General features: G+C 37.9%; 2 protein-coding genes across 2 annotated transcripts; both read right to left on the bottom strand.

Annotated features, from left to right (window-relative positions):
- Nucleotides 1-5,092: 5,092 nt before the first annotated feature.
- Nucleotides 5,093-19,555, bottom strand: slc6a3 (solute carrier family 6 member 3). Its single transcript, XM_080897029.1, has 16 exons — nt 19,281-19,555; nt 18,529-18,636; nt 18,009-18,219; nt 16,958-17,089; nt 15,313-15,529; nt 13,787-13,925; nt 13,441-13,575; nt 12,027-12,130; nt 11,269-11,393; nt 10,906-11,018; nt 10,571-10,699; nt 10,274-10,373; nt 8,602-8,702; nt 7,779-7,946; nt 7,560-7,631; nt 5,093-7,460 (listed from the first exon to the last, which is right to left on the bottom strand). Exons 2-16 carry the CDS (start codon nt 18,583-18,585, stop codon nt 7,437-7,439), a joined length of 1,827 nt encoding a protein of 608 aa, XP_080753155.1. The 5' UTR covers nt 18,586-18,636; nt 19,281-19,555; the 3' UTR covers nt 5,093-7,436.
- Nucleotides 19,556-23,129: 3,574 nt separating this feature from the next.
- LOC308406100 (lysophosphatidylcholine acyltransferase 1) lies at nt 23,130-42,263 on the bottom strand. The gene is made up of 14 exons (XM_080896938.1): nt 41,844-42,263; nt 37,124-37,263; nt 35,817-36,031; nt 31,398-31,510; nt 31,210-31,270; nt 30,991-31,049; nt 29,611-29,645; nt 29,155-29,209; nt 28,956-29,038; nt 28,297-28,422; nt 27,805-27,958; nt 27,295-27,393; nt 26,795-26,936; nt 23,130-26,589 (listed from the first exon to the last, which is right to left on the bottom strand). Exons 1-14 carry the CDS (start codon nt 41,964-41,966, stop codon nt 26,363-26,365), a joined length of 1,632 nt encoding a protein of 543 aa, XP_080753064.1. The 5' UTR covers nt 41,967-42,263; the 3' UTR covers nt 23,130-26,362.
- Nucleotides 42,264-72,089: the final 29,826 nt, after the last annotated feature.

The raw sequence follows: 72,089 nt of genomic DNA on the forward strand, positions 1-72,089 counted from the left end.
TCGGTGACAATTATGAGCGTCTGTAAGTGCGTGAATTACCTAGAAGATGATGCATAAAGTGTAATTCATTTACAAAGAGAATTCACGCCTGGGCCAATAATAGCTTACACTAGTATGATTATTATCCGAATACTGAAATTTGAAGTGGAACAAAAAACCACCAAGTTTTGCATCATATTTTTAAACACACCATAGTAGACAGGATATGAGGTCAGTTATATTAAAATGGGTTAGGTTCTTTATTTGAACTCTTCATAATGAGTAAGCTCTGTGCTCTCTTTTTTTTTTTTTTTTTTTTTTGGCAACCGAACTGTATATACAAGTAACCTTGCATTGATGGGCTGCTTATAGTGGCATATAGTGCCCTTTTCCAACCAGTAGAGGGCAGTGGACACCAAATAACGGATCATAAACACACACCTGCAAGATAAGAAGCCAAAAGAAAGTATTTTTATGCAATAAAAAGTAATTTGTGTACTTATCCATTCACAGAGGGTTGCCTCTGTTGGTTCCGTGATGTCATAGTAGTACAATAGTATGGTGCATGAAAACGTGATGCATTTAGCAATACTCTCATGACATAAGAAGTTATAGAGTATTGTCTCAAATGTACAATTAACTACAGGCAGTGACCGCTTTGTTTATTTGTTTTCTGTATGCTATGAAATTAAATTGATTCGTTTATTCTTTGAACATAAAAGACCTCCAGTTTGAGACTGGGAGGAGATGCAAACCCAGCCTCAGGTGGTCACAAGCTAGTATACTCCTAATGCTGGTTCCAAATGAGAGGGCTGCATCAGGAAATGACAAACCTTTGGAAATAAGGGAGCAGCTAAAAGTACCTCTTTTTTAATTTGGAAAAATGATTATGTTCCTAGCATTTTTTTTTTCAAAAGACATGTTTATTTAATACTTTCAGTGCACAAGGTTTACACAGTTTCAGTTAAAGTGACTGGAAAGTTGCAGAATGTGTATATCCCATTAGACACAATATCAAGAATAAGCCCAAATAATATAAGCACAGTGCACATCAAAACAACAAAATTCCATTTTCTTCCACCTTTCCTTGTGTATATGTATGTCTTTTTTCAATCTCAACATCAGTGGCAAGACATGAAATTATACATAATTGCTGTTGTTTATCGGATGTGATAATGGCACCTTTTAAACCCTATCCCTGCACAGCCAAAATTGCTTTGCAATTGCCCTTGCTTGACAACATTTGGAAAAAACTTGATGGCAAATATCTGTCATTGCCTGATAACACTAGCGAGAAACTGAAGTCGGGTGGCATCATGAAAACGTAGAAATTCAGGTATATTAAGGATCTACGTCCATATCAAATAAAATGTAAATGTACAAAAGTGCTTGTTTGGCTAAAAAGGATCAGTAGAGATAGCAGTTGATACAAAAACAGTTAAGTGCTGTAACTAAGAAAAATGTGTGCTTTTATTTTGTAAACCTGGCACATTAAGGAATCATAATAAAATGATAAATAAGTGAAGGCTTTTATTTTTGAAAATCTGAACAATTTCTGAGGATAACATTTAATTTTTTTTAAGTTAATGGGAGTTTTAACAGCTGGGATAAGATCCAGTAACGTATGAAAGACAGTCCTGTTCTTGTATTAATCACCAGGGTATGTCACATAGAAAGAGACGAAAGAGGCAAAACTGTGTACTACAGATAGGAATACAAACTTTATTTTACTCTATCTAATAATATTACATTACTATTACATTAATGTAGCAAAAGGTTCAGCTAACTTTGCATAAAAATAGGTGGTAGAAATATTCTTCAAGGAGCTATTTCTACTTTCTTATTTTAAGTATGTTTCAGAGCCTGTACTTTTTCACTTCACTTGCTGTAAAAATCTGAAATCTTTGGATTGTAATGATATTGATATGATAGTGGTTAAAAGAGTCATTGAGGCTATTATAAAACCATACATCTGTAATTTATCATTTCAAACTGGTCGATTTCCAGACAGAATGAAAATAGCAAAAGTTATACTTCTATACAAATCTGGAAACAAACACCATTTCACCAACTACAGGCCTGTCTCTTTACTACCTCAATTCTCAAAAGTTCTTGAAAAACTGTTTAAAAACCGACAGTAAAAATTTATAGATAAACAAAAACTACTCACTGAGAGTCAGTACGGATTCAGATCAAGCAGATCAACATCATTGGCACTATTAGATTCAATAGAATACATCACAAATTCCATAGACAAAAAGCAATATGTGGCTGAGTTATTCATAGACTTGACAAAGGCATTTGACACTATAGATCATGATATATTAATAAGAAAACTGGAACGTTATGGTGTCAGAGGGGTAGTTTCAGATTGGGTCCGGAGTTATTTAAGTGACAGAAAGCAGTTTGTGAAAATAAATGGTTGTTCCTTATGTATGGACATTGCTTGTGGTGTACCCCAAGGGTCAGTTTTGGGTCCAAAATTCTCCAACTTGTACATTAACGACATCTGTAAAGTGTCCAAAGTATTAAAAATGGTTGTCTTTGCTGACGACAAACATTTTTTGCTCTGGTGATGATCTGCAGAATTTATTGGAGGATATGACTAATGAAATAAGTAAAGTGAAGTTCTGGCTTGATAAAAATAAATTATCATTAAATTTGAATAAATCTAAACTTATGTTATTTGGAAATAGTAGTTTAAATACAAATGCAAAGATTCAAATAAATGGTGTTGATATTGAAAGAGTCAGTGAAAATAAATTTCTGGGGGTAATAATAGATGAAAAACTTAACTGCAGAGCTCACGTAAGATATATTCATTCCAAAGTATCACGAAGCATTGCAGTACTAAACAAGGCAAAACAGGTATTCGACAGAACATCACTTCATATTCTATACTGTTCACTGGTTTCACCATACTTAAGCTATTGTGCAGAGGTCTGGGGCAATAACTATAAAACCACATTACATTCACTTTTTACTCTTCAAATAAAAAGCAATTCGAATCATCCACAATGCAGGTTATAGGGAACATACAAACTCACTATTTTTGCAGTCTGAAATATTGAAAATTGATGATCTAGTGAAATTCCAAACAGCACAAATTCTATTCAAAGCAAAAAATAAAGACCTGCCAGGTAATATTCAGAGTATGTTTTTTTTGAAAGAAGGAAGTTGTAATTTAAGGGGTTTTTGTAACTTCAAAACAATGAAGGTACGTACTACAAGAAAAGGTTTTTGTGTTTCTGTTCATGGAGTGAAACTATGGAACAGTCTGAATATGGAATTAAAGCAATGTCCAAACATAAAACTGTTCAAAAAGAGTTATAAAAATATGATCTTCTCGAACTATAAAGAAAAGGAAAATATTTAAATTAAGTGAATGTTGCTATTTAAAAAACAAACAAACAAACAAACAAAAAAACTCATGATGTGATATTATAGTATATAGTATATCAGAAATCTGTTCACTATTTTTATTACAAATTATATCAGTAAGGAAGCTGACTAAATATTAACTGATCATTTATGGCAAAGGGGTGGGATTAAATAAGTGTTTACTTCTTCCCACTCCCTTTCAACATGTAAATTAATCAGAACTTTTTTTTATGTAATTTGTATAGTATTTTTTCCTTTCTTATTTTCTTTTCTAAATGTACTTGTATATTGTTCACATGTTGGAATAAATTACCAAATTACCCAAATTACCAATTACTTGAATCAGCACTTCAGCTTTTATTGTAGTGTTTTTTGACACTGGTATCAAAAGTACAGATATTCTTTACTTAGTTCTACTCAAATAAAGAACATCTGTACTTTTGCCACTTCTGTCTACTACTCAGCCACTGACAGCACTTCAGCATGTCTTAAATACTCTTGAAACTGAGGAAGAATCAAGAACAATGTAAACGTCCTCCTTTTATGAGATGGTTAGCATGAGGGTCTGTGCAGACCTCCTTTTGCTCTACAGGTCCATATTGCCCTGCCCATACAGATGGTGCACTAGGGCTCTCAAGAACCTAAATATCTGCTCTGGCTGGAGGTGTGGCTGAATCATTTGCCACCTGGGTTCAGTTACTACACCTGTTTCCCATCTTCAAATTACCACTGTGGATTTGAGGACCAGTTCTTACCTCAATTTTGCTGTCATACCTGCTAGTTGTCATTTACCGCCTTGTGTTCCCATGGATAGATGGCAATGTCTTGAATATATAGTACCTGCTAGTATTTTATATTTTATTATTATCATTATTAGTAGTAGTAGTTTTCAGTTTATCCAGCTATAATGTGTAGAAGTTAATTAATACCAGTGATAGTGCTATTGATCACTACTTTCTTATGGACAGCAATGGATGATGATCTAGTTTCTTCATGAGCAAAAGCTGTTTGGTGCAAGTTTCAGGTCTGTGGTGAAATTGCTTAATGAACAGGACTTCTCTACATGCCTGAGAAAATAACCTTGAAGGCAAACTAGCCAAATTTAAATATTTAAAGATACATATTCTGATTCCCAGAACTTCTTCATTATGCTCAGTGTCCCATACATATTTATATATACACTCAGGGTAAGAATAAAGTGTACCCATTGTCGATTCTAAGATTTTACATATCTGGAATCATAAAAAGATCATCTGTCCTTTAGCAGGGTCTAAAATTGCATAATAACAATACATAACAACGGCATCATTTATTTAACAAAAACTAAGCTAAAATGCAAAATTATTGCATGAAAAACTGAGGTGCTTAGCTTTCACATGCTGTTTTTGCATTTTGACTTAGATTTTTTAAATAAATAATGACACATTGTAAAATGTCATGTACTCTCGTGATCTATTTCCTCATTTAAATGAATTGAATAATTTTAAAACATGCTAAGCTTTGATAAAACTATGATATATGATGCCTTAGAAATGAGGACAGATGCACTGAACACTAATGAAACGTTTATTTTAAAACAACAACATTTGGGAATCTTTAACAAATGCAGAATGTAGAATGTTACATTAGTGCTTCCCATCATTAGTACACATCAATTAGCAAACTGTAAGTAACTAAGTAAAGTCTAATAAACAATGAAATTGCAGTGAATTAATCATCTTTTCATTCTGAATGACAAATCAACCCTTACAGTGTCATTTAATAACCAGGAAGTTAAACTTTTGATTTCTTTTGAGAGATCGTGCTTTTTAATCATCAATTGTACCCAAATGTTTGTCTTGGTGGATAAGGAATATTATGTTTCTGTGGACTGCCTCTGAAACCATTTGTCTAACGCACTTGTTACAGTAATGAACACCACAGAGTCTGGGTCACGCTGACCAATCTTGAAAGAGCTCAATTATCGGTGCTTTTCACAACATGCGGGCTGTGTTTATGTTTTTCAGTTTAGTGGTTATCTGTTTAGTTAGAATAAATCACTTGAATACAGACATGCCTGGAGGGTAGATGGCTAAAATGTCTCTTTTGGAATACCGAAGACAACGTTATGAGGGATCAATAAACCTTCTGGTTTTTGTACACAAAATTGTTCGAGTGGAACCCTGACATTTGTGCTCCTAATGATCATACCAGATTACATCATTTTTATTTAATATTAAAGTAATAGCTTCACTGATCAGCAGTTACTTAAAAAAATTATTTAGGTGCTAACTTCTATAAAGCCATCACAGTGCCATAAAGAAAGGGAAAGAAAGTATTATCGTTATTGTTGTTGCTGTTGGTTAAAAGAGAAAACAATGAGGTATATTTAAATTGAATTAATTATACTTTATTTGACAGTACAAAACAAAATTATACAGTTGTAAACACCACAAGGCACAGTACAGCAGCACAGGCATACAATTTGGGACATAGTGTTACATGTACCATAAGGAGTGATAACAAGTCATTATTGACCTGTTTGGGAAGGATTACTTGTTTTCTGATTAAACAGAAAGAGTTTGCAAGAGGAAGAAAATGTATGTAAATCTTATATGAATATATGTGCGTTTGTGTGTTTGCAGTTATTTAATATCATACAGTACAATACAAGGCTCTCTACATTACATTTACTTACACAGATATACCAGTTTGTTACATTACACACTATTTATTTGCAGTTCAATAAAAAGCAGCTTTCAAACAGTCTTGAAATACTGGTTAAGACTGTGTAAACTGTGAAATTAAAGCTTTATGCTTTCTGGAGGAAATGTGACAGTCATTGTCGCCAAATCACAACCTGAAACTTTTGAGGAAGGGGTGGGGACACGATTTGTTACAATGTGTAAAGAGTTAATGATCTTCTAAGATGAGCTGTGTACAGTTTAAAAGAAAGTACATCCCTTGGCAAAATATTCTCATTAGATGACGAGATATCTGAATTTTTTTTTAACTCACTGTGCTCTTTGGTCGATTAAATCAGCAGCGTGGCTAATGCTTTTTTTTTTTTTTGTCTATCGGTACGTTCTTTTAAACTTTAGAATTGGCATTGAGCTCATGTGACTCCAGGGCAGCTGTAATAAATGACAGTTTTATCTTCAGCGTATTTTGTGATTTTTAACCTAAAGAATTACGTTGTGATGCGAAGTGAATGAGCTCAGAGTAAAAGCTCCTTTTTACTCTCATGTCATTTTAGTTTAATGCAATATTGGAATTGGAAATAAAGTAAAAACCTGGTGAAATATGCTCTGCAGGAATCCCAACTTCATAACAGTCTTTTAACAGAAACAGCAAACAGATATATAGCGACATTAACATAATATGGACTGGGATTCAGTAAAACTTTGAGCGCTCAGCATTTCAATTATTTCTGAGCGCTGAATATTTGAAGATTTTTCACCCAGAACAATAACAACAATAAAAACATAAAGGTAATGAAAATAAAGGCCACATGCTGTTTGAACTTTATCAGCTAACTGAAAATGAAACAAACCAACATAAATAAAACGTGACATTGTTTGTGTGTAGCACCTCAACATCTTCCACAGTTGTCATGTTGACAAATGTCCATGGGCATCTAAACATACAGCATTCATTTTCTTGGAGCTTTCATTGGTCGTTATTGGGAATGGCTAATGCAAAAATATCCAAGAACATTTCTCACACTGCTACTTCGCAAGCTGCATTCAGGGACCTTTGCATTTATGGAAAAGAACAGGCTGAACACCACATGAACTGTTTAACTGAATCCCATTCACTAGCAGTAATTAAATGGTGGAGATGTCCAATGCACAGCTTCACACAAAATTAAAGAACACTACGATTTCATTGTGTGTGTGTGTGTGTGTGGGTTTTTTTCTTGGCACTTTTAAACTTCCCACCACCATTATCATTGTTTTTAAATAAACTGCTCTCCTCTTCTTTGTTCCTTGGACATTTACTGTGCATGCATTCACTCAGTGTCCATGCAGTCATCCTCTCTCTTTTTCTCTCTCGCACTCTCTCTCTTTCTTTCTTTCCCACTCTCTCTGTAGCCCTCAGACCACCAACCAGTGATGCAACTGTGGGGGGGGGGGGAAAGTGCAATGCGTCAAAGAAATAAATTACAGTACTGTGCTCCCGTACAAATTACCATAAAGTATGATTGAATTAACTCTTACAGTGAACTGCCGGACCTCCCCGTTGTCTACCAGATGATGCTCTGTCTCTGGGGTGATGGCATAAGCCAATCTCTGTTCAAGGGAAAAGAGTAATTAACTCTTGTCATACACTCCACTTAATTAATCAAGAAAGAGCTCCATCATGACAAAGGCAGCTAAAGATGGAAGATTAGTATGGATAAGAATCATCTGAAAAGATTTTGGAGCTTATAGACTTACGTCGCAAAACTTTCCAGGCAGTGTGCACAGTTTGTAGATGGCATAGAGAGGCACCATGGTCATTGATGACATGGCCAGACACCACCCAAGCATGTTAGCCCATGCAGGAAACATGTAGGAGCCATAGTTTGGGGGGTTAAATGTGGCAAAGCTCACCACAACCATGAACTATGGGAAAGAGATTTATGAACACACATGACCTGAAAAACCACTGATTAAAAGGAGGTAAGATTATTGCAAGACAACACTTGTGGCTGATGTTAAAATGGAAAGCATAGTAAGAAATGAACTCAATCATTCATTCTCATGATGAGTGAATCACATGCCTTAGCCACCCCAGGAAAGATGAGAGACTAGGGAATAATAATATCCAGTAAAGTTGTTTCCTTTGTGTACGTATTTGGAAGAAGATGCTGTAGTAACAGTGTTTTGCTGCTGACATATAGTTGTGTGAGTGTACTGCAAGACATAAGCAGAGGATATGAACAATCTGATTTATACTCAGTGTGAATGTGAATCAAAAGCTAAGCAGTGAGATAATGATAGGGTTAATGTATGGGGGTTGAAAAGCTACTTTATTCATTCAGCAGGTCTGTTGATTTTTTTAGATGCAAAATTAAACATGCTTTTTTATTTCTGGTATTGAGGTCACATGTTGTCTGTGGAAAACTAAATTCTCTGTTTAAAAGTCAAACTTTGTTTGGTTATCATGATAAAAAAAACACTGATGAGAGGAGAATCAGATCAAACTACAGTCTAAGTTTTATGCATCTTTTGATTTCACATTTTTTAACTTTCACTTGCTGGGGTTTGTATAACTCACCAGGAGGAAGCAGGGACTGACAAACTTCCAGCATAGCCTCCAGTACCTGCCTGGTCGGTGGCCAATCATCTCCTCAATGTCATCGCTGAAACGGTCCACTCCTAAAACACACAGAAATACTCAATATTACCATGACATGGTTAAAGAAAAGCAGAGTTACAGTACTGTATATTAGCTTGGAGCATAAGAAGAACAATCTCTCTGTCTTTCTCTCTGCACAATTCCAAGAGAAATTTTGGTATGAGCATTATCAACGCAGGGTGTGTGTTCATGCTCCATGTGTATACATTTAAATTGAAAGTTAAGTCTAATACAAAAAAAACTGTAATACCAGAGGTTATCAGGTATCAGTAAAAATAGCAAAAATACAGCATACCATTAAACTATTTGCATTAACCAACGTCATTCTGCAAAGCTAACCATTATGAGCTGCTGCACCATTTTTCACCTTTGTCATGATTTTGCTTCTCTTATTCCTTGGCTGTATTTTGCCTTTTTGCCTTCCTGTCCTGAAGGCATCTCTCACCGCAGAGGAATAGATCCGGAACGACTGCCAGGTATTCCGCACTGCTAGATGTACTTATGCAGTGGAGTGCAGATCAAAAGACCACAGTGGCCGGGGTCAAGCATTTCTGTCAGCAGTCAAGAGTATTGGGGGGAAAAGAGCCAGAAAAAGGCCCCCTAAAGCCTTAGGCTTGATTTATCTGACTTGCCAAGGTCAGGACCCACCAAAGTGGGGCAATATGTTGACCTCATTGCCTGGGGCCTGCTTAGTATTTAGTCCTTTATGCACCTCTTCATAGTCATACTTATTAGACATTAGACAAGAAACTCAGTCTCTGACCTTTAAATTGTTTTTCTGTCTGCTGGTGTTTCCGAATAGGGTCTAGAATTTCCACTCAATTATTATTGTTATTTTTTAATTTGCTTGTTTTTCTTTTAAGCTGTTATTGCTGTCGGTGAAAATCCATGAAAAAAAATCAAACACACATAGACTTACCCCTTCCCTCTGGGGGGGGACCCAGATGGCTATCATTACTGCAATTATCTACAGAACCACAAGAGGTCACTAAAGAGCACACAGGGGCCTAATATTTGTCTTCATGAGCTCCTACCAAAACTAGAGGTGTCTTTCTATACAGTGCCTCTTACCCTGTAAATATAATAATTTTTTTTTATTTTCTTCCTCTGTCTGATGTCATTCACAAATAATTTAATTTGTTATTGACAAAAATTATGTTAAATGGAGTATCATAAGAATCTGGCCACATGGAGAGAGTTTGACTTGCACACAAGAGCCTGCGATCTAGATATGAGGCAGCTGATTCCTGCCGGTTCCCAAGATACAATTTTCTTTACATAGTTCTTCATCACTGCTGATTGAGCACAAAGATTCACACGGGCAATGATTAGAATTCGTCTTCATCTTGCAAGCACCACAGGTACTGTATATGCTTGTGACTTGGGTAGAGATTTGGTCAGAGAGTGAAGTGGCCAGTAGGAATGGATTGTCTGGCAGCAATATTCTTACATCTAATAGAAATATGTTGCATTGAGGCACAGATGACTTATGCGAAAAGATTTCTCATCAAACCCTTAATAAAGCATCAGCTTTGTTGGCCATGAAAAAAAATCATCCCCCTGCCTCTTTTCTTTAGTCCATCTTTCTCACCATAGAACCACGCTATACCGATGGCTTCAATAAGCACTCCAAACAGAATCGATGTTCCTGCTGCAAAGTGGTCCAGCAGAGTAAACACATACATCCCTCCCTGGAGAGGAAGAGGAGAGAAAGAAAATAATGCCTGTAAGTTTTCTACTGTTACCTTGTTTTTAGACAGTTTTGCAGATATTATGTCTGTACGTATGCAAACACTAGAGTTTAACCACAGCGCAAGGATAAATTCTAACTAGCACACTAACGTGATGTGCATGCCATTAAACACAGACTCCTCAATAAGAGACTTACATTTGTAACACAGAAGAGGGAGATGAGAAAAGTGGAAACAACAATAAAGAGGGTGAACAGCTCTCTGTGCTTGTGGAGGAATTTGAATTCATCAATTAGTCCCGTGATCACTGATTCCATGCCACCCATCTACAACAAAAAACACAGCAGTTAGAAAGAAAGAAAAAGTCAGTCCTGAGCTGTTAAGTCACTGAAGAGGCCCGTCGATGCTTGGATAGTTACTGCTCCTAGACTATATATTTGAGAGTAATGAAAAACAGTAATTTGGCACAGAAAAGGTATGCTATTTGGCTGACCAAAGGGATGTAACTGTGAGTGTCTGTGTGGATACTCACTGCACTGTCAATGCCCAGAGTCAACAGCATGATGAAGAAGATAACTGCCCAAATTGATGACCCGGGTAGTGTTGCAATGGCTTCGGGGTAAATGACAAACACTAATCCAGCGCCTAAAAGAGCACAAAAACCATGAAAAAAAGAGCAAAGGTGAACAGCAGCGCAAAACAAAATGTAGTGCTCAAACTATTTCCCCTTCTAGCAAATATAAAATAAAAGTAAAAGAGGAGGTAGAACAAAAATGGATGTTGTAGATTAGCCAAAATCAACAGCCTTATAGCCTTCCCGTCAGTTTTATGACATTTTAAACTCAAAATTAAACAGTTTAAAAAGCTTTGCATAATCAACAATAAACAATCATACCATCTCTTGCAACTTTGTCTAGAGCCACGTTGTGCTTTTGGGACATGTACCCAAGGAAGGAGAAAACCACAAAGCCAGAGAAGAAACTTGTTAAAGAGTTGATGGAGCTGGTAATGATGGCGTCCCTGGATCAATAAAAGAAGGCAGAAACACGATAGTCCATAATAAGAATGTAAAACACTTTGTCAATATATCATCAGCCAGCAAACAGTCAATATCCACATAACTGACCAGACCAGCTGTGAATCAGGGATGCACTTAAAAAAAAATTATGTACAGGCTTGACATCAGCTTAGGAAACCTTTGACTGATCTAGATCTAGATAGATTGCTCTGTCAGATTTTCAGTATCTTGCATCATGTGACAAACTAGTGAGTTGTTCTTTTCATTAAAAAAAAAAGAAGAACAAAACAGCAATAACCTTTTTAAGGTTAAATGGTACGTTAAAAGCGAGTTTATGCTTTTATGGAATCCTCGAAGTGTTAGTTATCAGAAGCATTTTTTTAAAGGGCAAAACGGGGGAGATAAAAGCCACCTGTGGGTCGCAGATGATTTTCAAAGAGTGCAACAGTTTTGATTGGTGTAACATCTAAAGTAGTCTGCTGCGCAGCTTGGTGTCAAAGACATAGAGGGTTTCAAGGAGCTTCAAAGGTTATTGTAATTCACCTGCTTATGTTGCATGTGTGCTTGCAGAATCAGCTTCCCCACCTCCGTGTGCCTCCGTGAATTCCCACCTGCCTCTCCCCGTGTATCCGTACCTGTAACAGTTGTTGCTGAATTTGTTGTAGCTGGAAAAGGCAATTAGCACACCAAACCCCACTCCCAGCGAGAAACAGATCTGCGTTGCTGCCTCAATCCAGACCTGGGGAGAGAAAGAACAAGCGCACTTGTGTGAAGCGGCAAACAAAAGGCACAGGAGAGGAAAAAAGCCATTATTAGAGATAATTGCAGGAAACTCATTCAACAGCAGCAGATGAAAGACGCTTGTGAATACGGGGGGTAATTTTGCAAATTACTGCTCCATGCATCTATCTAATCTAATTCTCCAATTGCTCCCGTGCATCTCTCAATCTCTGTCCTTGCTTTCGCTATCATAAATGAATCCTTTAGTCACGCATGTGGATTTATTGGGACCCTCAACACCTAGTGTTAAGTTAAATTAGATATTTATATTGTGATAGGAGGTTTCATGGATAAGAAAAATATTTGAAATGAGTGACATAAGTAGTTTTCTCAAATTTCTTTATTGCCTCCAGGGAAGGTAGCAATTAAAACAATGCTGTGTTTACTTGCACTAAAATAATTCCACATTCAGGCTTTTGGCACAATAAAATTAAAGGGTTAATTTAACAGTAGACATAGAGGATAGCAATAGTAGAGCCCAATGCTCTTGTTATGCTTCTTGTTTGTTAAGCAAATAAAACTTCATTATGCTTTTTTTCTGTTATCGCTGTTTCGGGTTCTCTTAATCTGTGGACTTGAGCTCAGAATTTTATGTGTCAACATTTTTTGTGTGTGAGCAGGTCTGTTGTCTAAATCACTCTTTGTGGAACCATAATTAAACTAAACTAGACTAAAATAAAATAAACTAAGATAAAACACAGATTTAGACTTTCTTTTATTGATGGCCACTTCCATCTTTTATATACAGCCTGTATTTTCTACCCTTTTTTCTGTGTTGTTGTTTTGTTTTTTTCTGTTTTGGTTATTTATCTCAGAAAATCCATAACTATGCCAACAAATCTACAGCTATAAAATACTTTCTTGGATTATGTTATATCACATTTTGGGTTGATAAGAATATCATTCATCAAGATCTAGGACTTTAAATGCTAAATTTATCAGCGTTAGTTGTTGCAGTATGTGTTGGTTTTGACCTATACACTGGCTTTGCATTGGATGTCAAGCAACAGGTACAAGTTACAATTCCCTGCCATGAGAACTCCTGTTAAGCACAGTAGTATGATATGTTTAAAAAATTGTTGTAGTTGTGCATTCTTCATTTTTTAGTATTGGAGTCTCTTTACATGCAAGTGTAAAAATTAAATACAGGAAATACAAGTGAAAATGTAAATAAAGCCACAGTATTTCCCCTCATACTATATCTTCTTCTTGTGGAACACTGTCACTCTCACTTCACTTGTGTCTCCTCTTTCTTCTTTTGGCGCTCACCTTGGCGTCACAGAGTCTTAGGAAGTCCACGGAGAGGTAGGCCTTAATGCCATCAATGGCTCCAGGCAGGGTGACTCCGCGGAGCAGCAGCACAGTTAAGACCACATAGGGCATTGTGGCTGTGATCCACACAACCTGAAAGAGTCACACAAGGTACACACACACACACACACACACTCACATGATACACACAAGAAAAAGATACATGCATGCAGAACAATCATGCATTTAAAGATGGTGCTGCATTTGACTGCTATGCTGTTAAAGTCACTGTGCACCATGACTCACTTAGATTTTTAGTTTTGCAAATATAACAGTAATTAATGTCTGCTATCTTATATGTTACCTTGCCAGAAGTCTTGACTCCCTTCCAGAGACTGAAGTAGAGCAGAACAATAACCACAGCTAGACAGGAAGTCAGCTGCCAACGTGGACGACCCAGGTTATCAATGCCGTTACTGTCCTGGATATGGAGTACTGCCCTTCTGAGAAAGGAGAACATTCAAGCAAGAGGCATGGTGACTCCTAAATCACCATTTAGTGTACACTGACTGTCTTGTATGTATGAGCACATTCAAATTTAGAAAGACTTCGCTTAACAGAGGTGTGAAGAGACAGGATGAGCTCAAGAATACTGGCCTAAAAAGCTGTCACCAGAATTTCATGTCACACATTGTTGACACCAATCCATCGTCTGCACTGGGCTTAACATTGTAGCTAATTTCTGAGTTTTTTAGTTACCATAGTTACTGCACTAAATCCAAAGGGTTCCCTTTTTTTCTGACGAGAGCTTAGCGTCTTAAAAAAAAGAATAAAAAGAACATATGCAACAGAAGGTAAAGCAACACCTCTGTTGACTTCTCTCCAGACATTTAAAAAGAAAAAAAATAACCTATTTTATTATTTCTGTCATGAAAATGTATCAACACCAATTAAATATATGTTTAAATATGTTCCATATGAACTACAGGACGTAAAATACCATTACTAAAACACACACATCTAAAGTACATACAGTACTGTATGTACTGAGTAGGATATTCAGGGTTCACTGATTCCAGATGTAATCATAATAACTGCTGCAATCAAGATAAAAATGACTAAAGTTCATTATAATATTATTATTCATATCAGAAACTGAAGTATAAACTAGGCTCCAGATACCCTTCATAAGATTGGCTTTACATCCAGTCCCTGTTTCTGAAAGATGATACTTGAGCTTCACCTAAAGGGAGATTTGAGACCTCAGGCTGTCTGACCAGATGCTGCACCAAGTGTCGCTACATCTGTTGCAAGTGCTGAAAATAATGCATTATAATGAATTACATTATCACAAATGGCAGCTAAGATGGGAAAACTGCCTAAAGGTGACAACGTTCAAAGTCTACTTTATTCTAGATAGTTACCAAGCATGTGTCACGTTAAAGACTAAATTCAGTGGATATTGTTTTTGCCTTGATCCATAAATTTAGAGGCAGCCTAACAGATGAGACTAAATAAGATCAGCCAATTTTCAGCTGATATAGTCAAATTGTCTGCAGGTGGTTGTGCATAAATAGCCCACTGCCATTTTATCTAACGTGGATGAAATACTGCATCTGTCACAGCAGAACAACCCCTTTCACTTGCTGAAATAGGAGACACCTGGTCAGCTTCATAAAGGAAGGCAATATTGGCTAAATGCAGCCAAACTGTGCATTTCTGATTCTCTGTTATAATATATCTCAGCTATTTAGGCTGCAAAGGCATTCCATTACTGCACTCCAACCAAACACATCATACCTCATGCAGTAGACATGTGCAGGACTATCTAAGCAACCTTTTTTACTCCTTACAAATAGTGTGCTAAAGCTGAAGATCAGGCCAACTTACTCAAAATACTCCTGAGCCGGGGTGGCTTTGTAAATGTCACTGACTGAGCCGTTGTCAGCCCAGTCGGAGCAGTTTGGACTGTTCCACGTGTTGTTGCAATGAACCCACGGTAGCTCGCCGGTGAAAGAGGAGAAGAGGTAGAACATTGCCCATGAGATGATGACGTTATAGTAGAAACCAACATAGAGGGAGATGAGGATCACTGTAAAGCCTACACCTGTTGAGGGAAACATAAGTTATGAATATCATAGACACTAAGGATACAATACTGAAGAATATCTTACTGTCTTTCTTGTGACCAGACATAACATATTGTTAGTGCACACCATAAAGCACACTGTGAGTATACAGTAGCCAGAGTAGCCAGTGCTACATGCCTGCAGTCTCACAAAAAAAGAAACAACCTTCAAACGCTGCCTCTTTATGCCTTAATTATCAATCCATCTACCCTTTCTGTAAATCAGAAACAATGTCCACTCTTCTAAGGCTGTATTTAAATGTTAACCTTTGCTAGGAAGCATAACTGCAACTGTGCCTTATTGATTTCTTTGTAAAGTGGATGTGATATTTGTCCAGGGAGCCACGTCTCTTATTAGCGCCACATGCGGCCGTGCTATCTCTCAATCTCCCTTCACCAACCCTTTCCAAGTCCTTTTTTCTTCAAATGGATTGATCCTGGGAGGAAACCAGCTTTTTGATCAGAATAATTACTGTCAATACGGGCATGTGTACGTGTATTTGAATAATTACTGTTATCCCCCTGCTGAGAGACAGAGAGAGAGTGAAGCGTGTGATTAGAACGTCAACGTACTCTGTGTGGTCCCTGACAGACGGCACATGCTCCAAGGAACACACATAGACGAAAAACACGAAGCACGTACACACTGCGGGCCACCTTCAGACCAACAAGGGCACGATGCCACACAAGACAGCCTTATGGCTTCTCACTGTGGAGCAACAGATGGTCTGCTGTTATCAGAGGTAACTTCTTCTAAAAAATCAAAGGGAATTCAGAGAAAGCGACGGATGAATGCACACAAATTAAAGCTTGTTTAAAAAGCGTAAAAAACAGAGCCAAGTAAAGTGTATCATTATATTTTCAACTCATGACTTTGCTTAGAAACGTGAGTCGGACTTCATGTTTGTTTCTCCATTAGTGTATGTTTGGATGGCATTTCTCCTGAACTGCGCTTTGCTTAACGGTGTGTTGAAAAGTACCCAGAACAAGCATCAGCCAGTGTTACCTGCCACTGGGTGACACAAAAGGATGCGGACAATCAGAATAAAAGTCTAAAAGCCCAATTTTCATTTGCTTTCCATGTGAGTGCCAGCAGAACCTGATGTTCCGGGAGGGATAAACAATGCCTGTCGCTGCTCAGCTCAGAGACAAGCAGACAAAAGAGACTGGCATGTGGACAGGCAGGCATGTGGGCAGGCAAGCAGACAGAAAGACACGTAGGGATTAAAGGGAGAATGTTAGCAGACAGACAGCCATGTAGGCAGATGGACATACAGAAAAATGTAACTCGTCCCATGATACATTTATTATATTCCTAAGAGGGTGTGCATATATCCTCGAGTGTTTGCATATGTAAGTAAGGGTCTGTCACATTTGATTTTACCTTCATACATTTTACTTTCCTACCTTTAAATATGGGACATATCTTCCAGACTCCTGCTGCCCCCTCTCTGTTATACTGACCCAGAGCCAGCTCCATGTAGAAGAGTGGCATGCCTGCTATCACCATGAAAAACAGGTACGGCACCAGAAATGCACCTACACACACACAGACACATACACACACACACACACACACACACACACACACACAATTTTAAAAATAAATACATTTATTTACTTATGTCTTGCAGACATGTTCACACATGTAAATTCAAAGAACAGCATCAGTTTAGTGCCAGTTTACAGGATCATATGCAGTGTCAACGCAGATTATGGAAATGTAGTATTTAGTATTTTTACATTTTTCTTTCTATGTCAAACTGCCACTGTACGATAGACAGCCCTCTTTACTCCAATAATTGACTATTCTAATAAAATGAAAACACAATTTTCAAAAGAGGGGGCTCATATATAAAAGTGTAGTTTGTCTTTGAAGATAAAGTTTATGCCTCTGACAGAACTTTTGTCATATTTCCTTACATACATATTAGACTTAGCGACGTGAAAGGCTGTGTGTTAGCCTTGACCATAGCTGCAGCATCATTTACAGCTCTTAAACATAATGAGAGCTCTATGTTAAACAGCCATAATTAGTGACACTGATTGTTAGAGCTAATCTATTCAGAACAGCTGTGGTGGTTTTTCCCCTATTTTGATCTCTGTAAAGGGTTGAAATAAGACGAAAACAACGGCCATCATACACACAGATCTGAAGCACACACAAACATGTGCATGTAGTACATGCATGCATAAAGTACTCTAGCCTGTAACTAATTCCTCCTTTTCTCTGCCTTCTTCTCTCTCTGTTTCATTATTTTTCTTATTTGCCTTTGCTCAACACAGTCACCATGTTTATGCCCTCCTACCCCTCTCAATGTGGCAGACTAATCCCCTGGACTGGGGCAAAAAAAAGAAAGAAAGAAAGAAAGAAAGAAAGAAAGAAAGAAAGAAAGAAAGAAAGAAAGAAAGAAAGAAAAACACAGTTTCCTCACATCAGTCTCTTCATCAATCTCACCTCCTCCATTTTTGTAGCAGAGATAAGGGAACCTCCAGACATTTGCCAGGTCCACAGCAAATCCAATCACGGACAGGAGGAAGTCAATTTTCTTTCCCCAGGTCTCCCTCTCTTCCTCCCCACTGGGGTTAGTCTGAGTTGGAGTTGGAGTCACTAAGGTGGTCGATGTGAACTGAACCCCATTCTGTTCCTTTACAAGTATCAGCTCCACCTGAAGGGTCACCAAGTTTAAAATCAATCATGCATAATGCAGAATGGAATATTACAAACACATTCACCTTAAGAAATGTTATTCATGGTGATGTATTAAAAATGTACTGTAAAATACTATTATTTGTACTATTTTTACCATTTTTGTCATTCTTTAAAAAAAGCATCATATTTGTATAATGCTGATCTTTAGCACTTTATAGTTTAGTACAATATAATGAGTCACACAGATGAGAGAGCAAATGCAGTCATTTCATAAATTGAGACCTTTGCACAGTAACAGCCTTGTGTGTCTTAGATCTGTACTGACCTCTTTTGGACCCATCGTGTTGGAGGTGGGTTTTTCTGGGGCTACAACTGAGGACATCACGGTGCAAAATGGTAATAGTTGAAATCTCGGTAGGTAAAGCTGACAAGTCTTGAGCACAAAATGAGACAGAAAAAAATGAGTTTGTTTTTTTTTTATTCCGTTTGTGAAGAATAAGGTTTTTGATTCAAGTATAAAAATCATCAAAAGGATCACTGGGATGAAAATTAAGGATTAAGAACAATATGAGATGCTTTTAAACACTGAAACTGTAGCAAAGATATACATATTTTTAAAAAAATTAAATGTGGCATAAGAGAGAGAAAGAGAAAACACAACAGAGTCATTTGATTCAGACTGAGGGTAACAAGAAGGGATGGGGGAGCATGTCTACAAGGTCATCACAGCATGCTCGTTTTATTTCACAAGTGCTGATAACCATTTTACTTGCAGAATGGCCTAGTATGTTGATGATGCACACTATCTACCAACATGTTGTACTCCAGATTTAATTTTGGTTTAAAATTATGTCACAAAAATACTTTTTATGTGAAAGTGTATGTGTTTTTTTGTTTTTGTTTTTCTCTAAATCTTTTCAAAAGGATCACATCAAATTATTGTAATTAAATTGCAATTAATTAATTTTTCTTTTTTACTAACAACACAGGATATAATGGATATATAATGCTATTAATACAGGGAAATACAGAGTTACAAAGCACAAAACATTTTAAACTACAAAATGATATTCTTACCTTTTAGAAATAATAGCTGAACTCCGATGTCAGTTTGGATTCAATTCCAGTGCTGATGTTCTCTAGTGTGCTGTAAACTGATGCTGATCATATTTACGCAGACCTTCCTTGATAAGTTAGACTCAAAGCAAGAGATGTTAAGCACAAACAGAAGGGGGAAAAAAGATGATAATTAAGAGAGAAAAAGATGAGGAACTGGCAATCTATGAGTTATAGAAAGCCCTCCCACCCTCCTTGGCTCCACTGACAGACACACAGAGCCCCGAGCACCCTGTGGGTTTGTATGGAGATCTGTCTGCGGGACCACTCTTGAAATATGAGAAACAATCAACAACACCCCCCCATCACCGTCACTCTCCTCCCTCCCTCCTCGATCAAGCTTCATGTCTTCCTCCTCCTCTCTCACCCATCATATATCCATGTAAGTGTGAGGGGATAAAAAGCAAATACAATATTGCAACACTTATTCCCAGATGCATGCAGTTTCAGCATCGTTATCATCCTCTTGATTCAGATACATTATAGCTGTATAACATAAGCACCTAATCTTTTCTGGCCCACGGATAAGACAGCAGTGAGAGCTTAAAGCTTAAAGATTTCTAAAATAAAGTGCAATAAAATTTTTAAAAAACATAAATAAATTTAAATAATAATTTTATTAATTACATTGAAAAGCCTTAATTTTGCATCTAACCTACAGCTGTATTGGTAAATGGACTGATTCTTATATAGCGCTTTCCTACTCTCCCAGAGAACTCAAAGCACTTTATACGACATGCCACATTCACCATTTCACACTTTCTTTTATTCTTTCTATCCACTATTCACACCTTCATACTCCAATGGATGCATAGTTAGTATCTTGCCCAAGGATATTTGGCATGCAGACTGAAGGAAACAGGGATCAAACCACCAACCTTCCAATCAGTAGATGACCTGCTCTATCTCCTGAGCTACAGCCACCCTTTATATAAGGTAGAGTGGTTGTGGTTAAAGCTGTTCATAGACTTTCTTGGTTTTATGTTCAGGGAACTCACCTTTAACAGCAATACAGTTGGCAGCAATTCATTGCAATCTCAATACCCAAAGTAATAAGGTGATAGAAGAAAGACGGTGGTAGAAAAAAGAGAAAACCATACAGCTCCTTCAACCTCCAAAATAAAACTATTCAGTAAATTAATTTGCAGTGGGTCTGAGGCATTATCACCAATATATGATTTGCATAAGCTGCCATAACAAGAACAATTTTAATATATAATTAGAAAAAATGTATTTTAATTTGTCTTAAAAAATGTCTAAAAAACCAAAATAAATACGCAAAAGGGTTGGCTTGGCCGAATCAGCATGAACACAGAATACCATTATGCAACAAACTGCAATGATTCAGTCTCTCAAAATCAAATCTCTAACTTGGTTTCACCTGAGATTCAAACTAGCTTATAACAATACCTGTCTCCTGGAGCAGCTAGCATTAGCGAAAACCCTCAAAAGAAATGAAACACTGTGAGCAGCAGCAAGAAAAGACAACCGTATCTAATAATAATATGCATCGAACCCTATCCCACTTGAAATCAGTGTCAGTCGCACAAAGAACAACACACACACAAACAAAATACTAATTGAACTAAATGAAACTTTGCTTTGGGGTTTAATAGTAAGAAGTAGAAGTAAGGTGTTCTGGGAGGTTTTAATAATTTTGCCTCTTATGTGTAAAACCCAAGGTTAACATCAAAGGTCTTTCTTAGTTGATACCCCCCCCTTCTACCTTTAAAACGATCTCAGTGACCAAGTGACACACCGTGTCCAAGCAAAAATGTCATTACCTGTAATGTTCAGCAGGCAAAACAGAATCAGCACTGACACTTAGACCCCTTCCATTTCAGATTTAACCACAGCAGGACCAGGGCATTGAATAACCCAATCAGCCTGCTCCCCTTGGACGGACGTATAACTCATGTTTAGAATGGCAACTTGTTGTTTGCAAGCCAATCGTGGTGATCAATTGTCCACCAACCCCAGCTCAACTGACACAATACACAACGCACACACCTTTAAAGTGCAATCATCCTTCAAGCCTCGTATCAGAAGTTGTTGGGTCGATGTAAGCCGTGCTGGAATTATGAGGTTTCCGACAGAGCTTGGACAACGATGAGTTGAACATAATCGAGTGTCTTGTTTTCATAAATGCAACAGCTGAGACCCAGAGGAGAAGGGTCACGAGGAGGAGGAGGGGAGCAAGCAGGAGCAGAAGATAGGCAAGGGTGAGGAAAGAATGGCAGAGGAGGAAGTGAAAGGCAATGCAAAAGGAAAAGAAAATGAGAAAAATGTTAAAATGGGAAGAAGTACAGTACAGTACCAGCCAGTAATACAGTATTACTGGCTGGTAACTACTACAACCTGAAACTTTCCTTTTCGTTCTAATGAGTTTTCTCCTTTGAATAAGCAGTTACATCTAGATGATGATTTGAGAGGGTTAGTAGATGCACAAGCCCGTTTTCTCCTTGTGAGCGCCGTCTGCTTGATCATGAAAGGAGAGAAAAAGAAACACAGGAGAAGGAATGAGGACAAATTCTTAACCCATTGAGTCATGAGCATAAGCACTCATTTCAGACAATAAGAACATTCCTCCCCTCCACAGACTAACCTATTTAACCTCCTGAGCATCACAGGGGGGGTTCCTGAAAGTCTAATTCAATAATAAATTATTTTTGAAACAGTTTTTTTTTTTACTTACTTGTGTTCTCTAATTGGGAAAATGCCATTAACACTTTTCAGTTACATACAAAGCCTCTGGTAACCACAAAGGAACAATAATAACTCTTACATACAGTTATTGAGCAATTGGTTTCAACTGACTGAAGAGTCTTCAGCCATGGTAATTGCTCAGGGAGTACATACACACTGAGGTTTTGTACTAAATGTTTATGCAAGCATGGTAGCATATTGTTGCTGGATGTTTTACAGAATGGCAGAGAGAATTGCCTAGTTTTGCTACACACTAGAGGTCACACTATAGAGGCCCCTAAGTAACAAGAGTGCATGGAAAATAAATTCATTGAATTACACACTTCTGGAACTAAAGGAAAAGTCAAGGGACGACCAGTATTGTTAGCATCCATCCCCTGTGAACTCTGAATGTCTGTGAGTAACCCATTATGTACATGGATAGTGTGTCACATGCACATAATTTATGTCAAAACATTTCACTGTGGCTCAAAGTGGTGGAACTGGGTGAACAGAACAGAGATTAACGTCTATAGAGAGGTGACCAAAGTATATCTGACAAAAAACAGAGCTGGAAGGAAATTAAATGGCTGAATATACTTGTGCAAATCATTTCATAAACATGACCTCAACGTATTGTGAGTCACATAATTTGCTAGATATTTAACTTAAATTGTACCATTATGGATTTCTCCTACCCCAGTCTCCGTCATGCAGCCTACTGCAGCTCAACATACTGGACTTAAAAGAAAAAAAAACAAAAAAAACCCCACTGCATTTTCTCTGTGTTTCCTCAAGAGGGAGGCATTTCTGCAATAACAGGTCAAGAAAATAGATGACTGTATGAACATGTGGCCTGACTACGTTTCTATCAACCTTATAATTCATGGTTATAGATGTAAGGCATATATGGAAGATTAAAACAATTTAAGAATTGATACTGCAATTACACTTTCCTCAATATCTTTAACATGCGTTATACAGTAAAGCTAAATTCATAATTACAAATAGAATTTTTTTCACTGCAAAGGCTTTCTTGTACTGATGTAGAAGTCATTGCACCCCAACCTCACATAATAAAACCTCTGTTACAGAATGACCCAATAACACTGTGACAGACAGGAGGAGTGTTGATGCTTCTTTAATTCCATCGGCGAGTCACATTAACAAGTTATATCATAGCAGTCCTGAACAAATTCAAAACTCTCAATCATCAAAATGCATTAACAAAATAAAAACAAAAACTTATTCAGAAAAAAGTTTGAAGTAAAGCTACAGGAGAAAAGTAGTTCAGTTTCATGGTCCATATACAGTGAGCCATCAGAAAGTTAATATCGCTCTTTCAGAGTACACAAGTCTTTCGTCTTAGGCTCACTGTTAGATAAACTGTTTAAGCAGGCAGTAATAGCATACAAGTTCTCTCATAGGTTTACATTTTCTCAGACTGATACAAAGTCAGGAAAAACACTGCCTCTACTGAGGTACCTGAAATGAAAATATGTGAGTGGAGGGAGACAAAAAAGTCATGAAAGGAAATTTAAATAGTATTTTCATATAGCCCCAATGCAGAATTGTTCTGAATATAAATACTGACTATATAAAAAGCAGATCTTTGACTTGAATACATATCATAGTACATCATCATCCTCTGACCGTCCAGTGGAGCTTTCCATTTAAAATAAAACTGCAGGAGGGGTTACTGTGGCTCAATAAATCGCATTCTGTCAGGTGCTGAAATATTGACTTCCTGTTTCAGCCGTAATTCAAAATAAGATTCCCCATTTATATACAAAAACAGTATGGTTTCAAACATACAGAGTGAACTGTTAACTATGCATTAGAAAAATCACATCACTAAGAAGTACATTTAATACTTATCCATTTCACGGTGCAAACAGGTTTAAGTCATTCAAATCTTTACACTGATGCCAAGTCCCAGAAGTTCACAAATTCAATTTCAGGCTACAAAATTTCCACAATCCTGAGATGTTGCAGAAAAGTAGGGCTAAAAAGGGAAGGGGGGGGGCAGCTTTCTTTGTGATCTATACTTTTCTCTGTGCTCCCTTTACTGTAACAAATACATGAGAAAAAAAGAATCACATTAAAATGACCTACAATACTGTTGTCTACAAATGCAACATGCTTTAGAGCAATGTGAAATATTTAAGAAGGAAAAGCTACTAAAGTGCAAGCACAAATCGATAAAACTTCAATGACAAAGTATGGAGACAATACCAAAAGATTGTCATGACATGTGTGCAGTCTGGAGTGTCTGTATGAAGTGGCCCGTCATGTGGCGGTTCTTCACCTCAGGGCTCGACATATGTACACACTCACACTTTACTTAGTTCAACCTGCACACATCACACATTAGTAAAACAAGGAGGAAGGGGGGTGTGTGTGTGAAAAAGACAGAAAACAAAACTTTTGAAACCTTAATTCCTTAGGAAAATGTCCACTGGAGATCAGTGCCGAGTGGCTTCCAATTGTGACAAGATTGTCTATACATTCTTGATTTTCGCATAAAAATTCTACAGATTCAAGGCTATCATCACGAGTAGTAATAATATAGCAATAAACCTTTCATAGTGTAAGAGGAATACAGCACAAAAACAACTGCATTATTACACAAAGAAAAATAAAATGTGGCTCATTTATCAACAATAAAATCTGCAGAGAAGATCACAGATCTTTGTCATGGCAGTGAAAATAAAAATCAGTCATATACGTATATCAAAAATTCACAAAATGTCCTGCATTTGGAATATTCAAAATGCATATAAGAACTCTTCAAAAGCATACATCTTGAGAAGGCTTAAGAGATGTGAAATATTGCTTCACTGAAAGCCATAATGGGATACACATATACACTATGAATGATCACAGATGAGATGGAAATGTGATTTAAAATAATCTCCCAAAATCCCTCATTTTATTTGTTTCCAAAATAAAATAAATAAATAAAATAAAAATAAAATAAAAATCTGACCAAAGAACTAAATGAGGAACTACTTAACCTTAATTTTTTATTAAATCCCTTCACTGTCATTAAAATTGAAATCACAACCTCACCCCCTTACTGAGTGACTAAATCAGACCCCCTGGAGGGAAGGGGGGGGAGGGGGGGGGGGGGGGGGGGAGAATCCAAAAGTAAAATTACAGGCGGACATTTCAAACAACAGACTGGTCCCTCAAATGGGGTGTATGAAGCACAATGTTACAGATGACTAAGGAGCAAACTCCATCCTGGAAGTCATTAGGGAAGATTAATTGACAATAATATGGTCCTACAAGGATAACAGTGTAATGCAGAAAATACACTTTTGCCTTTAAAATATCCAACTAAGCTACTTAACTGAATGTGCTTTCAGTGGTCACGTACAGTGATGTTTTTCCATTCTTTTCAACATTACACAACTAGCTCAAAAGGACAGTAACAAACCTAGAAGGTGACGTGAAATCATCAAATGCATTTTTGGTCCAAGTGTAATTTCTTTTAAAACATAAAAAAAAAAAAAAAAAAAACTTATGCGGGTGAGAAATGACCAAACTGTGGAATGTACATGCATGTGATCCATTGAACGCCAAAAATTGTGACATCATACAAGTTTTTCAATTTTGTCTCTGAACCCTGAGCGAAATCAAATATTATATTTATGTACAAATACATCCACACACACCAGGCTCATAGCAAGTACGACCACAAACTTGCAGAGACCCTAGTTAACCTCAAATGTGGCTATTGAAGCTAAATGCTTCAAGTAGTCCAACAGTTGTCACTGGTACCCTCAGGCCTTCCTTTTTCAGCACTTAATCCTCAATCCTGCTTAAATTAACTTGAGCCCATCCTTTCTGCACTTTCTACTCAAAAGGCAGCTATCATAAAGAGAGGAAATGGATAAAAGTTACAAATCAATGATAACCAAATACAGATGACTGGGGGCTCATTTTGTTCAGTTTCCCCTCATTTATATATTTAAAAAATAATAAAAAAAAATATCAAACAAAAGGACAGTCCATACTCTGTTAGAGGGAAAAGAATTTGCCCTAGAAATTTTAATATGTGCCTGCGCTTCAAGTATTCAAGTATTGTAACCCTAACAGCCATTGTTTGGCATTCTGACAAATCTTACTATGGAAGAGGAAAAAAAAGTAACAAAATAAACCTTTTAGAGGCTGAAAATCTCATAAATTTCACGGATACAATGGTAATAAAAGGTTATGGTAAACTTGATTTTTGTATTTGTGATTAATGAAAGATAGTCCCTTCTTATTCAGCAATTTACAGCTCTCCTTACACAACACTCCTCTCACCAGGAGAGGGGTTTGCTTTCCCCATCCAATTTCTCTAAACTCTTTTAGTTGTGTTTCTTGAGTCCATCTATTGTGCCATCGTGGTCGCTGAATTCGGGACAGATACCATTAGCCGTTTTGCTGGTGGCGGCGGCTCCTTTCACTTTCAGTGTCGACAGGCTGGGTTGGGTTTGGTGATCATTGTAGGGAGCACTGTGGAGGTCTGTGTTTTCTGTGTACAGGTAGTCGTCAGCAAAGTCTTGGTGGTGCTCCACAAAGTTTCTGAACTTGTCTGCGAAAAGACCACATGGGGGTGCCAGACACAAAGGCAGCATTAGGAAAAACTGCCAAGAGACTGAGGGCATCTTAAAATAAAGTGTCCTGGTTGTCAAATCTAATCCAATGCATGAGGGGGAAAAAAACTCACTTTGATAACTAATTATAGCTCAAAAGAATTCAGTGAAATATTTTTATGGCCGTTTTATTCGATCTCTTACCAAATGTGATCTTCCCTGTGTTGTCCACGTCAATGGCGGTAAACAGATGTGACACGCTGATGTGACTCACGCCTAAAGCTGTCTTAAGTATAACTGCTAACTCGCTTTCTGTGATGGCACCATCCTCCTCTGCCTCAAACATCTGGGGAAGAGGAAATATGATAAGATTAAAACATTCTCCTTGGCTTTGCTTTAGGGCCACTTGAACAGCATATAAGGTGACAGCCCTTGCTCAACTCAAATATCAAGCAAGTAAGAAGAGAAGATTATCATGCTCTTCTCACCTTACTTCATCAAGCTGATTTATAGATACCCAGAGTAACTGATCGGCTTCAGTGAAACCCTAAATGCACACTTCATCAAGCATTTTGAAAGGTTTTGAAATATGGGACAAATATAAATGTACTACCCAGAAGATGCGTTAATGGAGCAAATGTTATGCTGGTGCTTATGAAGCACAAAACTATTCTGCCAGTTGGTCAGATAAGCATAAATCTTACCTTAAAGGCCAATTTCATTGTTTCCAGAGTTTTGGCAGGCCTGCATACAACAGATAAGGCTATCACATATTCTCTAATATCCATTCTGTTATCTTCATGCTGAAAAGACAAGAGACCACAATAAAAATAAAATCAGACTGTGAGCAAGACTGCTATGTTTCACAGAAGCATCTGGCCGATAGCCATTTAGGTCAAAAACACATTGCAGCAACAAATCTTTTCTTGTTTAGGTTCCATTATGCAAATATGCACACTGAGTTTAGTTTAAAGAAAGCGCATACAATCCAGTTTTCTAGAAGCACTTTCTCATCAGACTACTTCAATCACGCCCCAAACTAGAACGAATATTGCTTCAGTTGTGCATTTTTCTAAAACTGCTGTTCTGTATCTGCATAATAAAAACTAAACGTGAAAATAATAAAACAAAATGCACTCAAGTAGCAGCAGTAACCACTGTGAAAGACTGCAGAGCAATCATGGTTATTAGTAAAAGGTCGCTGCAGTTTTTACCTCGTCAAAAAGACCAAACATGTCTCGCAGCATATCTGAAACTGGCACATCAAGGAAGTGTGCAAAGCCTTCCAGTCCCAGCTTCTGCCCCTCAAGCTTCCTGGCTCTGTTCCCATACTCCTGCAAAACCTTCTCGGAGTTCTGTGGTTTCAATCTGGGACAGCGATGACATAATAACATAAGAATAACAGTGTAAGCAAAGAGAGAGGGGAAAAAAATGAGAAGACTTGTGCTCCTGAGAATGAGCAAGCTATGACAACTCTATAGACTTTACAGTTATACTGTATAATATTTATGTGCTCCGTTCTACTCATTTGCATTTTCCCCCCCAACAAGCTACATGTTTTTCATTGTTTCGACTCTTTCATTCTCTGCTAGGCAAAACGCTAAATCCCTGCAGTGTTGGGAGAATATTTTGCCTTCCTCACCCTTGTGCCCCTTACTTAGTCATCTTTGATAGGTTTATTGCCTTGGAAAGTTTGAATGACTCACCCCAGTCTCCTGACAAGCTTGGCAAACTCCAGCAGACAGGTGTCGACTGGCAGCCTCAGCTGGCCTTCTGCCATGGCCAGCTGGCAGTCTTCAAATGAATAATCTGTGATGGGTACCCCCAGGGCTCTGTGCACCACACAGGAGAGAGAATGATGGGACATCAGTTTGTGCAAATCAATATGAACTTTGCTTAAGGCCAATAACGCAGAGAAAGTATCTGATACATCTACTTTGAAGTTGGGAACAATGTTCCAAGTTTTCTCCATGAATCTGCAGAGCTGAAGTTTCCCCATGTGTAGCTCAAAGCAATAATGCACAAAATGTAGTAATCTAATAGGCAAGTATAGCCCTTACACAGCATAAGACAATGATAACTAGGTGGTTCACATTCATTTAGGATTGTATTTTATATATAATTATTATACTTCTAAAGAAAAATGCAAAGTTTCTAAACAGTGTATACTTTATTTAATAATTAGATGACAATGGAAATCTAAAAGATGTGGATTAATACAACTTTACAGCTAGAGACATTCACTGCATTCACCGTTTTTAAATGAAGAGGCAAAATTGGAATTGGAATAATAACCTCAGTCAACTTTGTGTTGTGTACATAAATTGTTGAAATGTATATAATATGATCAATTATTTCAACATACTTAGCCATGATACGTCTCACATTGATGGCAAAGAGTGCAGGATTCTTCTTCTCCTCCTCTGAGGGTGTATAGATGGGAAGAAACTGTAGAAAGCCCCCCCAAAAATATCTTTTTTAAAATCATTAGCATCTCTCTCAGAGTCATATTTTTCATACGGGTAGATATGCAATTATCTGTATTGACAGTAATGCACACTTACCTCTATCACAAACTCATTGTGTAACTGGCAGAGTGTCAGCCATAAAATTTGGAATCTGGATAATAACAGGACATCAACAACAACAACAAATTACAAACAAACAAAAAAAAAAAAAAAAAAAAAAGGAGAGCCCTGCACAGACAACACGTCAACTGAAAACCTCTTACATTTTTCTTGTTGTTTATTTAATTTTCTTAATGCACAAATTTTCAAACCCTTTAATATTTAAGTTCCAGCTGGGAAAGCTTAAGGTAACGTGCGAGAATAAATTAATTAAAACACTGTCAAATTATCAAGTCATGTGAGATTGTGTGTAAATACTATGCAATTTCCATATTTGTCATTTTGAGTTTAGTTCTTTATTTATGTCTGATTTTGACTTAAAACAATGTTAGTTACAGTATGTAAAGAATGCACAAAGTGTTAAATTAAGAAAGTGTGAAATTCTGTACTTACGCTCCTGGGCCTTGCCATGTCCATGTGATTGAGTCCTGTTAAAAATAAATAAATAAACAAACCACATGAAGAAGAGACAAATTATTAGTCTCTCAAACACACTTTTACTTTTTATTTCTTGGTTCAAGTGATAACTTTGCTCCAGCTTTCTTTCTCACAGGCAGCTTATTTTCAATCAGTTTAAAAATGATTACAGTGTAATTAGTTTATGGTAAGTTAAGTGTGCAATTAAATACTCAACTCTAGCACATTAAAATTCAGTTTGGACAAACATTTTTCAGACACCCCCAACAAGCATTTCATACAGGTTTCAATATGTTACAGTTTTGATGCGTTTACTCAGAGCGAAAACATGTATTAGCTTTAGACTTCACCTGGATACGTGCTTAGGTTTCCAAAGCTAAGAGATTCATTGTGCTAATGATTATTTATTCTTTTAAATTTTGGAAGGCTTCTATCCTTTTATGGACATTTCCAAAATAAGGTTGCTCCAAAAAAATGGAAATGCTATGTTTAATCCCTTAAATGTAAACACAGTAAGATAATGTGTGTCAATAAAATTCAAAATCCATTATGCTTCATGGCAGACTGAATTTTTTTTTTTATTACCATTATATTAAAAAGTCTGTTCTCACGCAATGACACCTATTAAATGCAAATGAGGCAGCCCAGGAATTAATATTCACACAGACTAGCTAGAAGTTATTAAAAATTGGTTTCTGTACTTCGTTCTAATGCTTTGCGGCTGAATACAGATGGGCAAAATGGGCATCACTAGCGTTTTTTCTCAGCTAGAGTGATTTCATATGGCTGAAAAACTAAGTTCTTCTGAAATCGCTTTTAACTCTTTAAAGCTGTGGAACCCACCCCCTTTCTTTCCTCTAGCTGTGGACACCGACTTCATTTTCATCAGACATAATTTTCATATGTAAAATTATGTCTCAGAAAGCTGTTATGCTTTTGAATGACTAAATTCTGCAGTCATAGTAAGATAATTTGCTGTGATATCAGCAGATAACAGCCTTGCTGTGCATCATTGCACAGTTATTATCATTGTGCATGAATTTCGGCATCATAAAAGTAAAGCCAATAGTGCCATCATGAGGAAAAAAATGGCAAAACAAATTGGCATCAATCAACAAAACATTTTGGGTATTTGAAAATTCCATAACAAAAGCATCATGGTTAACCAGTCAATTGGTTTGAGGAACAAAAAGGGCGATGAGTGCTTTTCCAAATAAAATGAATTAATGCCACAGGACACGATTCTAGATTTGTTTTGTTTTTTTCTACATTTCACAGCTCCTATTTCTAATCTATCACCTAATGACAAAAAGGCTAAGGGGGGAAAAAAAAACAACTTTTTGCCAATTTACTTACCAGTTTATTAGGGTAACGAATGACCACAGGCTGCACTGGTACAGCTGGGATGAAGGCCCCTACGAGGATTTAAAAACAACAACAAAAACAAGACAGGAGACTAGTTTTCATCTGTTATATTTGTAAAGGAAACATGCTGGTCTAAGAAAAAATTAGAATAGCAATTACACAGTTAAAAAAGAAAACAAAACAAAAAAAAAAAAAAACATGGGTACTTACCTGGCTTAAAGGTGATTAGGCAGGATCTATTGGTGCACGTTCCCTCTGGAAAAATCATGATCTGTATGTATGAGAAGGAAACTAGTTAGTGGTTGATGTTTACTGCAATGTCTGGTAAAAACAGATCATGGCATTCATGCATTTAATTGGTGCAACATGGTGACTCTTGCATAACTTCACCAACTTACCTGAGGCCATTCTCCTCCAGAGCGGGCTCTGCGTTTGATCTCCTCCACAGTCTTCTTCCTGGAGTCCTGGTCTGACCGGGAAACGAACACCGGCCTGATGTACTTAATCAAAGCTTGAAGCAGAAGGAAGACAGTGGAGGAAATTCAGATAGAAATTACTTGAGAAGCCATTGCTGCAAACAACAAATACTTCTATTTCTGCAATAAATATCCCAATCGTAAATGTAGAACTGTCAAACATCAAAAGCACAAACGCTTCACTACACAGAATAATTTAATTGGGCAGAGATCTAATCTTTTGCAGGCACAAAACTCAATCAAAAGTCTAAAGTTTTTAACACAAAGGAAAAACCGTATCCAATAATGACTGGGATTAGATACATTTCAAGCAAAAACGCATAATTTTATGAAAATCTGTAAGATCCACAAAAAGTTTGCAGGATTAAATCATTGTTAAATATATCTTACATTGTACTTGCATTTCCTTTTGCTGTAAGAAAAAAAAAAAATTAATGGTGTACTTTATTCAGTGAGTATAACTCATAAATATACAGAAGGAGATACACAAATACAAGGAACACAGCTATTAAGGAACAAAAACTGTCACACATTTGATGTCAACTTCCTCTTTTGATGACAGATTAGGAAACCAATTCTGTACAATAACCCCCACCCACTCAGTGACATGCTGGCCAGTCACGGGAGCACAGTCGGTGACAGACTGAGATTACCCAAATCCACCACTGAATGACACAAGAAATCATTGCTGCCTGTGGTCATCTTTATGTACAGTTCCTCCATCTAAAGCACACATACACAATGCAGTAGTTGCACACCTTTAAGATCTGCACATACTGTACAGAGACAATAACAAAATAAGTATGATAAGAGAGGGACCTCAATTAAAACTTTATCCATATTCAATTTTGTTTGATATATTGGGATATCTATATATTAGAGCTATTTGTATTTATAAGAACCATTTTGTAGTATATTGTTTTTTAACTAGTTAATTTTCTTACTGCCTTGAGCAACTGTTTCCCCTGGGATTAATAAAGTATTCTGATTCTGATTCATCTAATGTTTAAATATAAGCCACGTTTCCATTGTAGGAACTCTGAGCAGGCAGAAGGTGGCACTAAAACACACAGGACATAACATACAGCCCTCTAATCATCATTGTTTTCATGACCATGAGACCATCGTCAGATGATGGGATAACTGATTTGAAACACCTCCGGCTGCGATTTCAATTCAGAGCACAACAAAACAACAGTAATGGTCAGTGCAACTATCGATCTGTGAAAAACAACCAGGGACAACAGGGGTAATGGTGGCTGTATGACTATTTGTTATGTCCGTCTATATGATATGATTCTTTTTATTTTGTTGACAGTGATACAGTTTTTGTGCTGGCAGTAGTTACACGCTGGAGCTTTTGTCAGTCCACTGCTGCTGGCTTGGTTGATGATAATCACCTGCATTTGAAACAAACTTTAACCTTTACATACTGACACAATCTACAACAACAGTGCTGAACCAGTTAACTGTGTGCATATTATCAGGTACAGAGCAACTGCCCAATGTAATGCTAGACCATTTATTTATTTGTTTGTTTTTCTAAGCCCTATCACTAAAATGTAAGGTGCAATGAGAACATTAACACTTGTTGCCACCCACTCCACCTTGCCTGCACTCTCTTCTTCACATCTATAGAGCACTGTCTATTGCTTTGGCTGGTTAACCCCTGGAGTGTAAATTTATCTACCCTCATAGCTTCACTGTTACACCCATCTCCCTCTCATTCACTGAATTTCATTCCTCTTCTCTCCAGGCTCTTTACCACCTGCTCTCCTCAACTCACTATAGATCACAATGTCACCTGTGAACACCATAGTCCATGGAGACTCCTATCTGATGACATCTGTCAACCTGTCCATCATAACTGCAAACAAAAAGGGGCTCAGAGCCGATCCCCGATGTAATCCCACCCCCCCACTTTGAACCCGTCTGCCACGTCTACTACACACTTCACCACTGTTTTGCTGTCCTCATACACTTTCTGCACCATCCTCATATACTACTACAGTTCCTCTCTTGGCACCTTATATGCTTTCTCCAGTTCCACAAAGACACAATGCAGCTCCTTCTGACCTTCTCTACTGCATCTACAGCGCTCTTTGTGCCGTAACAACAAAACTGCTCATTTCACAGCCAAAAAAGTACTCTTGAGTAATGCAGTGAAATTATTGTTGGTGCATAATAACTGAAAGAACAAATTTAAATATTTTGATTTTGATTTGATTTTTATTGATTAGCATTCAAATATCTCAGTGAAAACAGAACAAAGATCTACCACAAAGCAAGAAAGCATGAGACAAGGCTAATCAAAAGGTATTGGCTGAAGCATTTGCTTATTACGCCAACCCTTTTCACAAAATATCTTTTTGCATGCAGCTCGAAGCAAATAATAAAACAAAGCAAAAACCAAACAAACAAGAAAAAAAAAAAAAAAAAAAAAAAACTTTCCACCTTAGATAAGTAACTACATCAAAGCAAAAGAATCAAGAGGTTTTTTTTTTTTTGGGGTTTTTTTTTTTTTTGCTCTTTTCATTCTTGATTTATATATTTTTCTAATACTCTATTTTTAAACAAGGAAAATGAACTACACCTTTTTAAATCACTGTCATAACTATTCCACAGGTTAACTCCTCTAACAGAAACACATCTCTGCTTTATATTTGTCCTCATCTTGTTTTTTTTTAAAGAAATCTGTTCCCCTTAAGTCATACTGACTCTCTCTGACTTTGAACAGTCCAATATATGTGCAATCTGTGCACTAGTAGACGTGCAAAGGGACATGTGCAATGACAAACAGGAAACTGAGTAGGCAAAGACTAGGGTTAAAGACTTTGTAGAGCAGAAGCATCTTTCGTTTTACCGAGACCAAAAAAAAAAAAAAAAAAAAAGCCTCTCTTTGCTCATACAGAAAGTCAACAGAAAGAGAGCAGTTTGAGAGTAGTAAGGGAACAAAATGAAGAAAGAAGAAGGTGAGACCATGACAAGAAGAAGAAGAAATGATTTCAACTGTGAGCTGTCTGCTGACAGGAAGGGATTACATCTCTCGCAAGAACCCTACAAGTCGCTCTGCACACGTCATTCTGGCTGATCAGGTCTTAATGCTTATTCTGGATTCCACGTGGCCATGCCCTTGTGCTTGGTTCCTACTGCAAGTCCAAAAGGACTTGTCACCCTAAAGAACATTAGAGGCCCTTTAACATTTTAGGGAAAGCCAATATTGAGATAGTAGAAACAATAGAATAACAGCATAAAATTCAATATATTTTTACAATTTCAAATGCATTCATTTGCATTTTTTACACTTTAGCCCAGCTAATCCAAATCATAATAGCTGACTGCATATTGTTTAAACAGACAATTTGCCAATAAACAAATATGCTGAAATATGGTCGTAATCCTGCAACACAAGTAAAGCTGCTTTAACTTGGCCGAGCTTCACTCAGCCTGGAACTAACAATGTGGCTAATTACTGACTCAGCAGGCAGAGCAGGAGGAGAAAGGCAGGCAAAAATAACACATAAACACCTTCACAGCATGTTCTGCTTACGGGGACATAAGATCCGGTGACTGAACTGGCAATTGAGAAGACTGTTGAACTTGCAGCCTAGTTGATAGGATTTGACTTATATTATTGTACTGAGTGCGTCTAAGCAAGTCCTGCCGGTCCTCTGGATGTTACTCTGAGTTGTGCAAAGACAAGGCCACACAGCTAGCTAAATAAGCATTTGGCTTTGTGGGATCTATGTCTGGCTATGAATAAAATTTAAAAAAAAATCATTAGTCTGAGTGTCTTTTATCCAGACACTTATATTTTGTATTTTGACTTGGCTCCTTTTGACATGTTTGTGGGTTAAAGAATGTTGTGAGTACAGTGTAACACTGAGCATTCAAGTTTGACTTTTTTTTCTTTTTAACAAAATTACCTTGTTTAGTCACAGTTGAAAACTCAAACGTGTTGTTCTGGAGTATAATATCTGCTTTCATTACAGCATAGCATCTGTATTTTCTTTGTCTTTTTTTTTTTTTGAGGTATAGCACTGCTATACCAAGCTACACAAGGCTGAACAAAAACCAAGCTACACTTGCTTTTAACTTATCAAAATTAAATGCAAATCAGAGTGGGCAATCCCCTGTTGACTGTAACGGCAGCAAAGTCATGGGAACTGTCTTACTGATGCTGTACTGATAATCTTCCCCTTTGTACAAGCCACATACCACAAATATCATCTTTCCCTCACGTGCTGCTGAAATGCATCTAGTAACTCACTGTCATGAGCAATGAGATTTTGTTTTTGTGTGTGCCTGTGTGTTCGTGTGTGTGGTGGTGGGGTTACTTACTTCCCCAGAGAGGTATATCCTTGCTCTCAGCCTTCATGACAATTGAGGACATTGTCATGGTGACTGGGATGGCATCAAAGTAAGAAGAGTGGGGTGCCAGGGTAAGGATAGGTGCTTCTGTAGGCAATGCCCTTCGCCCTTTCACAGTCATCCAATGGAACCCTCCCGCAAACCACATGACTCGCATGATTATTCTCAGAATGATGTCCACCAGTCTGGAAAACAAGATCATCCATGTGTGAGAAGCACTTTTCACTTCTTGCAAATAAAAGAAAACACTTTAAATGATATAGCATAATTTATTAAAACAGCAGTACCAATATTCACAATAGAGTCATAAGGGACACAGGATTAGTGTTGTAAGTTGCTATGGAAAATAAACTGCGTCAATAATTGGTGACCAGAAGCGAACTGACACCATAACCACCTGTAATGCACAGTGTGGGGTCTAGTTCTTCAAATGTATTACTTCTCACGCTGTTTCTTCACTAACATTACCGGTGAGATCTCACAACTTAAGACAGAATTATATCCGTCATCTTTCCAGTCAAGGCCAATCAAGAAACTAGCTATAATTTAAGTTTCACTAAAAAACACCTTTTACCAGAAGTATCACAAAATTTCTATTTGACACACAGCACTTTAAGTACATCAGAGCTTTAAATTCAACAAAAAGTGCTTGGTTGGTATCATCATAAAGTGAGTAAGACAGCAAAGACTAGCTGGAGAACTGTGTGCTTTAACCCTACAGGGCCTGCTGTCAACAGCCAAACTAAACTTGATATTAACGATGCTCATGATTATGCAATTGTTTCTTGTCTTAAAAATCAATAAATTCCTCAATTTATACTGGCTACTGTCAGGAGGAAGTAGGCACCACCTCCACAACTAAATTATAGAAAGACTGTGCTGGATTGGCAAAAACATGTTTGAACATGGATGCTATCGTACAAACTCAACAAACATAGGAAGTCACATACTTTGACAAATTTCATTGTGCAGTTCCTTCGAAAACATAAAATGAGTAATGCAAGGGAAGCACATCACAAATCTACCATAACAATGCACATTAGTTTAACAGTACTAGACTCTGCATTCTAAACTCCCTCATTCAAGAGGGGTCGCCATAGCTCCATGTTTGAATGCCCACAACTCCAAAGGGAAACCAGGGATCTTTCATTTCTTAGGCCGATGTGCAAATCATTACACTATGGAGCCACTCGAGCTTAATTACTGAACTTTGAGCCAGTTCTACCAGTTGTTTTTTTTTTTTAATTATCGAAAGCTATACATTAAAAAACACCCACCTTCTCCAGAGGCACTGGGGTTCAACGGTGGTCTCGGAGCGCCCCACTGAGGCAATGAAGGCAAAAGGCCAGGCCAGCAACATCATGAATGCAGCTATGAGTAGACGGATGGGGAATAGCGTGACTGTCATTAACGCAATCTGTGAAATAGAGAAAAAGCAAAAAGATCAGTTATTTTCTATACTGCTACAGTTCTTATTTGTAAAAGGATGACTTCAGCCTACAGAATGAATCCATGACTGAAGTGATCTCTTACAGGATGGGTATGTCAGCAACTTCATAGCTGTTCAGGTTGCCAAACTGGAGCTTTAATGGTCGAACAACAATGGTCTCAGGCTGCAGTTCAAACAAGTAAAATGACTGTGTGTTTGTAAAATAAGCAACACACACAAACAAGTGCCTAATATGTGTGTCCTACACAGTATAAATGGCAGCGAGTTTGCAGCATGGCCTCTAAACATAGCTCCTATAATTTAAGACTACGCAATACAAATTTGTCTTATGGGTTTACTTCCTATACTCACAAGCAATATCCTTTAAAGCTGACATGTTATATACCAAGTTGTGCATTCTTAGAGGCTCTGATAATCCTTGCACCTCACTCTAAAGATTCAGTTATGACTGTTTATTTAAAAGCTATTCATGACCCTGATAGCACACCTTATCTTTTGTCAATATTTGTCCTGATAGCAAGCACTGCTGTTAAACATCAAGTCTAAGTGGCCTACCTTATCAGGAGAGAGTTCTTATCTAACAGCAAATTCAGTTTAAACTGCATTTTAAAATGCCAAACACATTCTCAAAAAAGGGGGCTGGGGGTTCCTGTTGTTAAGAATGTCTTAACCCAGCGGTCCCCAACCTGTTTTGCGCCACGGACTGGTTTATGCCCGACAATATTTTCACGTACCGGCCTTTAAGGTGTCGCGGATAAATACAACAAAATAAAACTAGTACCGGTACCGAAAAAAAGAAGATTTATTCATAACACACGTGAAAAGACCCAGGAAAACAGAGTTAACGATAAAAACAATAACAAAAGAACGCTGAAAACCGATAAAAACCCTGAAAACTATACATTTCACACCTGAGCCTCAACTCTCGCGGCCCGGTACCAAACGACTCACGGACCGGTACTGGTCCGAGGCCCAGGGGTTGGGGACCGCTGTCTTAACCTGTGCAATGTTGAAAGATCAATTCAAAGCACAGGAATACATGAATGTCAACAGGCAATGCTAGTAAAGGGACTCTTTGGAATTTAAGAGGTATAGCAATATGCTAAAAAAACTTTATTTTAGGGCTTATAATGTAATCAAATATAAAAATGTTATCTAACAGACTGTATAAATCTTTTTTCTGTCCTAATTAAAGTCCCAAGAGGCTGAAAACAATGTGCACTGTTAAACCACATAATCATACATATGTAACAGAAGGCTAAGTTAGAAAGTGAGCTCTGTGTTAAACATCAGCTATACACGCAGTTCCACACTAACCTCAAAGATGATTTTTTGTGCATTTGGGTTTTTTTTTCCTTCCATTTTTAAATATCAGCAAAAATACAAAAACAATAGAGTGATTTTAGCCTGTGTTTAAGGAGATGCCAACAAATTAATAGTAAAACACTTCTCTGAATTAGCAGCATTGACAAATAAAAATCCAAGCGAATTGCATATGCCCAGAGGGTTTTTGTTTAACCACTCCCTCTCGTTTTAGCGCTGATGAGTTAGAAAAGAAAGAAAACCCTTAATGTTCACTTGATTTGGAAATATTAACGTGCAAAAGTATAAGAAAAAGACAGTGCTTCTGGGAGTGGACTTTCAAACGAAAAAAAAAAAAAAAAATGAAGCTGAGATTTAGTTTAGAGAACAGTGATGGTTCTTCGCAATGCTAATGCCAACAGTAATACAGTACGCAGTGGTCTGCCAATCAATCTATGCTCTATCAGACCTGCAGTCTGCAATCTTTTCTGTGTCATTTCATGTTCAACATTTATAAACTACAACTTTTACATGAGCAGGATCATACCCCTCATACTATTATTCAGTGTGGATGTAGATGCTGGATACTATAGAGCAAATGCTGAAGGCCATTTAGTTATGAAGGGGCAGGAGGTATTGTTTTCCAAAGCACTATACACAACTGATGTGCCCACTCTTGATGTCAGACCACATAAAACTTCTAATTATACTAAAAAGTTACCACAATATCATCGCTCATCGAGTAGTGAATCACAGCAATTATCATATACAGGACAGCATTTTGCTAGCGAACCCTGTGTTCTGGCATTCATGTAGGAAATATTATTTAATGGTACGGTTTTGTGCAATTATGAGAAGTTGTAAATGTTTCCACTTTCACTACACAAAGACAGATTTGGGCCTTTAGGTTAGGCTTGTCAAAATCAGACTCCTAAGATTAGCAGAATGCATTGTGACACCTCACCAGCTTTTGAAGCTTCTCAGGAACAGTTCTTTGAAATAGAATATTGGCTGACCACAATCTAATCAAGAACATCACAAAATATTGCCATAAAGTCACCCTACTGATCAGCTCTCAGTCAATTAACTTGACTAAAGTTTACAGACATTGCATGAGCAACTTTATGTGGATTGAATGGGTAAGTATTGAATTACAAAGCCTCTAAAGTTGATCCAAGATTTAGCCACATTAGTCATTTGCCCCATTAGTAAGAATTATCTACCTTATTACGATTGCCTCTTTTTATAGAAATCCACTTTGAGCATCAGCAAAGCAGTGAAAAGAATTTATTCCTTTTAAAAATATGCAAAAGCAGAATAATTCTCAATTCATTAACAGCCTATCAGTTCCCAAGCCGTTAGCCTGCAAAACTATATAAAGTTAAAGCTTTATGGTTTGACAGCAACTCCTCTGATCCTGCTATTATTGTCCATTACTTAATTAAATTATCACCACACAACTGAGGCAGTCTTTCGCATTTGTGAAACACCAATGCAACACAAACTTCTTCAGTTTGTGCGTTTCACTAGAAAGACTGTGACAATGTCCGGTTTTACAATAAACAGAACATACTGCAGTTCCCTTTCTCTCTGAAGTGAAAACAGACTCTGTGGGTTGATCATTTGGATGTGAAAGCAAGACCTGAGCACGATGCTCTCTGTAGCCTCTTTGAGTGTCACTTATCAGTTGTCCAGTTGTTAGACTCAAAGTCTCATGAACAAGTTTTTATTTCTTCCCCTTTTGTTTATATATTAAACTTGCTGGAGAAACCACACTTTTGTTTTAGTCTTGAGGAACGGCTAATAAATGTAAGCCTATTCTCTTGGCTTTGATCCACCTATCTACCACACATTCTCAATTCTCCCTCCAGTCTCTATGGGGAAAAAAGCAACAAATAAAGAGATGTGCTTGACCTTCACCTAGTCACTATGTGTATCTGTAACACCATACTCTATTACAGAATGGCAGAGCTGCCTCATTCATAAACTCTGGCCTTCCCATTCTACTGTGCTGTGTTACTGAAAATACCTAACACATAGCTGTGCTGCAATTCCACATTGTTTACTAACACAGCACATATTACATTATCTATGTTAAGAATAAGCAGTCAATTGCAAGTAATTGTTTAGAATGAACGCACAGGTGCACACACATCTCTGTGTCAGCTATTTCGAGAGATCATATGAGGTTAACTACACATGGGCCATGTGTGCCTTTAATTCGCATGCAGTCCCAGTTTTCAAGAACATGACAGTCTAATACTCAAGCTTACAGATGATGACTGCAGGTTCTCATTATCTGTGCCTAATGCAACACGTAGCAAAAGTGGACAAGACAATACTGAAGGAGGTAAATCTGTGCAGGGTTCAAATTTCCGCTGAACGATGTCTGTACTTCTCACTTAAACAGTTTCATGACTTTAAAGTGAAACTGATCAGTGTAAGCCTAGTGGCTGCAAACCTGACTTGCTCTCCAATTAACTCCTTTTGCAGAGAAGCCCGAAAGCCCCAAAATCTGATTACGTGCAGCAGCAGTGACGAATAGCTGCTATAAAGTTTTGCTCCATCTTCAACGAGAAAGGCAAATTGTTTGAACATTAAGAGCTGTGGGGAAATCCATTTTATTTGTAGACAGGAGGAGGGTTGGAAAAAACGTGTCTGCCGGTTTACAACCCCCCCTTCTCCAAATCCTCACGTGTTAATTGAACCGCGATAACCAACGAAGCCAGAGCAAAAAAGAAGAGAAGCATGTTTAAATAAACGACGTACACAAATGTTGTCATCCAATATAGTGAAACCCACCAAAAAACCTTTCTAATAGCCGGAGTAACAATTAAACAGCAACAAGCTAGGCCCCTCTTGGACAGGCAGCCATGCTCAAATAACTGACTTTCGTTCTCCTATTATAGAGACAGGGTGATTTACAAGCTTTACATCAGGTAGTCGTGTGTAAAATGGGACATTCTTTCTACAGTTAAGGCGATTGTTTTAAAGACCCCCCGCGCTTTCAATGGGGATTCAAGTAAGGCAGTAGAACCGACAAGATAGCGGAGAAAAAGCAACATGTATGTAGCTAATGTTAGCTGACTAGCTAATACTAGCTCAACTGAATGCATGCAATCAAGGGAATCAGTTAAATAACTGCCAGTATGACTCTGTGTCGCACTAAAGTGATAGTGTTCCACGGGCAGCTAAAACTGCATGAATAGGTTAAAAAATGCGTGCAAACACATACACAAAATTACCTTTGCTTTTTCCAGTGGGGTGAATTTCAAGACGTGCACAAAAGGGTTTCTGACCGGTGGAGCTTGATCCATTTTCTTTCCATCTCCTTCCATCACACATTGTCTGTTACTCGGCAACCTCATTTTTTATAGAGGTAATATTAGTCGTGGCTGCAGCTGTATTTCTTAATACTTCAGTCAGAAAACTGATTCTGCTTGAAAGGAAGGCTCTTCACGCAAAACGTAGCGTCCCTTATCTGTCTTGGACAGTGGCTAATTGAGCTGGCAGTGCAGGGCTATTAACGCTATCTCCCTTTCTTGGACAGCATGGAGGGATGATGACTGGCTCGAGGATTAGCTGGGGATGTCTGAAGTCGCCGATATCGCAGGAGTCCTTCCTCCACACCGTGCTCCCCAATCAAACCAGTCCGCTAGCTTTGGATGCTAACGGAGCCGCTGTTCCACTCGTCATGCATCACGCATGCGCAAGACAATCTTTCTTACCCATGTCGATCCCCTGTGCCCAGCATGGTGTGATGCTGCGTTCACATTTAACAAAAATGTCGTAATTTTAATAATTTGATCAATTTGCTCTACGTTTTGTTTGTATATTTGTATTTGGGAGGATATTTATTAATTTAGTTTCACTTTTTAAAAAATGAATATTTATAACACAAGCACACATAAATACGGTGTGCTTGTGGGTTAAAATTTATAGAATAGAATAGAATAGAATACCTTTATTGTCACTATACAGTTGTACTATGAGATACAGAGCATCTCCTACTCAGTGCAAACATGCTGGGGGGGCACAGTTCTGCAGCGGCTGTGGGGGGCGGCTGTGTTATCGGTGCATGTGTGAGTTCAGGGTGGTTATGGCTTTGGGGAAGAAACTGTTTTTGAGTCTGTGGGTTTTTGTGTTGATGCACCTGTAGCAGGCTGAACATGTTGAAACCCCAGGGTGGGAGCTGTCCTTGATAATGTTTGCTGCTCTGCTGAGGCAGCGGGAGGAATAAATGTCCATCAGGGAGGGGAGAGGGCAGCCGATGATCTTTTGTGCTGTCTTGACCACACTCTGAAGCCTCACTCTATCCGCCATGGTGCAGCTGCCGTACCATACCGTGATGCAGTAGGTTAGCAGGCTCTCAATGGATGAGCGGTAGAAGGTCAGCAGCAGGTTGGAGTTCAGCTTATACTTCTTGAGGACTCTCAGGAAGTGCAGCCACTGTTGGGCCTTCTTGACGACTGCTGAGATGTTGTCTGTCCAGGAGATGTCAGCAGAGATGAGGACACCAAGGAACCGGAAGGTGTGGACCCTCTCCACACACTCCCCGTTGATGTAAAGGGGGGCCAAGTCAGTGCTGTGTCTCCTGAAGTCAACAATGAGCTCTTTGGTTTTCTTAGTAGAGTAGCGTGCATGTAGAGTTTCCCGTGACTGCAAAAGTACAGCAGAAGTGGAAAGGGAAACTACCAAGAAGGAATTCGATGTATCCTCTGGGCAGAGGAAAAGGGACACTTGGTGGCGGAACGAGGAAGTACAGGAAAGTATTCAAAGCAAGAGGTCAACAAAGAAAAAGTGGGGAGATGAAGGAAATAGACACGAATACTGGGAATGTAGGTGTACAGCAAAGAGGGATGTGGCAAGGGAAAAGGGCTTGACTCTAAGGAAGGATAAAGGGTCTTGTATCAATTGGCTAGGCAGAAAGATCGATCTGGAAAGGATGTGCAACAGGTCAGGGTGATTAAGGACAGAGTACTGAAGAGCGTGTTGAGAATTTGGAAGGAGTACTTTCAGGAGCTGATGAATGAAGAGGGAGGATGGATGAAGGACAGCTATTGAATCATTAAATGCAGAAGATTACTAAGAGTGAGGGAGGCCAGCTATGAAGAATATCAGAATCAGAATACTTTATTGATCCCTAGGGGAAATTATGTAGGGTGAATATGAAGGGTGAATGACAGACCTGTGTCGGTGTGGACCTGTCTAAAAATGCCTGAGGACCGAGAAGAATTGTTGTAAAGGTCAGGAGGAGTTGCACTGTGTCTTTGTGGATCTAGAGAAAGCATATGACAAAGTACCAAGAGAAGAACTGTGGTACTGCATAAGGAAGTCAAAAGTACGTAAGGGGTGGTGCAGGGTATGTATAAAGAGAGTCAGACAATGGCGAGGACAGTATACAATGAAGATTCATGGATGTAGTTGTGGCGTGGGTGTGGTCTCTGGCCAGCTGCAGAGGAGGGGTGACTCAGTGAGCTCCCGGGGCGGCGCAGGGGCGGGGTGAACAGGTGTGCTGGGGATCTGTCAGTGATTGTCTCTCTTTATATGTTGGCAGTGACAGTCGGAGGAGGAGAGCGGACGTGACAGCAGTGAGAGAGAGCGGGAGTGTCTGTGTCCCAGTACAAAACCACAGTATTAAATAAAAGTTCTGCTGTCGTAATATTCGCTCCGGCTTATGTTTCTTGGGGCCAACATTACAGTAGTAAAATAGGACATGCAAAGGGTTTGCGTGACAGAGGAAGATGCTAGGGATAGGGTGAGATTGTGGCAGATGGTGCGTTGTGGCAAACCCTAAAAGGAGGAGCCAGAAGAAGAATAAGAGAGTGAATTTGAACAGAGCTTAACTTAACTTAACTTAACTAAACGATAAACTCTAAAGTATGAGATAGCAGTCTTTTCTGCTTTGCAAAGAGACCAATTGCAGAACTGTAAATATGTAGCTTAAACAGATTTGAATTTAAATGAATAAGGTGACATAGGCCTGAACATACAGACAACATATCCTATCAGTTCAATAAGCAATCAGTAATCAATAACAGGCAAAAAACAAAAACAAAAAAAACAACCCAACAAAAAAAACCCCAAACAAACACACATTTCATTTGTCCCAAACGTAGTTCATCACACAGTGGCTCTTTGTTAGTCAACTAACCAAGTATGAAACAACGAAATCTAGGACTAATGGTTTGCATTGTGACTATTCTCAAATAAACAAACAAAATAAGTATTTTCCATCCATTTTTTTAGGCTTTAGTTCATTTGGAGATTCATTTGTTTGTTTCCATAACTTGTCCAAAATCTGCATTGAGGTGTTTTGCTATTTATGTTTCTTTTTGTATTTTGTGTTTAAATGGCTAATTTAAGAATCCCACAGGGGAAGTTTCACAGAATTGTCATTAATGAATTAATTCCTATTTATTTATTATTTCCCTTCTCATTTTTGTCAGAATAAAAAGAGATGTGCAGAAAACGTTATCTACTGAGCCGCTTTTTGTTATGGCTTTAAAGAGTTCTGTTCCAGAAAGTATCTAAATCAGACATGTTTAGATGCATATTCTTTCATGTGCATATGTAAATATCAAGTTTGAGAAACGTTATAATATAGGAATTATTGGTCCTAATGTTTGTATCATCTGGAGTACTTTTATGGTGATATATATTTACACTGTTTACCCTATTTAATGGCTTGCCTTACTGCCAGTTTATAACCGATTATATGCTTCCCTCTAGTGGTGAAAACCTCACAGTGCCATCAGAAGTACAGTAATTCTGACTTACACTCAATGATATGTGTAAAGATGCTTACGTATACACACAGCTGTTGATGCCCATGTAGTTCATAATACACGTCACTTTCAACATAAAGAGCTAATTTTAGTGGAAGATTATATTTCCTTTGATTCTCAACAGTCATCATGCTCTCCTGATTAATTGCCAAAGATATTTTAGACAAAGATTTGACAAATGACATTAAACCATTAAACTGAAATCAGTCAGCAGAAAAAAAGAAGAAAAAATATAAATACATGTTATTTAATTCAGTTTTTATTGCTTGCTTTATTGGTTAAAAATGAATAAAAGTTTGAGTTATAACACCAGTTGCTTCACTAACTCCTTTCCATCCCATGTCAAATGATGTAAAAGGCCGCTAGTGAGAGCAGAATGTGAGAGGGTGTGTATATGTATGTCTTAAGTACCTACATGAAAATATGTTCATTTCATTTCAACACATTCATTTCAGATAAAAGGTGTGAACAGGGCAGTTGACACGTTTAAGACACATTTATTTGGAAATAACTTTTATTTAGAAATACCTTTTATTTAGTTATTTATTTTTCATAATAAAAGACGCGACACAAATAGACTACGCTGTGCAGAAAACTCAAAGTAATCGCATTTATATTTGCCAGAGTGTTGAACTGCATTGCATTGTGTGTGCACAGCAGTTTTTAAAGTTTCCCTTTTGCAAGCCTATTGATTCAAGTACATGCTTGTATAGGTACTCAAGCATAGTGTGAAAAATGATGATGCATGTTGGAGGCTTTACTTTTATTGTGACACTTGATTTGTCCTCATTCTCATAGCAGTCATGTTTCTCTGTTTTCTTTTTTTTCCTTTTTTTTTTGCTTATGGCTTTTCCAATTGCAGATATGTCAAGGACAACCAGTCAAACACGTATACACAAACACATACACACAACGCTCATTTTGCAGGCACAGACAGACTAGCACACACCATTAAACTTCATATTGTAATTTGGGTATGGACTAGCATGTAGCCAAAGTGCCCTGTGGGCTGACCGTATCAGGTCGTGACATTTGCATTTGACAGGAATCATATAAGACAGGGTTAATACTGGATAGGATGGAGAGATAGAAGAAGGGGGAAAGAAATAGGGGAAAAGGTTTCCCCCATTTCTGCGACAGCTCATTCCCTCTCTTTCCATCCTTCAATCCCATAGCTGAGGTGCTTAAATTAAAAAGGAAGAAATCCAATTTAAAGACATGGGGTAAACAATCACAAAACACTTGTTTCTAGAAGAGAGACAATTTCCCGGTGCCTTGTCCAATTTCTTATGGCCTGGAGGGCTGCCGCATGCGTTTTAACAACTGGTTCTACACCACTGATTAAAATTGTAATGCCGGTGTTGAATCAATCCATATGACATTTTAAAAATACACAGCTATCAGGACATTTTATATATACAGCATTTTTTCTATTGTTTTCATTTGGAAACAGAAAGGTGCAAGGTGGTGACTTGCACTGGGTGTCAGAACTCTGCCTTGCAACTGTTTGAAGGGGAGAGAAAAAATGAAGTTTCAACATCTTAAACAAGTATAAATATGTCACTATAATTGCATATGGTGTTTACTCAAAAGCCACGTGTAAGGTATGCACAGTGAAACCTGTAACAGGACAATTATCACTCTGTTTCTGCTGTTTTGTGAACAATCAACATAATTTGGAACCAGTTAAGTTTACTATTTTTTTTTGTCTCCAACAGGATTCTGATGGGATCTTAAATTCTTCCATTTCTAAACAGGCGTTTCAGTGGCTTTAGTTGTCATCACCACCATCACATTTCAACCCAGATTCAAAACGGAGGCAGCTTCATGCATTTGTGAATTAAAGTGCAGTAAAGCTGACTATCAGTTTCTGAAGGCAAACTCTGTCAAATGTGAAATGAAAGAAGGTTGAGTCTGTGCTGATGAAGTCCAACGGTGGATAAGTTCGAATACCAGTTAGCAGAAAATTTAGAGAACAAAAATACAAATGAACAGCTATGATGAATGAATGAGGTGGAAATTAAATAGAGGGAATAAGAATAAGAACAAAAGAAGAAAATCCAGATTTCTATAGCACTGTTATATAGTATCCCCCCCACCCCCCAGGCCAAACATCTGAGGCAGAGTGACAGATGGACCGTTGTTTGCTTCACACCACAGAAATGTTTTACCAGCCCTTGCGCCCATGTCAATCAATGGCCGGCATGTTCCAAAACATACTCAACACACAAAGAGAACACTTTGGCTTGAGGAAATGGATTGTGCCCGAGATTGGCAGGGGACTCTGCAAGTGTCAATCACCAAAGGCCCTTTGTTTTATCCCTCTTCTATTGCTTCTATGACAAAGACCTGTCTTTTTACTTTCATTCGTCTTTGCATGAGTAATACGCATTCATATGACTTTTCTTTGTTTGTTGTTGGTTTGTTTTACATTTGGTTCCAAGACAAAAAGTGGTAAAGAAAAGAACCTCAAACAAAAGTGTAATGCTGTAGGTTTATCCCAGAGAGAGGATTTTATCAGAACCTACAGGTAAGAGAGGAATTCACAACCGTCCATTTCTGTGCAGCAGGCTTTTGTGAAACCACTAATCTACACATTGCATGATATGCTGATGATGAGTGCAGGATGAAGCGGGTAGGGAGGGGAAGGCGGTCTGATCGCTACAGTTTGAAACCGCAATTTCACACAACGAATGTTTGAAATCTGAGAAAGCTGCCGGTGCCTTCTCTGGCATTGCATCTAAGCGGCTTCTCGCTGTTTTCTTTTTTTTTTTCCTCATCTCTTTCCTCTCATCTCGTGTCCTTTCTTCCTGTCTGGCCTCTCCAGGTGCTGTGCTATCTCAGAGCTAACACAGGAATCCATGAGCCGTGTACATCGACGGCCCTTTGAAAAAGGAAGCCACTTTGCCGCTCATCTTGGAAAGCACCTTCCATCGTCCTCTGTGTTCCTCGCTGAGATGAAGGGAGTTCCTGAGAGAAGAGCGGGTTTTGTAACCAAAGCCACATGTTGGGCAAGACAGCCAGTTGTAGGACAAGAAAGATCTTTGTGGTGAACACAAGTGCTTGGCTGTCCTCTGGCATGCCTGTCTGTCAGCGTTGCTTTGCCGACTGGACACCTGTACAACTGTAATATTACACATGCAAAAACAAAAGGGAGAGTGGGGAGTTATAAGGGGAGATTATACAGACAGTGCTTGTGCATGTGTTTACTTTGTAATATATCACTAAATGGTGCTGAGTGCCCACTCCTGTTTGATGGGGAAACAACCTCCCTTTGTCTCAAAAGGATCTCTCAGGAAGTGAGAGTATATTTTTAACACTCAAAAAAATGTTGCTGGGATATTTCAGAGACAGTATTTGACCTTGAAAGGCACAACGAGTGTGACCATGGCGTGACTGAATCACTGATCATTTTTTGGACTTTGGTTATGCTTTGATCTTTTTGTTGTAATCTTCATATTAAATAATTTTCTCAAGCCGTGTAGAATGAAGTCAAAGGAACAAAGAGATAAAAAAAAACCCCCCCACTAAAATAAGAAAAAAAACCCCCATACACTTGAATAATCAAAGAAAGAAGAAAAAATAGAGACACAAGCCAGTATGGAAATCAAATGGGTGTCAGTGATTTGGAATGTGACTGCATCATACTAAGCAGGAAGGGGAAACAGATAAAACCTGAATGCTGCTCTTTCGCACAGACACATACACACACAAAACACATATCTTGTGGTGCTATCATCAGAGGGGAAGTGTCAGGTGACAGAAAACACGGATCAACCTCAGTGGTAAAACCACGAGTGTGTGTGTGTGTGCATTTGTGTCTCTGAATAGGAATGAGAAAGAAATGTACTTCTAAAATTAGTCTTTACTTTATTAGCCAAAGCAGGGTCTTCAGATTGTTACAATTATTTTCAAGAACAAGATCAACAAGTGTATCTCTGCTTTCTGAACTATACAGCTTTATGGTTTTGGATACCTGCTAAATTATGGCATAATTGATTATGTATATGATATGGTTCAAGTGACACTTGCTAAAAGACACGTCTATCTGTGCAGTGGTGCACATTTCTTGATACATACACGTTACTTTCAGATGAAGCCCATAAGACAGTCCTTGCTTTGTATCAACCCAATTTACCCTGCATTTGGTGTGTGTGTGCCAAATATGATTTTGTTTCACACTGACCACTGATAACAAAGGGAAGTCGAAACTCGTGGAATTAAATTCCAAAAAATTCCTGAATATTAAATTAATATTCAGTCTACATGTTGAGTGGGGACAGATGATGGTTTTGTTCTATAGCCTAACATGTCGTTTTATCTGTGGAAGACAGGTTTGTGGTTTCAAGGACAGTTTACTGTAAATCACTTACATTATCAGGTAGAATAAGCTTGAGCATTATGTTTGTTTGAATTAAATATGCTAATATTACTTTCTTCCAAAGGGTTGATGAGGTTGAACAAGAAAATGTTAGCCAGATCATTTTAATGCTGTGGCTGACAGTTTAACATTAAATCTTCAGTAATTTAAAGTTCATCACCACTCATTCAAAAGCAACAACACAAACCCAGACTCTTAAAATGTATTACATTAGAGGGCACCACAAACAAAATTAAAACAGTTGAGACAGATTCAAAAAGATAATGCTTGGGAGAGGAGAGTGGAAGAAACAGAGGGTTAATTCTTCTCTTGACAAGCAGGTTGGAAAGATTAGACAGAAACAAAATTACTCTACTTGGATTGGTACAAGTGTCCAGGCAAAGTGGGAATGGAAGTGTGGGTGGCTTGCTGATGAAAGGCAGATGTCACATTTCATGTGTCAAATGTCCTTGTTAGGTTTTTTTTTTCCTTCTTTTTTTTTCTTGGTTCTTCCCTGTCTCCAAATCTGCCAACACTTCAACAAATGTACCCCATTTTCTCTCTCTCGTCCTCTCTCTGATTACTTTCTATGTTCTCTTCTGCAAGAGGGATAGTGTTTAGTCTAATTGACCAACTATGGCGATGACAAAGGTATCAAAGCAAAGTGATTTTGATTTTTCCTTTTGAGACATGCCTGCTTTTTCATTTTGTCAGTTCCTCATCTTTTTCAAACCATCCAGTTAAGATCTTTATGTAGGTGGCAAAGATATAAAGGTTAGAGTTTCTGCTTAAAGTTTAGTATTTTATCCTAAGACTTGCAAATCTAAACTATGCTAGAGGTTGAAATACTTAATTTATTTGGATAAAATAAGCAACTTGTTTCAAGGTTATTTATATCCATATGTCTATGCACTTATCGGACTACAGTATGTACAATGTGGACTTTTTTTCTTTTGCTGCAGTACTAACTGTGAGCAATTGGAGGAGCTCTAGTGATATTGTTTTGATCACTCGGAAAGACCACTGGAAGGACCAAATCTGCATCTGTATACATGTGCATGCAAACCTTGACTGTGTACCTATTTTTGTATGTTTGTTACTTCTGCTGCTGTGCTGACGATGCATGCATTTGTGGATTAAAGTTATGTTAGTGCATGTGTTCAATGTGCACAGCCTTATACATATTTTTTGTATACACAGAGCCATGTGTGTCATATGGGTAACAAACGTGTGTAAATTCAAGTACAGCAATGAAAATAAACAACACTTATTTGTGCTTTGATTATAAGTGAACTTTGACTCCATTTGCTTTATTGACTATTTTCTTAACTCGTCTAGTTTAACCACTTTAACCAATTTGCATAGCTACACTTATTAAATGTTGTTGTAAATGTGATAAAAAAATTCTTAAGTTATGGAAAAAGTTTGTTTTTTGTGAGGTCATATGATCGTAACCTTTGAGCATCGGTTCATCAGCTCATACTTCAGTTAAGTGAACTTTTATGCCATATTGAATTCAATTTCCTTTGTGTGTCATGTATTGTATTCTAGAAATGATAGATGTGATAATAGAAATGATGTGAGGTCACAGTGACCCTGACCTGACATCTAACAAGTCTATTCTAAGTAAATAAATATGATAATTAAAAAAAAAGGTCCTATAAAATTCTCAGATATCAAATTTGAAGTAAACACATATTAAACCTGGATAATATCAGTTGTGTTACAGAACTTAAACCAGAGTAAAAAGACAAAAAAGTGATTCACATTAAACATAAATTTCATGTAAATTATCTTTGAAACAGAAAAAAAAAACAGAATCAGAAACGGAAAAAGAAAAGAAAGTGTCTTTCTTGATAACAAGAACAAAAAATAACATGTTCTAAAAACTAATAATGTACACAAAATACAAAGCTATAAATTGAAGATGCTGCACAATCAAAAGCATATGCCAAAAACGGAATGCTGCAGGAACCTCAATGACCTGCCACTAACATTTTTTTTACATCAGAATTGACCTCCAAAACAAACAACATACAGTAGAATACAACAGCCTGTGAGGCAATTTAATCCAGGAGACTGAATAAAACCATGACTGAACTGACACTTACTTTTATGCATTTTTTTTTACATTTTTAATTTTGTTTTACTTAATTAATTTTTTGGGTGAAAAAAAGTGTGCCAGGCATAAATGTAATGAAAGCTAAGTTTTATAAAGTATTACATGAAATACATTTTAAAAATGGTATTAGTGTTTAAATGAAGGAAAGGGTACATCTGACAGTCAGCGTGTATTTAAGATTACAAAAACAGATTATCACTACCAAATCTCTCAGTTAGTATTTTGCAAGAGAAATATGTCTCTTTGTACATCTAAAGCTCAGCTGTCTTGTAGCTCTTACATGCTGTTGAAACGGTCTCAGCACAGTGGTTGATATTGGCCTTGCAGCAAAGAAAACAATGCCCCTACATGGTCCTATCAAATTCTTACTTAAATCCCCTCTTTTAACCCGCTTTCATTCTGTGTCATTCTGCCTTGTAGCTGGCCTAGACTTACAAGTCTCTGACTGTGACATAAGGGATTCTGCCTCGTCCAGTCCTAACCGATTACACAAAGATGCAAGACAAAAGGACAGCAAAGTGGCCTGCACATTTATTTGCCTCTGTAAAGTGAGACGGAAAGAAGGACAGAAATTCAAAGAGTGATGGGACGGAGAGAGAAAAAGAGACAGAAAATGGAAAAGAGTGGAACACAAACAGGAAGAAATGATTATTTATGATTATGGGTGTTAATAAAGTCAAATATACAATAAAAAAAAAAATACTTAAAAAAAAAAGGAGGAAAAAAAAGGCGAGAAAAGGGATGCCTTTCTTTGTAGTCACTCTTGTTATCGCTGGTCCAGGCCAGCATCTTTATTCTACCAGTAGAAAATGCTAATCATCAATCTCAGGCTGCGTGCTACGTCTCTGTTTAATAGCTGATAGGGAGTCTCCACAGGCTGCTTTGCTTCTTTGTTTAAAATGACATATAACGGGACTGAGCCTTATCAGTGTCTCTATGCATTCTCTCTCTCTCTCGCCAGTGTAAAAAAGCAAGCTGCAATTGATTTTGAGCCAGGGATAACTTAATTCATCAATTTAACATGAAATGAATATGCCCAAGTAAGGATGTGGGGACATTAGGCAACCTTTTCAACAATAACAAAAGAAGAGGAGAGACAGAGAGAAAGGGAGCGAAAGAGAGCAAGGGGATAAAGGATTGAAATTTTCTGGTATTATTATCACCTTTAGAACCCATATTTTCATCTTCATAGCAAATCCATCAGCAAGGGAGAGGTACTAGAGCCAAAATCACAATGTATTGTTAAACATATCAATAAATCTAGCATACTGATAAAAATGACCACTGGAACATAATTTAAAAAGTGACTAAAACTATAAGAGGAGGGGGGCGGCATATTATCGCCAGGTTGTGGTGCCGGTGTTCACCTCTACTGTATGAATAAAAAGGAAACACACTTCTTCTTGCAAAGTAGTTGGGTCCTTTTCTCCTGGTAAAAGTCGGAAAACCTATCATACTTTTTATACTGATGATGATATTATTAGATTTTATATTACTTTGTAGTGCCAACCATAGCTTTTTTCTTGCAAGACGCTTAGGATATAACTATCAGATCTATCAGATAACAATTTATCAATTTCTATCAAATTAGAAAGCATGTCAATAGCATTGCGGAGTTGGCTACCTTACAAGCTATCAGCAGATATACTAATCATAAGAAGCTTTGCAGGTTCAGTAGCAGATTGAAGTCTTGCACTCACAAAGCGCCATCTGGAGTTTTTGTCCACTGTCGACATGGCAGTGGACAACATGGTACAACTGATGGTCAACAATGACATGATGGCAAATCCTTATGCTCAGATTTGTGTGTATGCACTGTTAGTAAATAAGGTCCAAATGATCTCAAACACACTACCAATGTAGTAAAAGCAATGGGGTAAAAGCAGGATAGAAAAACACACAGTGCTTAACATTGTCTCAGTCATGGCCTCCGCAGACCACAAACCTCAACATTACTGAAGTGTGGGATCATCTTGACAGAGGGTGGAAACCTGTAGAACTGTTTATGAAGGCCACTTAAAGAAATTATGAGAAAGTTTGCCTAAGATAATTCAAGATGTGCTGAATAAAAGTGGTCATAATAAATAGTGATTTTCAAGCTCATGAGAACTGTACAAACTCTATGTTTGCATGTTTCAATAATTTGGTGCACTGATTTGCCATTTTCCTAGCAAAATATAAGAAAGACAAGTGACTTGTGAACAGTACTGTAGGTGCATACTGAAAAAAGTGAGAGAAAAAAAAGAATAAATACAGAAAGTGGTCAAAATTGGAGCTCAGAACTAATCTATATAATGAAATCCTAGCTTTTCTGGATGTTTAATGTATTGTGTCCTGTGATGATAAGCCTTTGGGCAGTTTTGTATCTCTCTATTTTTTAACGTTTACATAGGGATGTATTTTAATTAATACTTTTGTATACTTTCTAAAATTTGTGCCAGTGTTATGTAGTGGTCCCACAAATTAACTAACTGATGTATACAACAAAGTTCAAATATAATTCAATAAAATATCAACCATTTCATATTAATGCCTGGCTATTTCAGAAATTGATCTATTACACTTAAGTAAGTGTACACTTAAGTACACTTAAGTTTGATAACTTGTGCACTGACTCTACCTAGATAATGATTTTGGATCCAAATCAAATATTCTAGCTTCCTATTTCCTCACTGTCTTGCACTTACAGGATGCCACTGTTTATGATGGTTTCAGGTCAGCTGCTTGTCTGTCACATGATCAAGAAGGAAGGAAAACATTAATGCTGAACATGGGCTGGAGCAGGTGAAAGCTCTTGGCCTTACTGTCAGTACTGAGAGATGTCATTACTTATTCATGAGTCCTAAATGCAGAGCAAATTAGATGGCCATGGCAGACCCTAAGCCATGGGTTGGGTTACAATTCCTTGTGTGTAGTAGGGGATATTAGATAAAAGCAGTCTTGTTGAAACAAACTTAGTGAGTAGCTGTGATATTCGCCAAAAGTTGATTCTCTTCATCTGGATGTAGCATTTTAGATGCGATATTGACTTCATCTACATAGCCATTTAAAAGAAACAAAAAGGATACCCAATTGTTATTAATAAAAATGTTTCTTTCCTCTTGTACGAACACATATGGAGTAGGGATGGGTGAGGATGGAGTTTTGTCTCTGGCTTTGTTTAGGATAAACTGCAAATTGCTCTTTACACAGTGAGAATTCAAACATTTGTGCTAAAATTCAGTAAAATCCAGTAAACCTTTGTTTAGCAAATTGCAAATTTTATTTAACAACCTGCAAAAGATGGAGACTAAATTATTACCACTTGTTTATTGAGTTTATTATGTTTAATGTCATTCGAGACCATTATCATTATTGTCTAATGATTATAGCTTTCCTTGAACAAATGAGGCAGTAAAGTGAAGTTACAGAGCCACAAAGTACCCATAAGGAGGAGGAGGAGGTGAGGGTGGATTGTCATGGTAAGCAAACTCTTCTTGGCAGAATTGGTAGAGTTCATTTAAAATGATTGGTTTCTGAACCAGCTTTTAAGTGTGGTTCACAAATTTTCGATATTGTTGGAGTTGGGGCTTTCCCGAAGTTTAATGTTATCCTGCTTTATCCATTCCAAAACCAATTTTGATGTGTGTTTGGGATCACTGTCCTGTTGGAACACCCAACTGTGTTTCAAGTCTCCAGCTATTATGATAAAGTTTAAGAATTCGGAGCTAGCCATCTTTTTACGTTATTCCATCAACTTTGTGCAATGTACCAATACAAGTGGCAGCAAAACAGTCCTAGAGCATGATGCTACCGCCACCATAATTGACAGCTGAAACAATGTTGTTAGGTTTGAAATCCTAACCTTTATTCCAAACATACCTCTTGTAATTATGGCTAAATTCTTCATTCTGTGTCTCATCTAACTATGTATAGGATTTGGCTTGTTCATATGGGGAACTACAAATTTCAGTAGAGTTTTTAATGTTTTGGATTTTGGGGCAGGGGCTTCTTTCTTGTCTGGCACCCTCTCAGTCCATGGCCATGTAAAACTTGCTTCGCAGGACAGTGACACTGTTCCTAAACTTTCTAATCATTTTCCTCTCATTTGAGGGTGATAGTTTGGGTCTTCTTCCTGACTTTGGGAAATTGATGACACATCCAAGAGACCCAAATTGTGTAAATCTAAATCTCCTTCTTAGATCTTCACTGAATTTCTTGGACTCTCCAAATTCTTTGGAGTAATGTATAATCCAGCAAGTACTGTCAAACAAATCCCTTTTATGATGTCAAAGAGACACTACTGACCTAGTCAAACATGATCAATAGTGATAAATTAATAGGTCTTGGTCTTTTTTTCTGCTGACATGTTGTCGTCTGTAGGACCTCCGTGTACAGGGTCTTTATAGTCCAAATGCAGATCCAAATGGTCGTTGTGGGTGGCTTTTCAACGTCAAACAAACGACTAATTTTAGACATCATTTTTATACTGCTTCAATAGGCTCTGTAGTCCCATGTCTCCAGAGGGTGGAGGGCATGTTTTATGTACAGAAAACATGAAGGAATGCAGGGTGATCAGTGGACATCTCCAAGATGGCGCAGACTCTTGACGCTAAAACAAAAATGAGCAGCTGCACGGTGGATTTCGAGCAGAAATGTCCCCAGTTTCTCACAGGTAGCTTGCAAAATGTGCGCACCAACAAAGACTGCCGAGTAGATAGCCCAGAAGATACAGACTTCCACAACCTTTTTAATCCTGCTATTGAACACAACCACATTCACTTCCTCTTACAATCAGCTCTTCACAATAAAACAGGTTACTTGTAAAAACCTGAAAAAATACTTCCTCTGCTAAGTGCATTAATGGTATGTATTTGATCAGACATGAGACATTTTGAGTGAACTGTGTCTTTCGTGATCCAGTATTTCAGTTTCTCAATTTCCCACTGAATACAGCTCTTGTGTGATCAGAGGTCTGTACACAGCAGAGGGTGCTACTGTTTCAAAGCAGCTGGAAATGATCTGTCATCAGAAGGGAGAGATGAAGATAATAACTGGGTATTATGGGATGTATCTGAAAGCTTAGGGACATCATACACGCTCAACACATGCACATTCTGTGTGCTTAACCGTGATACTTGAAGACCATGGCTTGGAAACGAGCCAGATGGCTGAACTGGTATAATATTACTTCATTAAGACAAACCAAAAAATACAATAATCATGTTAACTCTGCATGACAGCCATGAATAACCACTATGAAGCAACTGCCCTCTCTTACCCTTGCAAGAACAGAGAGCAGTTGTCGGCACTGATATAGTTGGCCATGGATAAAAATGTAAACGTAGTTTCAGCCTTGTAGCTAGACAGATGATAGCTGGTAAAAAACATTGTTGCTCCATGTACCCAACCTGATTTACAAATTCTCCGCTCTGTTTTCCATCTACCAGACTCCCAAGCAAACAGGCCAGAGAGGTTACACTACAGGAAATGAACTGCATATCACGTTACTATTTCTATTTGATAGAGGCAGGTGTAAAATATGCATGGCTGGACTCCGTGGGACAACCCCACCATGCTATTATTGACTATTCATTTTTCTTTGGTTGTCATTGATGTATGTTGGCAAAAGAGTAAGTAATGCATATGTAACCCACACATATATACACTTTTTTAAATATACATTGGCCAAGAACGAAAAATACTGCCCCAGTGATTTTTCCACAGTCCTTATCTGCATTTGCAGGTTGCCCAGATCCATCAATGTTTATGAAGCTAAGGCAAGTGTAATTCTAGCACATTTATCCACCTGGAACACACACGTGCATGTAGACATGCACATGGAATTTGGGATTTTTTTCCCTTTTCTTATTATCCAGCCAAGACAAAAATCTTGAATTATTTTTAGAGGAAAAATTCCCAAATATTTTATGCTAGATAAGAAGAAGATATGGCTTGGGGAGGCTCCTGGCTGGACATCATGGGAAGATAACTAGGATTTATTAATGACCTGACACTGGAAGAGTCTAAAGTAATTAGGCTCTTCCCTCTCTTTCTGGTCTGCCCGCTTTCCCGTTTTCTGCTTTGGTAGATGGGGAAGCAAATTTTGGTGATAGTTTGATAACCAAAGCAACAAGAGCACCCAGTGGACAACAGGGAAAAAAACAAAAACAAAAAAACAAAAACCGATGAGAATGAATGAGTATAGAAAAAAGAGGGATGCCACTGATGTTATCAAAGTTCTTTCAATTTGTCCCACAGAAAGCAAAGCGCCTATCAGCTGCATTCACCTGTGAATAGTTAATTGTCCAGCACATGCATATGGGTGAGTCATTAATAACATTTGATTAATGGTTTAATTCTCTCGCCCATTCTTTTTCACTCTCTCACAGACACAGCTTAAAGACAAATAAGCTCACAATGTCTGTATTATATTGAATGAATATACATTCAATTGCTATACAAATAGACAAAATAGCCTTTTTCTGACATGTATATTATGTAGATGTAAGAGTTTTTTTCATTTGTTTTTTGTTTTTTGTTCATGTGATGTGTGACACACAACCTATATAAATGGTAATGGACTGAATTTGAACCAATTTTCAGAATCCAAGATTTTTGGACTCTGAAAATTCCAAACTTTAATGTTTATAAAATAATGTTTTCAGACTCTGTGACTGTGATGTGGGAGAGAGTCACTGTAGTTTCAGGTTTATGGTTTTCCTACCGAGAGAAAGAAGAGTTTTCAAATTTAGCAAGTCACTAAAGTATAATAATGAATGTGCATTGCTAACATAAGTTACAGAGTGGATGCACTCTTTTTATGGCTGTTTACGATGACAGCCAACTATGACAAAATCACTCGGTAAAGAAAATGTCATAAAACATGTGCTATACACTGTGATACATTGCACTCCTACAGTTTCAGAATAAATTTTCAAAGGAGCTAATAAAAAAGGCAATGGATAAATATCGCTAGACAAAGAATATGTCATATAATTATCTCCTCTGTGCACACTCCTGCGCACTATCCCCCTTAAAGCCCCATTTGTCTCTTGATCCATTAGCAGAACCGTCTTGAATATCTTTCTATCTCTCACAGCTGCTCTAGGATGGAGAGAAAGCATCTGAGATACATTACAACAGTCAGTTGGTGTGTAAATTGTTCACATGTGATGCTATCCATCCCCTGGGTGCTCAGCTATCCTCCAGAATATATGTGTGTACATGCATGTTAGAATGTTTGTGTCTGTAAGCAAGAGAAAGTAGAACACTGTCCATCGATGGTGAAAACCCAAAGATGAATTTGAGATCTTGACAGCTATGTATGCGCATATGTACATATGCTTTTGGTCAAACTTTGTGTACCCCACTAAATGAGTGTGTGTGCAAGTGTGAGTGAGTGAGTGTGTGTGTGTGTCACACAAGGCACCTCACAAATAGAGAGCAACAGCAAGTCAATGTCCACTTATCACAAAGAAGAAGATAAGAAGATTATCTGAAAATCAAAGGCTGACAGTATCTGAACTGGTGAAGTGAGATGGACTGGCAGCTTTTCCTTCTGTCAGTCTTTTTATTTTTAATGCTCCTAAGGTCTGTTGTTGGTCTCTTCACTCATCCTGACTTTTGTCTCTTTCCCTCCGAGTGTTTTGATGTTTTTAAAATAATAATCATGTTCAGAAATATGAATTCTTCATGATGAGCTGAAACTTTGTTTTAATGGATCAAGTTAATGCTTGCTCAATGTGGGACTTAGTGAAATGTTGAGATTAGGACTTTATGACTGTGTGGTATGATGTTTTTCTGATGATAAATGTATCTACTCAAAAATAACTAAAAAAGGCAACCTAGGTTAAACAATAGGGTTAAACAGAACTTATCAAGATTAAAAATAGGATTTACAAGTTTTCAACAGTATATGATTCAGTGCCAACACAGGAAGGTGTGAGCAAAATTTGTTTGATGTTGACACTTTAAGCAAAGGTTTGTGTCTTTAGAAAATCAATCAGTGTTCTTTTCCTCAGTGTTTTTTTTATATCTTAACAATCGAACAGTAACTGCATTAATAGTAAATGTCTAAGAGTACACATCGATTTAAAAAAAAAAAACACTAGCAGCTTCTTTGTTAGTTTTTATGCATCTATTATTGTGCTATCAGTGAATGTGTATTTCTGTACTGTATAAAAACCTGTTTTCTGAAAATAAGAGTGGGGAGCCGTGTTACAATATACATACTTTCATCTTTCATACTTTTATCTGTGTAATTAGGTCACTAAGCATCGGTGTGTGACACAAATTAAGCCAATATAATCAAGCCAAAGAAAAAATTCCTAAGCCTCTATACTTGCGTGTTGTAATCCACAAAGCCATAATTGCCTCAATTTGCTGTCTTAGGTTTGTAACAAGACAGACTAGATGTTCTTCCCCCAGTACAATGATGGACCTGTGATTTAAGATGTCGTACAGCAGTTTAGCTGTAGTGTGTGTGTTAGACAGACAAGATGTTCTACAGCCTTTACAATGACAGATCTGTGGTCAGAGCTTCACAGCTAGAGTGTGTGCATGTCTGAGCGTGATGGATCAGCTCTGGGTTGACATGATGTCCAACAGGAGTGTAGTACAAGCTCCAACAAACCACGTTGCTTCTGGTCTACATGCTCTGTGCATTTGCAAAGCTAACTAGTGCTTCTCTCGTGGTAAGCATTACTTCCTACCATTATGCAGGTTTTGTTTATTTCCCTAGCATGCTTCCTAAGTTTTTCTTTGGTGCTTACTCTTCATTGATTTGTTTTATTTTAAAAGACATGCAACTATTTGTTTTTGCTTCTATCACAATCTGTCTTCGCTGACTTGGTGCAGTGCTAATATAATCTCATAAAGATTTGAAATCTTCTCATTATGAAGCCTTTTAATTGACCTTTAATTTAAACTGATGTGGCACTTTTTGATGTCTACTTCCCCATAAAATTACCACATTTGTGCATATGTGGGTGGATGGATGCCTTTATGTGGATGAGTAGTGTTTTACTAGGGAGAAATGTGTCTGGATAACAGACATCTCTCTTGTACTGACCCGATTCAGCTTATTGTCATCACAACTTAAACCCCCACAGAAAAACATTGTCTGTCTACCTTCTCAATTTAGTTAGTCTGCAAGGACTGGAGTGTCCCTGCAGAACATAACCAGAGTCCAAACAACACACACACACACACACACACACACACACACACACACACACACACACACACACACACACAAAAGGCCATTATAAAATGCCAATTTATATTTAATATGTTCCTGTTTGAATCTGTTTGGGCCACAGTGTTACAAATGGAGGCGACGTGGTTAAAGTATTTATGCTATGCAACCCAACAGTCTATCTATTAGTAATATGGGTGTAGTGAAGGGAAACATATTCTTTGTCTCATATCCCATTTGTTGTCAGGATGGATTCACTCACTGAGCGAGATGCCATACGGGGATAACAAGAGGATCACGAGGGGCAGAGAAGAATCTGTGGCTGTTTGTGTGTGCATGAGTACACTCAGTAATTCAAATGGGTTGACTTAGTTTTTATATTTGAATGTGTGAGTGAATGTGTTTGTTGGAGACTAAACTGAAATATAAGTTACTGTGTTGCAATAACATTGTTTGCTTCTTTTTTTCATTCTATTTACTTTGTATTTACTTTGTATCTTTTTGCCCAGTAGTGAAAAGCAGTGGAAAGCATGAACGTCCATCCATTTGCAGGACCCTTTTCAAGATTGCGGGGGGCGCTGGAGCCTATCCCAGCTATCTTAGGGCGAGAGGCAGGGTACATCCTGGACAGGTTGCCAGTCTGTCGCAGGGCTTACACATAGACAAAGAGAACCAATTGAACTTAAATTCACACCTATGGGCGATTTAGAGTTTCCAATTAACCTAAGTGCATGTCTTTGGACCTTCTTGCAGTGGTAACCACCGTGCCACCATGCTGCTGGAAAGTATGAAAGTTAATACCTAAAATCCAAACTGGATATCATTTTGATGTGTCTTTAGCATTTCATTTATTTATTGTAATCTTATGTGAAAGCTTTGTAGACTGCAGCACACAAGTGAAGCAACTTGTGGGAAACACAGCAAAAAGTTTGTGTATAGCCTGAAATCATGATCATATTAACCTTTAAAAACAAAAGCCACAGTTAGATGGGATACAGTGTTGTTCTTCTTGTAAAGACACAGAAGTACTGTAGGTACTGTTGTAACATTGGCTCTATTTGTTGAATCACTTTAGGAAACAGACAAACAGTGGTAGTTGTAGGCAAACATCATGTAAACAAGAGGAACTGGATGCCGCATTAGGCTAAATGACAGTTAAATTTAAGGCATGCAGTGCTGGTAGCGATATGCTACGGAGCAGACAGCAAAACAAAAGGAGAGATGTTTACAGTGGTGTGACAATGAGCCATGCCGGGGAGAAAGGTAAGAATTAATAGCAACAAAATGAAATCCTGCTTAGGATGCATGTTTACCTCTGGTTAAATGCATATTAGATGACTGGGTAGAACTTTAAAATAAAAGCAAATAAAATTTCAAAGCCACGCTGAGGTGCACAGGGGCATATTGTAATCACAACATGGAACATAAGTTAAAAGTCTTTCAGAATTTATATAACATAGAAGTGACATTACTTTGGATGTAAGTGAAGAGGAGAATTTGCATGAGGTATAAATTACTTATCAGGGCACAACATAAGTTTCTCAGTACTGTTGGCACCAATCAAAATTAATTATTTCTGTTGTTAATTTTTTATTGTCTCAACACACAACTGAAAAAGTCCATTAGTCACTTAGCATCCATTTAATGTTTCATGGCAAGCTGCTTGGAAGGACAAAATATAGTCACCAAAGAGAAAACAACTAAATGGAACCACATGATGCTTCTACATACAGATGTCACACATCGAGGAGGACAACTGTACTGGTAGTAACGTGAAAGAATTCAGTGCTTTGGCACAATTTCTATTCATTCATGTTCTGTATTGGACTAAAACAGGAAATATATAGTAGCTTTGGGGAGAGTAAATTTAAGATTTCTCTCCTTGGGAACTTTTATGAAAAACTGCTGCTGTCATCTTTTTTCCATTACTGCTGACTGCTACTTATGGAAGCCATATTGTGGAAAATTCTGTAGATAAGAATTCAAGTAGTTCATGAAAAAAACCTTAATTTTATTTTTAAAAGAATATATTCTGAAAATAGTTAGTGAGTGTATACTTCCTCCCAGGTGAATCTTCATATCTTATAAGTATTTCATCACAACTTTCTTGACCTCGTCCACAGTACAAGGCTAACAGTGTATGACAGGCCCTACTGATATTAAAGATATTTCCTTTCATGTTAAGCCACTGAAAGTATGTTCAGTTAACTATCAATTCTTGACTTTGTACAGTTATCATTCTTTATGGAAGAAATGTTCAGGGTGTCTGGCTATAACAGTTTGGTTCCTGGGGAACTGCAGCTTTTTAGTCTTGTCAATAATACAGGCCTTGATGAGGCACAACCTGTCCCCAACTGTGAAGGTTTCATCCAAAATTAATTAATTCCCTGTTTTATTAATCTGAAACCACAAGCTGAGATGTTCAAAGCTGCAGGAAATCCAGGACCTGTGGTTCAGAGGAAGAGGGCAAATAAGAGAGAGGGAGAGAAATGATGTTTGCCAGCACATTGGCTCCTACCATCGTAGTCTTCAAAGTTATTAGAAAAGTCATCAAACTCTAAAGAAGTGTATACAATACATACAACCTGGACTGGAAATGTTCATAAACAGTAAAATACTTAAAGTTGTGCATCAGATATAATAATAATCATATTTTTTTAATTTAAAAATGTAGTAAATGAAAGATCTATAAAAGGTAACACATACTTTAGGTACATGCATAACACGCACATCTAATGCAAATGACACACCTTGTGCTGTTTTAGACTCTTCACAATTGAATGGCCCAAGAGTAATATATATTCATCAGCGTCATTTTTCACACCCACACGTTGAGGAATGAAAACAACCCATCCATGCACGTATATAGACACACTCACAGCTTTGATGTATATTTCCATTAATTTATCGGGCAGGGGTGTGGGATGCCGGGAAGGTCACGGGACGTCATGTTTTTAAACTGACAGTGTTTTTTAAGGTACTTGTCAGTCTGGGACGACTGAGCAGAAAAGCTGCTACCCTACATCCACACTGTGTGGAAGAGGGAGTGTAGGGAGGGGAATGGGCAGGCATACAAGTGAGAAAGCCAAGGGGAAACGTCAGTGGGATGATAGAGAGGAAAGAAATTGGAAGAAACTGTGGGCATGGATTGAGAGCAGGAGGAGAAGTGGGCTACAGGAAGCAATGTGAAGGGAGCAAAGATGGAGTGAAGGGTGGAGCACGTTTTTCCACGGAAGTGAAGAAAAAGTTTTAAAAAGACTGCATGCTTGGTAAAAACATAATGGCTAATAATAATGATAATAATATGACATTACTTTGGATTCATCTCTCAAAGGCCTCTACTGTTAATAGAGCATTGAAAATGTATGTGCCCACTCACTGCAGAAGTGATTCCACCGCATCATCTGATCTGTGTGATAAATTCCAGGGTAAATTAATTGTAGCACTCAGCTTCTGCTGGAAATTTGATGTGTATTATCTGCTTAAATAAAGGAGAACATATTAAGATGTGACCACGCCTTGTATTTAGAAATTTGATGTTCATGAAAATGACAGAGTAAGTTGGTATGCTTATTCCAATTATTCATTCGATTCAAGTAAAGGTTAGGCCTCTTTGCTCTTTGAACAGATCTTTTTAAACTACATCCTTCTCCATGCTCCTGGACCTCCCATGGCTGCCTTTGCCTCCATTTGCATTCATTTTCATGATTGCTCCATGCCTGTCTCCTTTTCCCCACCTCTCCCTCCTATTACCTGCCTGTCCACTTGACTTTGCATCACTCTGCAGACAGAATTCACCATACTTGCCTCCTTTTCAAAACCACAGGCATGGTTGAGGGGAGCTGTAGTTGAAATCGTTCAAGTGTGCTCATTCGCGTTTTTTAAGGCTTGTCATTTCACAATTCTACCTTTTCCAACGCTGCTGTCGAATAGACGGGGATTAATAGGCATCACCTCAGTGCTCCTCAGAGTGGATTTTTGCCTTGCCTTTGAAATTATTAAAAGAAAATTCAATTTTCTGTGGAATACATGTATTTTAAAACATATTTTCTAACTGACAGGATATCTTATCTATGACATTTAAAAATCAAGGCAACTAAGGTTTTTTTTCCTTTTTACTACACATGTGAGCTTGACACAAATGTTTTTGCTTTTCATCTACAACAACTTTTTTCTCCCCAGCGCAACTATGGGGCGCCGTTTGTAAACTGAAACATGCCGAAATTAACAGCAACATTTTTCCACATTTAGCTCTAAATCTTACAAAAACATGTTTTTTCGAGTCATTTTTTACAACATTTAGTAAAATATTTGTAACTTTTCATATTTAAAACAGGATTTTAAATGTTAAATCTAAATGCTAAATGTTAAATGTAAATATTATATTTAAATGTAAATGTTAAATGTTAAATGTAAATATTATATTTAAATGTAAATGTTAAATGTTAAATGTAAATATTATATATAAATCTAAATGTTAAATGTTAAATCTAAATGTTATATATAAATCTAAATGTTAAATGTTAAATCTAAATGTTATATATAAATCTAAATGTTAAATGTTAAATCTAAATGTTATATATAAATCTAAATGTTAAATGTTAAATCTAAATGTTACGGGAAACTAAATATTTAGCTAATATGCAAATTTATTGTACGGGTCAACGGAAATACCAAAATAAAAGCTTCAAGAAAACCTCCCGCGCTAAAGTGTGCCGGTCGCGGTCAGGTTCTGTGTTTGCGCTCCTCTTACGGTCACTTTTGACTGCCATGAGCTGCTTCGACTATTCCCTACCAGCATGTCCAGCGATTTAGCTGAAAACATTGGAAGAGCCGTTTTGTCGGCCATCCAACGATTCAGCGGTAATTAGGGTTGCCAACTCCCTGAAAAATAAATAAGGGACACCTCGTGGCCAGGGCCGGGCAACCCAGTTGTCTTCACCCTTCCCAGTGTGGTAGCTCTTTTTTTGTGTGTGAAATTATTTTTTAACCATTTGACTTGAACTTGATTTAAGCAGATGCATATTCTTTGTGATATGACCATATGGGAAACAAATGATCATTTAGCCATTTATTTTTAGCTCACAATGACAACATTAACACAGTAAAACAGGTCTCTTTCTTAAACAGAAGCCTGTCATGCTTAACTTTTGAGAATATAAGTAAATCTTTCTTTAAAAGAACTCTGTCCTACTTAACTTAAAATTATATAAATTAATAGAAAACAATAGAACAAAATCATTCTTGTAACAGTGCACATTTAGTGCATTTAGTACAGTTGGCTTCAGTTGAGGTATTATTTCAGCTTTTCTAAAGCTAATCAGCTGCTCCTGTTTGTAAACCCACTTGTTCCCATGATTACGCATCTTAACTCATCATCATTATTCATCTATGTATTACTTTTATGTATTAGTGATCTATTTGTTGTAATCATCTATCCTTGCAGTTGTTTATTACACAAAATAAATTATATTATCACACTTCTGGCCACATAGCCCTGATATTCACCGCACATGCCCATATTAACCTTAACCAGAGGGTTTAAAAAAAACAAACCAGTGTTTACATACCATATCTGCTTCTGCCGTGGCCTGGCGGACAAAAATTTGGTAAAGGGTTCCCCGAGCTTTCATGCCCCTCGTGTTCTTCATGTGCCCACCAATAGAAGCATGCCTATGGAAAAAGTGCGCCGGCACACAGTGCAGTGCGCTTTATAGTGCACTTTTCCAGCCAGGTGTTTTCCTTTTCCCATTCCTCCCTGTACTTTTGCAGCCTTTTTTTTTCTTTCTCTGAGCGAACAAACATTGCTGCTCTAATGCTGGGCTCACACTGTGCGATTTTTGGCCCATTTTGAGCCGATTTTTGAGTCGTGCGACCGATTTGGTGATCAGCCCGATTTTGGCCTTCATCGTGCGTCGTGTAGTATACGTGGGGTAACGAGAAGCGATTAACACCTCACGACCAGCTCCCGATCATCAATCGCTCGTGAGGGTGTCACCGCAGCTGCTCACGCGCAAACACGTAAACGTCGGTGAAAAAGACGTTGCAGCACAGCTGTGCAGTGTGTGATCTGGACACAAGCGATGGAGGCACAACTTGTAGAACTTTGGAAAGCTCATCCGAGCCTTTTCCATGTGGCATCACAAAATTATCACGACCACAACAACCGTGAAAATAGTTGGATTTACACTGCTGCTCAATCACAGCTGCCTGATCAATGTTTTTCATTAGCAATTTAGCAAAGTTGATGTGGTGGTGTGTCTGTGTGAGTGAAAGACAGAGAGAGCGAGCGACAGATTTTCTGTTATAACCTTCATTTTATGGAGGCACAGTGTGCCGTCCGAGACTTGCACCGCAGTGTCGGCGTTTGTTTCCCTGTTGGCCATGCTTCTTGTTGTGGTCATCGGTTGTCTTCCGGTATTTTCTCCGTAAGCGACCTTTCCTCAACCAATGAGATGAGCGGTAATCTGACTTGTCATACTCGAATTGTCATAAGTGTGCTGTCAGCTCATTGGTCACAAAGCAGGAGAGGGGCTGGGAATTATGTTTTCAAACAAAGCGTTAATTCCATTAAAAGTTATAGACTACTTTTGATTCTCACTGTATTACGGGACAAAGTGCGTCCCTTATTAGCTCAATACGGGACGTGTACTTTTGTTTCGAAATACGGGACGATTCCGTATTTTAAGGGACGGTTGGCAACCCTAGCGGTAATGCACCCTCGACCTCACAAACGCCGCAGCACTTGGTAAGTTTATTGTATAGCATTTTGGACGGGTTGATAGCAGTGTTAGCAAAACTAGCAAAGCTAAATTACTTAGCTAGTCCTCAATTATTTCATTTGGTAGGCAGCAGACAGAGATCGAACATCATACAACTCTATTTATTTATTTGGTAGGTAGGTAACAGTCGTTCTTGATGTAAATGTTTCCTTAGGAATCCAGCAATGCACCTGGACCAAGTAGACCTGCCGTCTCCACTGGGATACCATACTGCTCGGTAGGCCTTCTTACACATATCATTTAATTCATTTATCATGAAATTTCCCCTTGTGGGACTAATAAAGGTATGTTATCTCATCTTAGCTGACTGGTTTTGATATACAGTCAGGTTCATAAGTAGTTGGATACAGACACATTTTCTAATGTTGCTTCTGTACATTACCAGAATGAATTAAAAATGAAACCACTCCAATGCAGTTGAAGTGCAGACTTTAAGTTTTAATTCAGTGGGTTGGACTAAATGAATGCATAAAAATGTGAGAGGGAAAAATTAATTTGTAAACACAATCCTATCATTTCAGAGGCTCTAAAGTAATTAGACAAATTAAATAACTGAAAATAAAATGATAATTTCTATTACTTTATTCAAAACCCTTTGTTGGCAATGACAGCCTGAAGTCTTGAAGTCATGGACACCACCAGATGCTGGCATTCCTCCTTACTAAGGCTCTGCCAGGCCTTTACTGCATTGGCTTTCAGTTGCTGTTTGTTTGTGGGCCTTTCTGTCCTAAATTTAGTCTTCAACAACTGAAATGTATGCTCAATTGGGTTAAAATCCAGTGACTGACTTGGCCATTCAAGAATATTCTATTTCTTTACTTTATTAAAGTCATGGGGTGCTTGGACTGTATGTTTTGGGTCATCTTCCATCTTTATTATTAAATGCTTCCCAATCAATGTGACTACTTTTAGCTGGACTTAAGCAGACAAGTATGTCTCTGAACACATTCAGCTGCTTCAGTCCTGTGTCACATATTCAGTAAACACTACCAGTGCCACTGGCAGCCATGCACGCCCAAACCATCACACTGCCTCTGCCATGTTTTACAGATGATGTGGTATGCTTTGGATCATGAGTCGTTCCACCCTTCTCCATACTTTTTTCTTGCCATCATTCTGGTAGAGGTTGATCTTGGTTTTATCTGTCCAAAGAATGTTTTTCCAAAATTTAGCTGGCTTTTACTAGATGTTTTTTTTTTTTTTTTTTTTTGTTAAGTCCATTCTAGCCTTTCTATTCTTGAGGCTTATGAGTGGCTTGCACCTTGCAGTGAACCCTCTGTATTAGGGCTGTTCGATATGACGATATGAAAACATCTATCATTTCATATTATACGCTATCATTTGTTCTGTGGTGTCGCAAAATAAATTTTACGTCAATATTTTTCATCGTTTTGATGGTCACTGTAGTGGCTGTATTAATTTCTTAATTTTCTTTTTTCTGTTATGTTCTCTTTGACCGCATGTTGTCTGTTCACAGTAAAATTTTCAAAATGCAAACACTACGTCTCAAATCAATTCCAGGCCTTTTATCTGCTTAATTGGTAATGACATCATCATTTTAATATGGATACCCTAAATTAAAGCTTAGTCTGCACATCATGTCCATGATATAATTTTGATTGGAATATGTTTCAGTAAACGGGCAACAAAATAAAACTTGTTAGGGTCCAAATACACACTGACCTAATTGCAGGCCTTTGCTACTCTAATTGAGTGCTCAAAGCACTTTATACAACAGATCTCATTTACCCATTCACATGCACAGATTAATACAAGCACTTTTTCTGTCCAACATTCGCACACAGTCATAGTCGGATAAACTCATTGGGAGCTCTAGATTAGAGCACCTGGGAACTGAATCACCAACTTGACCAACAATCACCAAATGCTAATCTACAAGATACAAAAGGTTCAGTTTTCTGTGTAATGGGTAGACAATAGTAAGATGGTCTGAGTCTACAGTTTGTTTGTTTGTTTTTAATGAACAGATAACAGAAACCTTACGGATGTATTGTAATGCATAGGTGTCTATCTGTATCTGTGTTTGAATTCATTTCAGGTTCCTCTTCCATCAGTTCCTCAAGCTCATGCTACGCGCTCACATTTTGTGAGAAAAAACAAGACCTGCAAACACTATACAAAAGATGTTGTGTGCTTGCCCTTGTCTTCAGCATCAACGTTTCTCATACCGAGAGGAGATTCACGAGCAAAACTAGCACAAGATGGTCTTATTGGGAAGATCTCCTTTACATCTGACTGGTCTGAAGCACAACTTAGAGAAGAAATAGCAGCAATCTTCAGAAGAACATTTGCACTGTCAACTGGCCAGACATTCCCTTTTGAGTATTTGAGTACAATTAGAGGATGTAAACGACTAATGAAACCAAATGTTTCTAGCAGTTTTCTTTGGGGTGGCCAAGAAGTTGGCTCGATTTGTTCCACCACCTGCCTCTATATAATGGCAGGGATACAAAAACCTGCACAGGTAAACATTTTATATTGCAGTGCAGAAATATTTATTGTCTAAAAAGTGAGTCTGTTCCCTTAACATAATTTTATTAATTGTATTAATTAATATTGCAGTTTCAGCAGGTGTAAACAGTTTTTAGTGCAGCCATGTGCCTCTGTGTTACCAGTGATTTGGTGCAACTGTATTTGATTTTATGTAGAACATGCTTTCTTTTCCCTCAGGAGGAACCAGAAGAGCTGTCTGATAGTGACTTTGAAAGTCCAGTCTGCCGGAGAAGACGAGGTATGTGATGTGAATGAAAACCTAGTGAGGTTCTAAGCTCGATGACCAGTTAGATTTTGTTACTGCAGTGCGTAATAATTCCTGGGGGGTTTGTTTGATGAGAGCATCGTTAATTTGTCCGATTGGGGCGATCGTGGCTCAAGAGTTGGGAGTTTGCCTTGTAATCGGAAGGTTGCCGGTTCGAGCCCCGGCTCGGACAGTCTCGGTCGTTGTGTCCTTGGGCAAGACACTTCACCTACCGCCTACTGGTGTTGGCCAGAAGGGCCGATGGCGCAATATGGCAGCCTCGCCTCTGTCAGTCTGCCCCAGGGCAGCTGTGGCTACAACTGTAGCTTGCCTTCACCAGTGTGTGAATGGGTGGATGACTGGGTGTGTAAAGCGCTTTGGGGTCCTTAGGGGGGACTAGTAAAAGTGCTATACAAATACAGGCCATTTACCATTTTAATGTTTACGAATTATCACAGGTGATTACAGCCAAGGAGGAATATGTGCCCAACTTTCACTTAAACTAATATAAGGATATATAAAGGCTGTTAACATTATGAAGCAAGTCATGCTGACCTTCTTTCCTTTGTTCAGTGCATCATGCGTTGTCTACAACACCAGGTGAAAGTGAGGCCAAGCATCAGGAAACAGAGAGCTGCATTCAAGAGAGTGAAAATGAGGGACAGGCAGAGGGACAGCAGATGTTTCCATATAATGTGGCAGAATTTGTGTAAGCTGTTGTCTAGGGGTTAAAGAAATCCTTCATTTTAGATGTTGTTTAGGATATTGTTTTGATGCAAGTTTCCAATTTGCATGTTTGGGGTTTTTTTGCTGAATGACTGCAACTTTAGGATTTACATTTAATTTTTTTTTTTTTTTTTTTAATGATGTAGTGTGAGAAATTCTTCAAGGCTGACATGTTTTATGATTTCTAATATCTCTTATCTACTTAGCCCTATTTTTCTGGAGGAAGATGAAGCTCTTGAAGAGGCAATTCAGCGTAGCCTCCTAGAAGAGTCTGATAGACAGAGTGAAGTTCATATTTCAAGGTAAGATTTGAAAGTAACCTTTGATAATTGAATATTTTATTTGCATCTTTACTTGCATCATTTTTTTGCAGTTACACAATTACAAAGGTAATTGCTCATTTCTGACTAATTTAATATGGACTATCACAACATAATTATATGTTGTAACTCTGTGCACTTGAGTCAAATGTACAGCAAATTTCCATTTTTCCCCAAGATCTGTTTGTCATTGTCCCTTTTTTATATAGGTCTTTTAAGAAGCTCAGCAAAGAAGAAATTGAAGGTCTTCTTAGAGCTCATAGTGAGAAAGTCATTACACCAGGAACAAGACAACTCCATATCAGTCGAGCCAATGTGTGGTCGACTGCTTTGCGTCAGTTCAAGAGACCCAAGTTTGCAGAAAGCTGTGAGATGCTTTATGTCACATTTGCAAGCGATGAACATGATACAGAGGAAGATGCTGCTGACCTTGGGGGGCCAAGGCGGGAGTTTTTCC

Source organism: Rhamphochromis sp. 'chilingali' (genome assembly GCF_963969265.1).
Source record: "Rhamphochromis sp. 'chilingali' genome assembly, chromosome: 11".
Lineage (NCBI taxonomy): Eukaryota > Metazoa > Chordata > Actinopteri > Cichliformes > Cichlidae > Rhamphochromis > Rhamphochromis sp. 'chilingali'.

Coding starts and splice junctions, on each gene's coding strand:
- slc6a3 (XM_080897029.1), bottom strand. CDS start 18,585: ATGTCCTCAGTTGTAGCCCCAGAAAAACCCACCTCCAACACGATGGGT. Junction 8,703..10,273: donor CGGTATAGCGTGGTTCTATG/GTGAGAAAGATG, acceptor TGTGTGTTTTAG/GAGTGGACCGTTTCAGCGAT. Junction 7,947..8,601: donor TCAGTCCCTGCTTCCTCCTG/GTGAGTTATACA, acceptor TCTTTCCCATAG/TTCATGGTTGTGGTGAGCTT.
- LOC308406100 (XM_080896938.1), bottom strand. CDS start 41,966: ATGAGGTTGCCGAGTAACAGACAATGTGTGATGGAAGGAGATGGAAAG. Junction 31,511..35,816: donor GGATATACCTCTCTGGGGAA/GTAAGTAACCCC, acceptor TTCTGCTTCAAG/CTTTGATTAAGTACATCAGG. Junction 29,646..30,990: donor TTCGTTACCCTAATAAACTG/GTAAGTAAATTG, acceptor TATTTTTAACAG/GACTCAATCACATGGACATG.